This window comes from Astatotilapia calliptera, chromosome 3, assembly GCF_964374335.1.
Source record: "Astatotilapia calliptera chromosome 3, fAstCal68.1, whole genome shotgun sequence".
In the NCBI taxonomy this organism is placed as follows: domain Eukaryota; kingdom Metazoa; phylum Chordata; class Actinopteri; order Cichliformes; family Cichlidae; genus Astatotilapia; species Astatotilapia calliptera.
In genome coordinates this window covers 76735317-76802894 of record NC_137424.1, presented here as the reverse complement: position 1 = coordinate 76802894, position 67578 = coordinate 76735317, and the positions used below count along the sequence as shown (strand labels likewise).

Below are 67578 nucleotides of genomic sequence, written 5' to 3'. Positions count from 1 at the left end.
CCTGTAATCAGAGCTCAAAGATGTCAATATGTGGAGTACAGTAAAGCATAATGGGAAGATTTTGCTATGAATTTTCTCAAAATCCATACAGTAATTTTGGCTGTGGATCACAGGGTGAAGAGTGGCGACAGCCTAGAGTCATAATCCAGTGAAATATCTGCGTCACCTCTTACAGTTTTCCTGTAATCTGAGGTCAAAGATGAGGACATTAAAAGTATAGTTGAGTAAATTGGGTAAATTTTATTGTTAATTTTCTCTGAATCATACAGTAATTTGGGCTGTGGATCACAGGGGGGAAAGTGGAGATACACTAAAAATGGGAGTGGATTGTGAAGTAAAATAGTGTCAGGACACAAAACATTGCGTTTCTAAGCCGGTTTTCACCCATACCGTAATATGCGTAAGAGTAGTGCAACCACATTTTCGGTGCGGCTGGCGGGGCGGCTAGCTTGACTGCGACTTCGTAAGTGAGGGCTCACTTGACCGCAGTACAGCACTAACCCCTGCTCATGCGTAATGGTTCTAGCATCTTCCTCGTCCATTCAAACCGCGCGGTTCCATTGTGTGATGTGAGCACATCCAAACCGTGTTCAGGGTTAGCCCGGGTCCGGACTCCGGCGTCGGTCAGAGGAGGAGGACCAGAGCACGGCCGGGCACCTCCAGCCGTTCACATGGACAAATAAACCTGTCATTATTCTCTGCACAGCCGCGCTCTGACGCTCAGCCCCTCGCTGAGGCTCGAGGGGCTGAACACCGCTCCTCTGCACCTGTACGGCCTCTCGTAAAGTTTACTTTATTAACATGTGCGCCGCTGCAGCGCCATACAGAGATGAGCAGCGTCTCGTCCTCGGCCCTCGCTGCTCCGTGCGGTACATCGTACTGAACTCTGCAAACGGGACTCGTGTTTCAGAAAAACTCGAGTTTTTCCCTCTCTCTGGACTTAACACTTTACTGAGGTTTGGATGTGACAAATAGCACTTCATTTGACAAACTGAAAGCATTCTGTGCCGTACAGGAGTCACGGTCCTCAGCCAATCAGAACGCAGAACACGTCGTGCTTCATAAACTGTAAGGCCCTGAAGAATGGGTCAAATGCAGAGGACAAACTTCATTATACAGTTGTATAATGACAATAAGCCTTACAGATTCCCCAAATTTTCCTGGTTTTTTTTATTTGAACAATTAACTTGTACTTAAATAATAAACAGCATTTATAGAAATACAATACTTTGACCTTTTATACTTGTGTTACTCTCCACCAACAGGTTAACTCACAGTCCCCCCCCCCCCCTCTGTAGAATGCTGCTGATGGTGACCTTGAAATCCCAATAGGAATCATCTTCAATGGTGAAAACGGAAGTCCAGAGCAAGAACTGAACCCCTCCCAGCTGGGGATCCTTCTAGAGGGCAATGTGGTAATGGATTCCATCTGCAGTCTTCCTTTGGCAATGTGTCTCCTGTTTGGACTGACTTATGCACTCCACTTGGAGTACCCAAAGTGCATGAAGAATACATTCCTGTTTATCCAGCAGATTATGCTGAATCTGGGACGAAACGATCCTCCTCCAAAACTCCAAAGGCTAAAAAATGAGTTTTCAATGTGTGCGTAGATACATTGAATGTTCACTCTTCATTGAGCAGCTTTTTCTCAAGTTCAGGAAGTCATTATTGTGTTTGTAATTGTCTTTTTTGGTTTTTAGAGGATGGCAAAACCAGGGCTTAAAGGAGTAGTTCACTGATTTTACATACTGAGATATGTTCTTACCTTAGCTTTGAAAAGTTGATGCATACCTGTCTTGTCTTTGTGCGAGAGAAAGGCTCTCCCATATATTCCAACTACCTCCACTTTTTGCTCCTTTTAGAAGCTACCGAGCTCCTCCACGTTTTCCCTATTTATGTAAAATTACATGAAAAGTTACACTATCTAAGTTTAGTTTCACTAAATTTAACGTATAGATTTTTTAAGCCGATAAAAAGGGGCACTATATTACAAGCACGCAGTAACCCTAGTGCACTCTGGAGCATAGACTGAGTTACTGGGGGGATGAAGAAGTGTTCCTACAGTGTTATTACACCTTGTAATATAGTACCCCTTCATATCGGCTTAGAAAATCCACACGTTAAATTTAGTTAAACTAAACTTGGAGAGTGTCACTTTTCATGTAATTTTACATAAATAGGGAAAACGTGGGGGAGCTCGGTAGCTTCTAAAAGGAGCAAAAAGTGGAGGTAGTTGGAATATATGGGAGAGGCTTTGCTCCATTTGCATGACTGAGGGCACGCACAAAGACAAGACTGGTACACATCAACTCGTCAAAGCTAAGGTAAGAACATATCTTATTATGTAAAATCAGTGAACTATTCCTTTAATTTCATTGTCTTGCTGGGGCCATTCCTTATTCCATAGTTTTTATTTTTCCAAGTTAAAATATTTGTGAAAACAAGTTTTACTGTTACAACTTGTTACCCAGAGTGTCGCACCAAAGTTCTTTACTTGTGATACACAGTTTTATCTGTTTAAAAGGATTGTTTTAAAGAAAATGTTTTATTGGAAGTCCAATTGTGCAAACAAAAAACTTATTGTTAAAAAAAAACTACCTCAGAGACCACAAATAAATTCTTGTCAAAAAGTGGCTCGGAACAACTGAAATATTGTGTTTGTTTCTGAAAGAAATGTCTTCTTAGAAGCGCCATGTGTAAAAATTGGAATACTGTTCAAAGGAAAACAAAAGTCTTGTTTTGTTATAAATAAAGTAAAAAAAAACAACAACACTTTAGTGGTCTTTGGTTTTGAGTGTGTTTGCCTTGACATATTGTTTTAGTAATAATAATACATTTAATTAAAAGACGCTTTTAATTAAACACTACGCAAAAAAGTGAGTTTTGTAATATTAGCACTACTTAAACAATTTAGTTTTTTCTATTAGTATTAAGTTAACTGTACTTAAACAAACTATTTTTGAAATATTGAATACTTAAACACTTTAGGTAGCGATGACTTAATATAGTAAATTGTGACAATTTTACTTTTAAGTTTACTTGACTAAATCAGTTAATTTTTTTGTTTTGGATTGATTACTCAAATCATTTGAAGGGAATCGGTTTCCTCAAACGATTTAAGTGTATTGAACTTATCCGGGTTTACAGTGTAGAGCTTTCAGCCCAATTCTACTTTTTCTACATAATCCATCATACAAAATGTAATCAAATGGAAAAGTCTATTTTTTTTTAACTTGTTTTATCAGTTTTAATCTTTTAACTTTAAGCAAAACTTTAATTATATGCAACATTCTCTGACTGGAAGAAATAAGTTTAACATTTAAACCTATTTTCTGCACATTCCAGCTCATAAAATAAAATATTTTTTGTGTTTACACTTAGTCTTTCAAATAGATGCAAGTAAAACACAGCAGAAAATAAATAAAGTCAAAGACTCAGCGGTCCTGTTGCTCTATTTTCACCTGTAAAGGAGTAGGCGGAGGTTTACCCTGGTGCAGGTGTGCCGCAGCGGTCAGTTGAAGAATCTGCTAGTTTCTCTGTGAGTTTCCCATTACGTCGTTGCGCACTCGGTGCTTGCTTGGAAGTTTAGGGGGTTTTTTGCAGTAAAAAGAAGTTTTCTTCCCACGCACAATGGACACTAATGTTTTTGTCACTTTTTATGGAATCAAACTCAAAGTAAGGTCAGTACTTCCATGCTTTAAACGCTGCACGCTCATACTCTCTCCCACAATCGATATACGCGTTAACGCGTTACTGCCCCTCTCTGGTACTGACATTAGATTACACACAGGTGCACTCTGTTTAGTCACTAGCACTCATCAGGCAATGTCTATGGGGAACTGATTGCACTCAGACCAAAGGGGCTGAATAATTACACACACCCCACTTTGCAGTTATTTATTTGTAAAAAATGTTTGGAATCATGTATGATTTTTGTTCCACTTCTCACGTGTGCACCACTTTGTGTTGGTCTTTCACGTGGAATTCCAATAAAAATGATTCATGTTTGTGGCTGTAATGAGACAAAATGTGGAAAGGTTCAAGGGGCCGAATACTATTCCAAGCCACTTTAAATTACTCATTATTTCCACCTGAATGTCTTTGGGAATGAGATTACACACCAGAATGGAAGGAAAGCAAACTAAATATAAGGCACTGAGGCTCATTAAATGGCTGCAGAAGAAACACCTGCTAAAGAAGAAGCTTAGATGTCCTGTTGTCACTATAAGATGAAAATGATTTCCGTGGTTAAGAAAGATGAATATGAGGAATTTATAATGCATGATAATGTAGTGCATGTAGTAAATATAACAAAATATTTCTATATTATCAAGGCAAGAGGCAGCATTAACCCCTTTTCCTTTATTATTATTTTCTTCATACTTAATTTTGTGATTATCTTTTCAAATAATGTTGATGTTTAAGGGTCCAATTTACTTGACTCATTGGTATGTTCTCAGGTGCTGCCAAAGAGCAAGTCACAGGAAAATTTCCAGACAATTAGAACTGGCTCCCTCTTAGAGGAATCAAAATCATCTCTTTCAGTTGGATGAAGTTCATTTACAGGTATATGTAGATGTAGACATGAATAGCAATGCACCTTTCATAAATGAACACCAAAACAAGACTTGTGAAATAATTCTCTCAATTTCTGCCAGAGTGCTCAGGCTCAGGCAAATAGATATGATCGATGATGAAGTGGCTGGCAGAACACTAAGTTGCATGGCAAGACACATTCGACATGTTTGTATATGTGCAATTAAAAGACAGAATAAACAATGGACACCGCCTTGGTGGTTACAGAGAATTTGTGGTTATAGATGAACACTGTCTCCGTCATCAGCGAAAGGTTGGTAAACTCTCAGACATGTTTCTTAGAATCAATGCAGATCTGAACACGTCCTCTAAACATGGAAAAAATCAAATTTAACAGATATAAAAATGCATTGGTGTACGTCACTGATCATCAATAAAATAAGATACAGGGCTTGAACTGTTCTTTTTTTTTTTTACATTTGATCTTTTTCAGCTTGTAATTCACATGAGAGAAGGTATAGGACAGAAGACTGCAGAAACTAGTGATGCGTGAATCATGAACGAATCGTTCAATACTCGAGAATCACTTTACTGACTCATGAATCATGATTCACAAGCCCAACTGACTCATCCCTGTTGCTGTTAGCAAACTAATTTCATTAGTAGAAATATATCTAGCTTATAATTAAAATTGTGGAGAAAAACACAACATCCAGTATCTTAACAAAAACATTTCTGCTCTGAAGTGGAAGAAAAAACCCTGAGTATAGAAGCTCACATTAAGACAATAGCTCCTTGGTTAAGAGTAGCATTGCTCTGCTAACATGCTTTAACATATTTATTATAGATGCACTGAAGCTAATCGAGATATTAGCTGTCAATCTGTGGCTGCGATTAATCACTTTACTGGAAACTTTATTAACTAGTAACTTCATCAGTGTCATGGTCCTGGGTCGGTGACCCAACGCTTTAAGTTTATTATTATCATTTTCCAATTTATTATCATGATTATTATTATTGTTTGAGTTCTACGTGTTATATTCGGTCTGCCTCTGAGCCTGCGTCTGTATCTGTCTGTCTATGGTGTCACCCCGTCTGTTTGTGAATCTGTGTGTTTAGTTCAATGTCTTGTCTGGTTCCATGTGTCTGAGTTTCCTGTTTTATTGTGAAGGTCTGTGTCGTATGTGAGTGTGCTCAGTTTACGTTTCCCCTGTCTCGTCAGCTGCGATTTCTCCCAGGTGTGTTCCCCTCCTGTCTCTCATCCCTTGATTACTGCCATCTGTGTATTTAAGCCCTGTGTTTCTCTGTGTCAGTGTCGCGTCGTACCATCAACTTGCTGTGTGTTTGTAATGTCCTGTCCTCCACCACCTCGGTTTGGAGTTTTGTTTTTTTAAGTTTTATTTCGTGAATCATTCCTCCAGCAATAAAGCTGTGTTTTCAGTTTATTCCCATCTCCAAGAGTCCTGTAATTTTGGGTCCACCACTTCTGCATGTCTGCCACACAGCCAAGCATGATAATCAGTCATGACAGAAGCTAGTGATGGCCAAATGAAGCTTTCCGAAGCACTGAAGCTTGCATTGAAAAATGGTTCATTACTTGAAGCTTTTCAACACAGTCCTCTCCGGTGACATCTGGTGGCGAATATTTTGAAGAGCAGCTTGAATCTGCAAAATAAAACTGACTGCACAATCATCACTGCTCACTCAAGAGTGGAGTTCTCTCTGATATTGGGCCACCGTTCCGTTGCTTTGAACATGTAATTGGTTTTGTTTTCTCGATTGGGGGGCTGAAAAAAATGTCATGCGTATTTGCGTAATACATTTTGATCAATAAACTTTCCCTATTTAAACATGCACTATGGTGGCCTTTCTTTGCTCATAACTCCTTGATGTTGGTAAATACAATAAGTGAGCAATATATACATTATACATATGATAACGCACAGCACATTATGGAGTATGCCCCTGCTGTGGAGTCCTGCCTCCATCTACTTGTCATTTAATCACTGGACAGCTGGACAGGTTCATACAAAATATTAGATTAGACCAATTGTCCTATACATATTTTTGACCTAGGGGTGGGATTGATTGTGAACTGGAAAGGGAAAATGCTTAGGGAGCTGAGTACGGCTGCATCGTCACTGATTTGTAGAATCATTTTGATTCGATACAGGATCCGATTCAATTTGATTGGAATCTGGAAAGTTTTGCCTCAGTCAGAAATATTACAATTCTGGTCATTTAACAGTATATATCCATAATTTCGTATCTATTAAAAGAAAGCTGACACATGTGAGACTTAATTAGAGATGTAAACAGAGAGTTATAAAACCTGCAGCTGCAGAAACTAGCGAAGAAAAAAGAGGCAAACACAGCGCGGACCCGACGACACACCAAAATCTGACTCTGACGCGTCGGGTCCGCGCTGTGTGTTCACGTTTTGTATGCAGAATCCGTAAACCTGCTCCCAGTTACTGTTTTAGCTGCATGGTGTTTGACGGCATGTTGTGAGGTTTAACCTGAGATGCTGGCGTTTCAGGCATAATAACGTTAATTTACAAATCGACACAGGATTGTAATGAATCAATATCACTTCATTCAATTTAGTATGGATTGTAATCAGAAAAGCGATAATCAAAACCCACCCCTAATCAAGAACTTGCAAAGTAAAAACATGATCTATGTAAGGTAGCCCTTTTGTTATTTACATTTAAAAAGAGGATTAGTGTTACTGTGCGCTGGCTGAGTCTGTTTCTTTTCTTAGAAATAGTTCCTCCTGCCCTGGAGAAAATCCACTTGCATGGAACAGAAGAGGCTGTGGAGTGCAGGAACTACACTGCAAGCTGGTAGATATGCAGGTATTCCTGGGTCCTGCAGACTATCACCTAAAAACAATAAACAAAATGATTTTCTAAACTGTGTAATGTACGTATAGTGTCAAATACATTTTTGTAGTCTTCATCAGCTTTAATTCACATGGAAGTGTTCCTAAAGTCATATGCTGTAATGATATTTACATTATGAAAACATGATTTTGGACATTTCAGGTTTTTCACTTCGGCAGATAAAATGAATTGAGCAAAATCAACTCAATATCTCAATATGGCACATCTGCCATATTGAGATAATCCATCCCACCTCACAGGTGTGCCACATCAGGATGCTGATCTGACATCATGAGTAGTGCACAGGTGTACCTCAGACTGCCCACAACAAAAGGCCACCCTGGAATGTGCAGTTTTGTCTCACAGCAAAATGCCACAGATGCCACAAGCAATGAGGTAGCGTGCAATTGGCATGCTGACAGCAGGAATGTCAACCAGATCTGTCGCCCGTGCATTGAATGTTCATTTCTCAACCATAAGCCGTCTCCACAGGCGTTTCAGAGAATATGGCTGCACATCCAACCGGCCTCACAACCGCAGACCTCGTGTAACCACACCAGCCCAGGACCTCCACATCCAGCAGGTTCACCTCCAAGATCGTCTGAGACCAGCCACCCAGACAGCTGCTGGAACAATTGGTTTGCACAACCAAACAATTTCTGCACAAACTGTCAGAAACCGTCTCAGGGACGCTCAACTGCATGCCCGTCGTCCTCATCGGGGTCTTGACCTGACTCCAGCTCGTCGCCGTAACAGACTTGTGTGGGCAAATGCTCACATTTGATGGCGTCTGGCACGTTGGAGAGGTGTGCGCTTCACGGATGAATCATGGTTCACATTGTTCAGGGCAGATGGCAGCTGAGAATGTCCCAGTTCTTGCATGGCCAGCATACTCACCGGACATGTCACCCATTGAGCATGTTCGGGATGTGCTTGACCGGCGTATACGACAGCGTGTACCAGTTCCCACGAATATCCAACAACCTCGCACAGCCATTGAAGTGGAGTGGACCAACATTCCACAGGCCACAATTGACAATCTGATAGACTCCATGCGACGATGTGTTGCACTGCATGAGGCAAATGAGGCAAAGCTCTCCAGCGAGTAGTGCGGTGCTCTGAACGGATAATTGGATGTGATCTTCCCTCCCTCCAAGACATCTACAGGAAGCGCTGCCTGAGGAAAGCGGGGAGGATCATCAAGGACTCCAGTCACCCCAGCCATAAACTGTTCAGACTGCTTCCATCAGGAAGGAGGTTCTGCAGCATCCGGTCCCGTACCAGCAGACTGAGAGACAGCTTCTTCCACCAGGCCATCAGACTGCTGAACACTTCATAGACACCTCAGCTTCACTATGGGAACTGCAACACTATGCACTCCACACTGTATATAAATGCCACTTGTTTTGCACATATTCAACTCTGTATATTTTTATATATTTTATTTATTATTTTTTTACTATTTAATTTGTAAAGTGTGTATATATACACACACACACACACACACACACACACACACACACACACACACACACACACACACACACACACACACACACACACACACACACACACACACACACACAGGATAATATTTAGTATACACATCCAGAAATGCATACACTATTATATATTGTACATATATTTATTAGTTTCAGGTTGGCCATTCTTGTATTTGCTGGTTTGTGTTGTTGTGTTTGCACATCTCTGTTGCTTGTGGGGCTCGCACACAAGAATTCCACTCGCATGTGCTGTGCCAGTGTGCCTGCACATGCGATGTGACAATAAAAGTGATTTGATTTGATTTGAAATGGTGGTCACACCAGATACTGACCGGTTCTGGGTCCCCAGACCCCCAATAGCGCAAAAAACTGCACATTCCAGGGTGGCCTTTTGTTGTGGGCAGTCTGAGGTGGCGTTTGCTGTGGCTGCACCGTGACTGTGGAACAGTTTACCTCCTCACGTCAGACTCTCCAAAAGCCTAGAAACTTTTAAAACCGCTCTTAAAACTCACCTCTTTTCATTGGCTTTTAGAAAGGTTTAATTTATTTGTTTTATATATTTTTATTTTATTTTTATCAGCGAGGTGTTATTACGAAATTGTGTTCTATTGTATTTTTATCTGTATTTACTGTACAGCACTTTGGTCAGCCTTGGTTGTTTTTAAATGTGCTCTATAAATAAACTTGACTTGACTTGACCTGTGCACTACTCATGATGTCAGATCAGCATCCTGATGTGGCACATCTGTGAGGTGGGATGGATTATCTCAATATGGCAGATGTGCCCACTACCACACATTTGGACTGATTTGTGACCACTGTTTGGGAGGGATGGTTATATTGTGTATCTGGAATGAATTTTAGGTCTCTACGTCCATCCCATGGGGAATGGGAGCAGTAACAAAGGTGTTGCGTTTATATTTTTGTTGAGTGTACATTGGTTCGCTCATTACATCACATGTGAATATTCAAATGTAAGTGATACTAAAGATATCTAATGAAATTTTGACAAGCTGATTGTCGTTTTGTTAAAAAACGTCTAATAGTCACATATTTCCAATAACGGAATTGAAACGTTGGGATATTAAAGCATATTCTTACTATTGAGACATTTCTAGAATATGCTGGAACCCTGTCATTGTGTTATGGACTTCAGGTCAACAAAAGCCACACCTAACTGAGTTGCAGAACTGGTTGCTGGCTCTGGCTGTGACGAGGTAGATCGGATAGGGGGGACGGGCATGATCTGGTCTTTTTCATTTATAATGATGGTGGCACATTCTGCAGTCAGACGTCTCACTGCAGCTTGAGCATTGGTCTGACTGCAAAACCCCACAGCCTTGAATCTTGGATCAAGCAGGGTAGCAATGGTCATTACACTCATTGTTTCCAAGTGAGACGAACATTCACCCAGCATTCTTGTGAGGTTCATGCACAGCTGGCGGGCTTTGTCATCCAGAACTTGAGGTTGTTTTTTAGCAATTGCATACCGCAGCATGCAGACAAGTGGAATGACTTTGGACCCAGATACTCTCTGCTCTCCAGAAAGTTCAGTAGTGGCTGTGTAAAAAGGAGAAAGCACCTCCAGGCACTCTTTAAATGAGTGGTAGTCCTCAGCAGTGACAGGTGTGAGATCTGTTCTCATTGAGACAAGGGCAGCACTAACTGGCTCTCTCTCCTCATACAGACGCTGCAGCATGGTGTATGTGCTGTTCCACCTGGTATCAACCTCCTGAAGGAGCTTTAGATATGATCTGCCCATCTGCTGCTGCATTTGGCAGAGCTTCTCCTTTGCTGTTGTGCTAGATCGGAAATAGCTTACCAATTTATGTGCCTTACCTCTGATCTCCTCAAGCCCAGGCGTGTTGTCAATTGATTTTCTCACAATGAGGTTCAGAGTATGTGCAATGCACTTTGTGTGGCGCACTTTCAATATTTTAGATGAGGCAATGATGTTTGGTGCTGCATCAGTGACGAGGCATCTGACTTTATTTTGGATGCCCCACTCCTCCATCAAAACCTTTTTCACCTCAGCAATATTTTCTGCTGTATGTGCCTTGGAGAAATGTCCCACTCCTAGCAACACTGTGGACAGTGTATCTTGTTCATTGACAAAATGACATGTCACAGCCAAGTAGGCATCCATATGAATGCATGTCCACATGTCAATGGTGAGACTGACAGCTGTAGCCTTCTCCACTTCTCTCTTTGCTTTCTCCTTTTCCTCCTTGAACTTTTCCACCACCATTTCCTTTAGAGCCTTTCTGGTGGGGATTGTGTAGGGTGGGTCCAAGACACCAACAAACTGTCTGAAACCAGCATCGTCAACAACGGAAAAGGACTGCGAGTCGTTCACGATCATGTTCACCAAAGCAGCATCGACCACCTGCTGTCTGGTCTGAGTGGGATTTGTGTTCATGATCCCTTCAATACACAAAAACATTTGAATGTGAGGATGAAAATAGGCTTAACTGTGTTGTATAAGTTGATTAGGCTTTAATGCCATTATTCACAGGTAGTTCAATGGTTATTATTGTCACGGTATGGCATGGCAATGCATGGCGTGGGGATGTGGGGAAAAGGAGGACCCAGGCGCGGTACTCTGTGTATAAACAGTGCGTTTATTTACAGTGATGGTAGAAAGTAACAATAAACCCCAGTGTATTCCCCAGACTCCCGTGTCGTGTCTCCCTCGTGCTCTCTGCTCCCGTGTCAGCACCCCCCGGTGCTTGCTGCTCTCCCAAGCCTTCCACGCTCCTCCTGCGGGAAACGATAGCGGCAGCTGTCAGGACACTCCGTAGTGGCAGGCATACACTTTCAGACTAAACAGAACAGAAGACTAACGTGGAGTCTCATGCAATGATCCCGCGCCGGTGGGACCTCCAAGACTCTCTTAAGTAGCTCCCCTGACGAGGCCTGATCAGCAGCAAAATACATATAATAATAATAATAATAATAATAATAATAATAATAATAATAATAATAATAATAATAATAATAATAATAATAATAATAATAATAATATAATTCATAACTGCTCAGGGATCCTGGGTTGCTCAGACCCAGGACCCTGACAATTATGTGTTGTGGGATCAAGTAAATGGGCCTCCCATCTTACCAATAGCCTGCGGACATTACATAGGAAGCGGAAGAACCACCAACCAGTGCATCCTCTCACCCAGAAAGCGAAGACATACATACATACATACATACATACATACATACATACATACATACATACATACATACATACATACATACATACATACATACATACATACTTTGGATTACTTAATATATTATCATGCTTTTTACAAAAACGTAAATGTACTATTGCTGTGTGATTTATTACTATTACTGAAGGTCCGCGACTCCGAACTGTAGCAAAGGGACCTCTGACTAATACGGCGGGGTCCCTGTCGGCTCGTAGCCGAAAAATAGCTCTACTTTGTTGTGTGGGTCAACTTTTCTTGCGAGAGACAGAGAGAGGCGTTGAAAGGCTGCTCCAACGGAACTTGTTGTTTTCGGAGGAAAACACGAACACGGTGTACAGTCGAGTCTTAATAGCTTACTTACAACTGGGCTCGTCAGGCTCTCTTCTTGGCTGAAGTGGTTATTATTATATTTACATGCTTCCAGCTCCCGTTTTTCCTCGATGACAACTCGTACCTTTCCAATCGCCTTTTTCTCTCTCCCTCCTCGCGCTCACAGACCCATAACGTGTATGGCAGTCCATTCTCCCTGCAACACGGACTACACTGCCCATGATGCTACATTCTTTAGAGCTATGCTTGTAGCATTCTGCCTGTTAGCTTAGGACAACAACAACAACAACGACGAAAAGGCGCTCTCTCACCCAGGAAACACACAGTCGCAGAGAGAGAGAGAGAGAGAGCGTCGCCCTGTAACCATGGCAACCGTAACGCTGCCGCCTGGAACAACAGAACGTAGCTGTCAAACAAAACCCAAACAGTCCTGACCCGCGACAAAATGAAACAGGAAAGTACCGCAGTGTAATCCATTTATTTCAACAAAGTAACTGTATTCTGAATACCACCTTTTTCAGAATCAGAATCAGAAAGGGGTTTATTGCCAAATGTTGAGCAGGTTTACAACATTAGGAAATTGCTGCGGTGCTTCAGTGCAAACATAGTGTCATAAAAATATAAAAATAAGAATAAGAATTAAAAGTGCTACGTAGAAAGATATGTGCATGAGATATACATGAGATATATACATGAGAATAAGAATTAAGAGTGCTACGTAGAAAGATATATACTTTAAAATATATAAAGACCAATTGCATCAGGGACATTTGAACTGAAGTGTATCCTTCTGTCTTAGGAGAGTTCACTGGCTACTTGCTTGGTGATAGGGGGTATCCATGTTTACCCTATTTGCTTACCCCTTACCCTGACCCTGAACCGGGCCCACAGCAGCGATATAATCTGGCTAATTGCAGGACAAGAGCCAGAATTGAAATGACTATCGGAATGCTTAAGGCCCGGTTCCAGTGCCTGCAAAGACTCAGGGTCACCCCAGAAAGGGCATGTGACATTATTGTGGCATGTGTGATTCTTCACAACATTGCCACAATTAGAGGAGAACACTGTCCTTCTGAACCAAACATCAGCAGTGATCCAAACCATGATCATCCTGACCCTCCCACGGACATACAAGATGGAAGCGCAGTCAGAGACACCATATGTCACAATCATTTCCTTTGACCCATCACCTCAACATGTTGAAAGAAGAATAAACAGATTTTTTGTTCAACTGGCTTTATTGGTCGCCTGTATTTCCTGTACACAAAGTATTAAAAGATGTAAACCTCATAAAGTGTCTCTGTTGCTTCCTCCTCTGTAACAGCTGTCAATGTTTCTTCATTATTTTCCTGTAGTAAAGAAATAAACAACATTGCTGTTCTACTGTAAACTCATATAATCTGTGGAGTATTACTCACAACTGCATGTTGGTCTGGCTCAACAGGAGGCTGCACCAGATGCAGTACACCATCACCATCAACTGATAGAATATGAGGTTTATACAGGTCACTTATAACTTACAAGGGACCAAATGGCAATTAACAGACATACCAATCACCTTACACTTCATTGTCATTATGCTCTCAAAGACAACCAAGCCTGAGGGAAGGCAAAATCAGTAGGAAAATAACTTCACTACAAAATAATCCATTATGGTAAAGAGTTTATCAAATGAATGAGTAGCACTGCAAAGGTGACTGTGAAGAAAGGATGTATGCACATCATGTATTATTTTGAATTTACCCCCTATGTAGGCACTTGTGTCTTGCGGGGTTATTGACTCAGAGGATGTCCCCGCAGAGATGCCTTCAGCCACAGGGCGCCCACTGTTTTGGCTGTGGGCCAACTGCTCAGCCTCTGTGAGTGGTGGTGGTGGAGGACCCCCACCTGTTTTTCGGGCCTCCGCTTTTTTTCTGTTGGCTATAACGGGGTCACATTTGAGCATACAGAGTAAGCAAATATGTACTTGTAATGTGCTCATATAATTTCAATAAGTGCTTACAGAAAGGAAATTAATGTAGCCTCTAACTGCAATTGATTTACAGACCAAGCACTATGGCTCATAATACAATTACACCTCACCTGTTTGGACTATATTTTTATATTTCATTTTTACTTGCTGCCAGGAACGTTTGGGGCCTGTTGGGTTGCACCTGCGCTCACATCACATCACAAAATAAAATGTATAAAATAAGAAATAAAATAACATATGATAAAATAACGTGTTAAATGGGTGGAAATCCCTAGATCAATGTTTATATTAACACTCACGCATTGACTCTGTCGGCTTTGTTTTGCCATGCATGCTCCCTTTCTTTTGCAGCTGAGGCTGTGTTACTTTTTTCCGCGGAATTTGCATGTTATCGGCATATGCTGCCATCAGAATTTCGGCCTCAAGCGCTGTAAAATACATTGACCACGCCTTCTTTCCCTCCGTCTCCATGGTGACTCGCTTAATCTGTGCTCCGCTTATCAGGGCTTTATGTATCCTCGTGCGCGTGCTTAACTTGGGGTTAAAGCAACTCCACGTTGACTGAACTAATTGTTATCAGCCTTTCTGAAACGGAATATTCCGAGTTGGACAGTTCGGGGTTACTCAACCGTTTTTCACTCTGAGTTTTCCAAACCGGCTTCCTGAAACAGGGCCCTGGGCTAAGTTTCAAATGATGTGACTCATCCTGTACATGCCCAACTCAGTTCTGCTATCACATGTGAAAAATCAGCACATTTTGTCAAACACGGACAATTTAACATGAAAAAAAGTAATTTGTATGCCAAAAAGTAAGTTTTTCTACTTTATTTCAATTTGTAATAGCATTATCTGCTTTGCAGTTAAACTCATCAAACTGAAATTATGTTATTTGTATGTCTATGGGGATATATTCTGTGTAAGTCTTTAGTGCTAATGTTTTAGCCGTTGGCTGTAATGTTAGCTAGTTCATGGCTATAGGAGTCTGGGTCAGTTGTAACAGCAACAGTCTGGGTTAGTTGTAACAATAATGCAGATGTTACAACTTACCACACTATTACTTTAACTTATATTAAACAAGTTGGGGCAACGACATCAGCAGAGAGAGGTTCACTGGTCGCTTTTGTATATGCGGTTAATGCCATTGGCAACACAATTCCTCCACTGTTTGTGTTCCCACACATACATTATGCAGACCACTGTGTCAGAGATGGACCAGTAGGAAGTACTGGTAGTGGAAATAAGTCAGGATGGGTGCAAGAAACAGATTTCCTCATCTTTCTGAAGCACTCTGCAAACCACACCAAGGTAAGCCAGGATAAAAAGTAATGGAATTGCGATGCTGGTGAACAACTACATTTTTTCAGCTTCATTGTTATGTTCAAAATTGGTGCAAGAGTTGTAGGTTATAATGCCCACTGAGCCAAAGAGGCCAAACTCTAGGAAGACCAACCAAAATTAATGAAATATTCAGTTGCAGAAAATTCCATAATTTGTCTTTTTTGGGGGGTTGGAATATGTTCAAAAGCTAGATTTCTGCATTCTGTCTCACACACACACACACACACACACACACACACACACACACACACACACACACACACACACACACACACACACAGCTACATAAATGGATGTAAGTGCATTCATGTGTTGAATAAACAAAGATTACATGTTAATATTTTGTCAGTACCCTTATTTCATTGTGTTACATTTCACCCCAGGATATGTTACAACTAACCCAGACTATGGGGTTAATTGTAACATTTCACTCTTTGTGTTTGAGGCCATACCATGCAATGGGTAATTGTGCTGCAGAGAAAATAGCTGCACTATTTAATAGCAGAGACATGTAAATACTTTGCATTATATTTTGAATCTACTACCTTAAACGAGCTCCAATTTACAGACAGAAATGTCAAAAATGTTACAACTATCCCCGGTCTCCCAGTGCCAAACATGGAATGATGCAGTGACACAGCGTAGGGTCATGTGTTAGTGGCGGGGACAGTCATATGGTTATTGTTCATGTGTCCAACAGCAGAGGGGAAGAAACTGTTCTTATGGCGAGAGGTTCTGGTGCGAATGGACCGGAGCCTCCTGCCTGAGGGGAGCAGGTCAAACAGACTGTGTCCAGGGTGAGAAGGGTCAGCTGAGATCCGAGCTGCACGCCGCAATGTCCTGGAGGTGTACAGGTCCTGCAGAGATGGGAGTCTGCAGCCAATCACCTTCTCAGCAGAGCGCACAACACGCTGCAGTCTCTGTTTGTCCCTGATAGTGGCTCCAGCGTACCACACGGTGATGGAGGAGGTGAGGATGGACTCGATGATTGCAGTGTAGAACTGCATCATCGAGGGGAGTGGGGCTGTGTGCTTCCTGAAGTCTACAATAATCTCCACTGTCTTCTGGGCATTCAGCACCAGGTTGTTGTGGCTGCACCAAGACACCAGACGTTCAACCTCCCTCCTGTAGGCAGACTCATCCCCGTCCGAGATGAGTCCAATAACGGTGGTGTCATCTGCAAACTTGATTAGCTTGACAGACTGGTGGGTGGAGGTGCAGCAGTTGGTGTACAGGGAGAAGAGCAGAGGAGAAAGAACACAGCCCTGAGGGGAGCCGGTGCTGATGGTCCGGGAGTCCGAGACATTCTTTCCCAGCCTCACATGCTGCTTCCTGTCCGTCAGGAAGTCAGTGATCCACCGGCAGATGGGATCAGGCACATTCATCTGGGAAAGCTTGCCTCGGAGATGGTCTGGAAGGATGGTGTTGAAGGCAGAGCTGAAGTCCACAAACAGGATCCTGGCGTAGGTTCCTGGGGAGTCCAGATGCTGCAGGATGAAGTGTAGGGCCATGTTGATGGCGTCGTCTACAGACCTGTTGGCTCTATATGCAAACTGCAGGGGATCCAGGAGGGGGGCCGTGAGGGTCTTGAGATGGGAGAGAACTAGGCGCTCAAATGACTTCATGACCACAGATGTCAGAGCCACGGGTCTGTAGTCATTTAGTCCAGTGATCCTAGGTTTCTTGGGGACAGGGATTATAAACGATTTTAAACGGTTACTGTAACGGAATACAGTTACTCATATTTTGTATTTTAAATACATAACGGCGGTACATGTATTCCGTTACTCCCCAACGCTGGTTATGTTGGATACTCATTGTTTGTTCAATAAAGTTTCTATAGAGAAAAAAAGGGGGCTGTCCAAGCCGCTCACATCCTGACTACCTGTCCGTCTAAGGACACTACCTTGTGACGTAGGTAGGTAGTGTCCTTATGAGCATCCTTCCCCTGAATTCGGCCTTGGATGGTTAGTTTCAGCTCTGCGTTTATTCTGGTGAGTAGAAAGTGTGAATGGATCTGTAGACTGGAAGCAGAAAGTCAGTGTGAATGTTTGCAGTATAAAGATTTATGTTCCAAATAAAGTAAACAGTGTGGTTGTGTCAGAGCTGTGATCAGTGTCTTCAGCTACAACAGAGATTAAAGTCTGGGGGGCTCTTCAACTGGTGGGGGAGATTGTCACATCTTGCAGGAGCTTTCCTCTCCTCAGGAGCTGCCTCTGCAGGAGGGGGAGATACAGGAGAGGTGGAGGAAGATCTCAGCCTGGGTGTTTATTGTCTTATGTAGTCTGGAAGATGAGTGGATGGTGGGGTGGGTGCAGTTTTCTCTGTGGTGGGGTTGGGTGGACTGTCCCGGGCTCTGTGGGGCCGGGCGGCGCTGCTGCACTGGGCCCGGTCTGGATGGGCCTGGGCCCCCTTTCCCTGGCGGGTCGCGGAGTATGGGGGTGCCTACTGGGGTCAGCGAGGGAGCTGGCCCCAGGGAGGGGTCACCTGCCCCTCCCTTCCTTCCCTCCCCATCTCCAGCTGCCTCCCTCTTCCCGCTCCACCACAACCACCCACACATGCAGGGCCTTGGAGTAGGGGTATGTCACCAGGGTGCAGAGGAGGCTACCCCCCCTGTCCCCTTCTGGCTGCCTCTGCCTCAATTTTATCCCACAACTTAGACATTCATATTACTCACACTCTCATTACACATACATATAGGATCTTGGGGGTGGGCACGATACACGGAGTCCAAAGTACCATCAGGGTGTACACCCCACCCCTGGCATCGTTGCCCACCTCTCAAGGTTAAATACACGTAGACATTGAGGGCTAGCAGGAGGGACCATGCGCTTACCTGCTGCTCTCTGGCAGGTAGCTCCATGCCCTCCTGGGTTTTAAATGCACCTTAGAACACACATGCATCAACATTACAATGAGCGGGTGGAGGGAGGTTTGGAGTCTTCTCTCACCCCCGTTCTCTGCGACCTGCTGGAGCGGGGGGGCTAGGACTAGTAGGAGCAGTTGGCCGTCCGACTGCGGTCTGGAGTGTGGGGCCTCCCTGCTGCTGCGGAGTCCGGGCGGTCTGCCTCCCCCCACCGCAGGGAAAAGGGAAACACCACCTGGGTCTGGGTGCAGTTCCCCCCTCCAGGGGCGGGGGCACCTAGACCCGGTTTGTAGAGTACACTTGGGGAGTGTGATCGTGTGTACAACGTCTCTTTATGTATGTCTCCACGTTGGTTGAGTGTGGAGTAAGTGCATATGAGAGCATGAGGGTGGGAATGGATGTTTGTATCTGTGTGTGCCTGTATGTCTGTGTCTATATGTCAGGTTGGGTGTCAGGCGCCACCTCTCTGGGGACATCTCAGGCCCTCCAAGGTTTGGAGGCCTATCTCCCCCTACCACCACTTCCCCTGCCAGTGGCGGACCCCCTCAGACATCGGTGCGTTGGTGGTTCTTTGTGTCCGGGGATGGGCGTCCAGGTACACACCGGCTCACTCCTTGGCGGCCGCTTATCGGGGCCTGGAGCCTGGGGCTCGCTCGGGCCACTTCGGAGGTGGGGTGCCCCCGGCCTCTCGGCCTGGGGCTCGGTCACTCAGGCGCAGCTGGCTGCCGGCGGAGCTCACGGGCGCGTCACTGCAACTCCCCCTGGCTTCTGCTCCGCGGCTGCTGAGTGAGCTCTCATCTGGGACTCTCCTCAGCTCTTTCCGGGACAATGGCGCAGCTGCCCCTCTGTTGGTCTTCCTTGGTCTCTTGTGTTCTGGGGGCCTCTGGATGTCTGGAGTTTTGATCTCCTCCACACCTGCTTCACGCCCTGGAGGACGGGGCTGTGGCCCCCCACACCCTCTAGCAGATTATTACATGAAGGAACCTTTTAAAAAAACAAAAAACAAGCGCGTCCATGCTCACAGGTGTACACACGGGTGATCACACCCACAAACTACACCCTTTTTGGCTCCTACCTCAAAGCACACTGTGTTCTGTTGATCTTATGTGCTGCACAATAATGTTTAACATTTAGTATTTACTGTCATATTCCCATATATCATTGTGATGTTGTTTATTCTATTACTCTTGTTCTCTTCTGCTTGCTTTCTTTTTTCTTTCTCAGCAGGTGATCCAGGTGATTGATATATGCATTTTTTTTTCTCTGCCCGTTCTGTTGGTTTTTGTTTTTTGCCCTTCTCCCCCGTCCCTCTTCTCAGCTGTTTCTCTTTCCCTCTTTCTTTCTCCCCTTCTTTCCCCCAGTCAAGTCTGTCCCGTATTCAGTAAGTGAAAATAAAATAAACAATAAAAGGTGAATCAAATGGACCATTACGGCAAGGCTGGGATGGTCAGTTTGGTAAAGTAAATCCGTTGGGCATCTTTCTTTGCCTTTAGACAACAATTCTGATGGCAAAAGAGCCAAACGGGACAGGCCAAAAAAAAAAAAAAAGAGATTAAAGTCTTCATACGGCAGATTTTGAACTTTACTCTGACTTAGACTCAGTCTGAGCAGTCAGACAACATATTTGTAAATCAGCACATGAAGGTGTGGCCCTCTCACACTCTTCAGCTTTAGTCCCGCCTCCTTCCAGGAAGCAGCTCACCTGTGTGTCTGTGTTTAGTGTCCAGGTGTGGAGTGGAGCTTGTTGTTCGTGTCACTGTTTGAAGAAACTGTAAGTTTGTTTTGTTCTCTCCTTTATCAGTTTACTGTTTACAGTTGTACTGTTTGTTTCTGCTCTTTAATGTTCTCTTATTTCTTTATTTGTGTTTGAAGATAAATCCACATAATTATAGATTTCTGATTGACTGGAATCCACAGTGATTATCAGTCAGTAACTCTACACTGAAACATTTGTTACTGTGATAAACATTTTAAATTGATCTGTATGAAACTTTAGACACTGATCATCACTGATGGGACGTTTTTCCTTCTTTAACTGGAAACAATCAGATATAATCATTCTGTTCTTAGAAGTCGACTTTCAGGTTTTACTGAAGTGACACTGAAAAAACAAAGTCAATCATCTCCAGCTCAGGTCAGCTTTGCTTCAAACAAAGTTGGTGAAAATGAAACCTAGAAGTTTACAAACATTGAACATTTCAAAATGATCAGGTTCTTCCAATCACACCTGTTCATGCTTTTCTTTGATAAGGACTCAGTTTGTTAATGGAAACCAGAAGAATAGTTTTATAAACTGAAAGAGCTCAGTGAAACTGTTTTCTTCGTTGGTCTGTCTGTCAGTTATGTATATAGTGTTCTCCACAGCAAACTGGTTAATGCTGCCGAAGGTGATATTTTAATCCAACCTATGATAATGAAATAGAAATCACAGCCAAAACTCTGTCTTCTCCTGTGTTCAAATATGCTCATCAATTATTTCTAATTCTTATGTGCATTTTAAAATGAAGAAAAAATATGTATTTAACAATAGAAAAAATCTTTTGTTTCTTGGATTCAAATGAATGTGACTGAATCTCAGCAGCAGTGAGTGGATGAGATTCAGCAGATTCTATTTTAAACCAACAATCAGCAGAAAGTTGCATTAGAGACAAGGAGGAGAACTGAAATAGCTTTCAGACAGAGGATGAACTGGACTAGAATACAACCAAAGATTTCTTGCTCAGCTAGAGCAAGTAACAAGAAAAAAAATATTGCAAGATTATTATTAAGATAAGATAAGAGAACTTTATTAATCCCTCGGGTGGGTTCCTCTGGGAAATTCGACTTCCAAAAAAAGCACAGCAACGACCAAAGTTACAGTTACAGAACTGTTTTATATATACACACACACACACACACACACACACACACACACACACACACACACACACACATATATAAATACAGAGACAAATATAAATAAAATATACAAAGGGGATAAATAGAATAAATAGGAATAAAAAAATAAAAATACAAGTGAATTGCACATTTCAAGTATTGAGTATTATTATCATTATTATTATCTTACATAAAAGGTTAAATATTATGAGCCACCAACAGAAAAATGTACTTACTCCAGTGAGTAACTAAGTAATGTGTAATTTTTTTATTTTCTTTTTGAGTGACCACCCTACACAGCATGTGAACTTTACTCTGACTTAGACTCAGTCTGAGCAGTCAGACTGCATTTTTCTGGAGTGAACACACGAACACAGACACACACACACAGACTGAAGTCAAGAAGCTGCAGTTTAATCATTCAGATCTGACAGACTATGAGGTCTTTTATTATTAGTCATTCAGTGGTGGGGACAGAGCCTCTTCTTGGTAGATCCCACACTTGATGGTGACTTGTGCTATGGGCTTGAAGTCGGCCTCCACTGTTGTTCATCACATCCACACTGAGTTCCTGACGAAGGCTTTTAGGTTCCTGTTGATCTTATACAGTTTTAGTTGTTCCAGGTTCCAAGTGCGAGTCGAGTCGGCTTTCTTGTAATAATCCAGGTGGTGCGCAGGTTGGTCAGTCTGGTCTTGCAGTCCCAGCTAACTGTTTTTTGCTCCTCTGGTATTCCAATGATTCCTTTTTGTGCCTTGTTCATGTATTAGATATATAACTTTAGAAAAAATACTCTGTTTTAATGGAATGACTAATGGATAGAAGTTAATATCTCTGTATTTGTATTTCATTGGGGCTCACTATACATAGAAGTACTTTTATAGTTTAATATTATTTCTGCACAACTGCTTTTCATTAAAAAAAAAAAAAGCTTGATGGAAGTGTAAAGTCAGGACTTTGAGTTTGTTCACAGTTTCCACAGTGAGTTATTAGTAGTTCAGCAGCTCTGAGAGCTTTTTTGTTTCAACAATTTTCTAAATTCTCATCCTGATCACCAGCTTCATGTGGTCCTGTCTGGTGTTCATGGGTCTCAATAAAGTTATTTAGACAAGACAAAGACTTCCCATTGTCAGCCAGTGGTCAAGTCAAATGGAAAGTGGAAAGGAGATCTGTGTGCGGATTTCAGGAGCAACAGAGAAACAGAAACAGATGGGCGTTTTCAGAGTTTGATCAGTTTGCATCCCTTTGACTGATGGCCATGAAAAGAGATTCTTGGTACCAAACTCTCTTGATTTCACAATGAGATCAGAGTATTTCAGAGAACTTGATAATTATCAATTAAAAGATACATTCCCATTATGTTATTTTAATAAGAACCAAAACTGAATGAAATGAAAAAAGGAACGGAATGAGAAAAGCTGAATTCTACTTTAAATCTGACCAAGGTTAAGATTCAGAAACTCTCCTACAAACCTGCCTCCTCCTTTCTGCCCTACTTCAGGTGGAGTCCTGCCTCTTTCCAACAAATACCTCACATGTGTCTATGCGTTTAGTGTCCAGGTGTGGATTGGAGCTTGTTGTTTGTGTCTCTGTGTGGAGAAACTGTAAGTTTGCTTTGTTTCCTCTTTAAACCGCTTGTCTTTAGCACTGCTGACCTCTCTCGAGCATTTTAACTTGTTGCTGCTGTTGATTCTTCACAAACATCAGGTGTGCTACAAACTGAAACTATGCTGTATGCAGTTTCAAGTTTTTCTAGTTTAAACATGTGAAGAATGCTTCTTTGGCTGAAAACACCGATCATCAGCTTTGTTTCTCATGATGTGAGACAAAGGAGAGATCTTTTCCGTATTCTACTTTAAAAAAATAAATAAAATAAAAATGTATTTGTATAGCACATTTAAAAACAGAGTTGACCAAAGTGCTAAATGCAAAGTGTTTTAAAAACAAGAGAAAACAACAGAGAACCAAATATAAATAAATTAGAAACAAATGCAGATAAATAAGAAGACAGTGAATTAACAATAAAAGCATGAAACCCCATATGGAAAAGAAATAGTAAAAACTTATATGTGATCACTCATGAAAGTGGCCACTTTCTCATTACTTTCATACATTGTTTTAGTAAGTATCCAAAACATACAAGTTTCATTATATAATTTTTCAAGGGATCTTATATCTGTTTTCACTCTTGTATGCTTTTCATACAAGTTTCACACAAGACAGATACAACCTTTATAAGATTTATATATATCTTTTCCATATAGGACAGGCCCGATGGTACTCACACTGAACTCGAATTAAAAGCCAAAGTAAAAAAAAATTGAGTTTTTGAAATACGAATCTCCTCCTTGCAGATTATTCCAGAGTCTGGGTGCTGCTACTGCGAAGGCCCGATCACCTCTATGGTTCAATCGAAACCTTGGTTGTGCATCTGGTTAGATGATCTCAGCACTCTTTTGGGGTCATACGCATTGTGGAGTTTATTTAAATAACTAGGCACCATTTTATTTAAATCTTTAAAAGTAAGTAAAAGAATCTTAAAATCGATACGATATTTTACAGGGAGCCAGTGTAAATTTGCTAAAACTGGAGTGATGTGTTCATACATTCTAACACCTGTTAAAAGATGCGCAGCACTATTTTGGACTAACTGCAAGTGATGGAGACATGGTGTTGAAGACCCAAATAGATAGAATTGCAGTAGTCCAGTCTAGAGGTGATGAGCCATTAATAAGTGTTTCTACGTCTCTCGGAGGAAGATGAGGCTTAGCTTTGGCAACTGATAAAATCTTGATTTCACAACTGTGGACACTTGCTTCTCTAATTTAAACGAGCCATCTAAAAACACTCCGAGATTCCTCACAGTGTGAGAAAGATGAGGAGCAAGAAGACCAAGGATATCAGTTAACTTGTTCCAAGGGGCATGAGTTCCAAAAACCATAACTTCAGTCTTATGAAGTGATTTCTGTAATACAAACATCTAGACCATATGACAACACCAGATCGACTGGATGACCTTTTTTGTGAGTTGGATCATGTGGTTGCAAATTTTGAAACCATTTTGTTAGCTTTCTCCCACTAGCGATATGTAGATCCAACCTCTTTAGATCCAGTTAAATCAAGACACTAAAAAGATGCTCTGTAAAAGAGTAGAATTCTTGGAGCAGAGTTTAATACACTGAATCATATGAACAGCAGGAAAAATAAATACAGACATTTAGCAAGAAAATTACAAAGCAGAAAGCAAGCACAGCAAAACCCCGGGGTGTACAGCGCTGAGCACAGACAGCAGAGCAACACAGATGGACAGAGAGAAACAGCAGACGGGAAAAATTGCTGGGGGTGTCCTGTGGTCCCCTTATATATAGGGACCAGTATCCCCGCCCCCTGCTGCTGCGTAACTTTCCCACCCATTCAAACACAGCTGCAGGGGGTCAGGTAGCAGCCAAGGTCTTGGCCAGCGGCCAGTGAGAACTCCAGTTATGGCGTTATTATTCTGCCACTATTCTGAGCGCACGTAAAAAAATTTGCAGGTGCAAGTGTTTAATTTTGAGGAGAAATTTGTTTTGAGCGAAGAAAAGCTAAATTTGAGCGAACAAAATTCATTGCTGCACGCAAAAACGTATTTCAGTGTTTGGTATTACCCATGCACACAATCAAAATAGAAACCCCTCTCGCTAAGTTTTTTGCATTTGCGCTTGCTCGCAATGTGTTGGTTGCGCTCTCAACATTTCTGCACGTGCGCGCTCAACATTTCTGCACGTGCGCACTCAACTCTTTCTGTACACCGTTATATTTGTGCCACAAAACCAGCCAATCACAGAGTTGGGTACAAAAAAATCTGATTGGCTGTTTTGGTCTCCAATCAGCTTGAAATGACGAAATGCAATATCCCAGAATCCATTTCGTCCAAAACTCAAACGATTAGTACACTGAGCTGTAACTACTAAATGTTTCCTTCAGTCTAAATTAAAACTACACAGTCAGAAAACACCAGTCTGGCATTAACTGAATTTAAGACCAGTTGTCTTACTGTGAAACTCTGACTCCTCCTTTCTCTGACTGGCTGTTCACATTAATCCTGAACTGACTGAGCGTTACTGGATGGAAAAAGATTCTCATTACCAGTGAATCAGTGTGTGTACAGCTCTCTGCAAAATCAGCAGGAATAGTTAATTTGAAGCTTTTAACTCTAATGATCCTCATTGAATCATGGATCAGCTGAAATGTTTGAAAATGTTGTTCAATCTTGTTGAACTCACTGAATATTAATGAACTGAAGCTTACAGTCACAGTGAATCAGTTTGTGTCAGTGAATGGATCGTGTGTGCTTCATGGCTCCATCCAGTGAACTGGGAGTAGAAGTAGAGCAGCTGATGGTGTCAAGTGAGGTCAGGAGTGTACAGGCAGGAGTGGTGGTAAGGAGGACCCAGAGTGCAGACTCCGGAGACAGACGTGAACTCAAAAAACAGCTTTAATGCTGAACTCAAAGTAACAAACTTCCAAAATACAAAGAATAAACGCAGGCAGAACACAAAGCATGAATGAGAGACAGACTCACAAGCAGGCACCGTAACAGAGGGAAAAGAGACGTGGGACCAGGGCAGACACAGACACAGAATAGAGGGAGTATGGAAACCAAAACCTTCACAAAAATAAACTAAGAAGAGAACACAAAGGGTACAAAACTGAAGCCACTGGGTCAACGACCCAGGAACCCTGACAGATGGCAGCTTCCTCTGCCTCACACTCCTGTCTGACTGCATTCAGCTGGCAGTGAGAGGAAGCAGAAAAGAAGCAGCTGATATTTGGACAGCACGTGTGATGGAAAGGAGGATTTCAGTTCATGTGCACATGAATGATTTGTGTTTTCTCTGCAGGTGAAGGTAGAAAGTATGTGTGAGCTGATGTGAATTCAACAACATGGATCAGTATGAGGACAGAGAGGAGGGAGCCCCTCCCGCTAAAACCACTCTGTGTGGGGAACATGAGATTCAGACCAAAGCTCAGAGGTGAGATGACCATCTCTAACTGTCCATGACTCTTCTACATGTCACAGCTCAGCACTCATATCACTGCTCCATCATTATTCACAGGAAGAAACGAGGAAGTAAACGCAAACATGAACCTGGACCCAGCTGTGTGTCTTTAAAGAGTGATGCGTCTAAAGATGAAGCCATTGAATTTAAAAAGGGGAAGACCTCTGCTGCATACAGGTGAGCTGTTAGTAACGTGAAGAATTTAAGAGGTGTCTTGATGCATGCTCAGTCCTCCAGGTAAATAAATCCCCAAAGTTGATTCTGTTCATCTCGACATAGTTTTCAGTGGGAGAAAGGATGCTGAATGGATGATAGGGACAAGTGGATGAGAAATGTGTCTGACAGTCAACTGACTCAGAGACAAACAACAGAGGCTTGAACTTTCCTGTGACGCTGATACTAATCCTGCTAGTGGAACTGATCACAGCCATAGAAACAGCAAAACAGAAACAGCCCACATAATCCAACATCAACACGAAGGATAGGAATGCACTCGCAACACTCGGTATTAACAACAACATTATCATCCTTGCGGCAGACAAGGGTATGTTGCTAAACCAGAAAGACTGAAGCAGTTAGAACAAGACAATGCTATTGACCGGACCTTGTACCACAGTATTTACACAGAGGAATCTAGACCAAGTCTGTAGGGTTTACCAAAGATACATAAACAGGGTGCAACTTCAAGACCAATTGCCTGTACAGGGCTCTAGACTAACTTTTTGCCATGGTTGCACTGGTGCGCCTAAAAATAAAATTTAGGCGTACAAGCACAAAAGTAAGGCGTACCCAAATTTTTTAACTGCATTGCTTAACACCGCAGTTTTTTTATTTATTTTTTTATATCTTCTATATTCATGTCATGCTTTATACACCTTCATTGTAATATAAATCAAGTCAGAGAGTAATAATATATGTAGTAGATGTCAAGCAGGACCACAGCAGCAGCCACGATCCATCGGAACCTGCTGGATGAGAGAGCACAGAAACTCCAGGGAAGAAGTTTAGTTAGTAACATGCATGAACTGCATTACTGAGACATGTATGTTTACAGATGGTGAGGGAGAGGGGGAGAGTTTTCAGTAAAAGGAGACATGACTGCTGCATCTTCTTTTTTTTTTTTTTTTTTTTTTTTTGTGTCCCGTTTGGATCTATAGCCATCAGAATTGTTGTCTTAAGGCCAAGAAAGATGCCAAGTGGATTTATTTTACCAAGTGGATCATCATGGCCTTGCCATATTGGTCCATTTGATTGACCTTTATTATAATTATGAATTTATTTTATTTTCAGTTGCTACAAACGGGACAGACATGACTGTGGGATAGGACAGGGGGAAAGAATGAAAGAAAGAGAGGGAGAGAAAGAAAACCAAAGGGGAGAAGAGAAGGTGAGAAGGGGGGGAAGAGAGAAAAAAAAAAAAACACCTGGGTCACCTGTATGGAGAAAAAAAACAGAAGAGAAAGCAAACAACAAAGAGCAACATAATAAGAAAAAAAAAGCACCATCACAATAAACTAGCTAGCCATAGATATCAATAGTTACTAAATAATAAACGATATTGTGCAGCACGCAAGATAGACAGCGCACAATGTGCTTTGAGGCAGCAGCCAAGAAAGCTGTAGTCCGCGTCTGTGAATACCCATGTGTACACCTGTGTGCATACCTGTGTGGATCAGCATGCTTGCATTCCAAAGGTTTCTCCATGTCAAATCAAATCACTTTTATTGTCACATCACATGTGCAGGTACATTGGTACAGCACATGTGAGTGAAATTCTTGTGTGCGAGCTTCACAAGCAACAGAGATGTGCAAAATACAATAACGTAAACAAGCAAAATACAAGAATGGCTAAATCTGAAACTAATAAATATATGTACAATATATAATAGTATATGCATTTCTGGATGTGTATACTAAATGCTTTTCTGTGTGTGTGTGTGTGTGTGTGTGTGTGTGTGTGTGTGTGTGTGTGTGTGTGTGTGTATACACATTTTTACAAATTAAATAGAGTAAAAATAAAATAAAATATATAAAAATATACAGAGTTGAGACATGTGCAAAACAGTGGCATTACTGTACAGTGTGTAGTGCATAATGTTGAAGTTCCAGTAGTGAAGCTGAGGTGTCTATGACGTGTTCAGCAGTCTGATGGCCTGATGGAAAAAGCTGTCTCTCAGTCTGCTGGTTCAGGACCGGATGCTGCAGAACCTCGTTCCTGATGGAAGCAGTATGAACAGTTTATGGCTGGGGTGACTGGAGTCCTTGATGATCCTCCCCGCTTTCCTCAGGCAGCGCTTCCTGTAGATGTCTTGGAGGGAAGCTCACCTCCAATTATCCGTTCAGAGCACCGCACTACTCGCTGGAGAGCTTTGCAGTTGTAGGCGGTGCTGTTGCCATACCAGGTGATGATGCATCCAGTGAGGATGCTCTCAATGGCACAGTGATAGAAGGTCCTGAGGATGCGGGGGTTCATGCCAAATTTTTTCAGTCTCCTGAGAAAGAAGAGGCGCTGTTGTGCCTTCTTCACTGTTTTGTTTATGTGTACTGACCACGTAAGATCCTCAGCCAGATGTACACCAAGGAAACGGAAGCTGCTCACTCTCTCCACAGAAGCGCCGTTGATGGTGATGGGGGTGTGTACTTCTCTGCACCTCCGGAAGTCCACTATCAACTCCTTTGTCTTTGCGACGCTGAGGGTGAGATGGTTGTCTTGACACCAGTGGGTCAGGGCGCTGACCTCCTCCCTGTAAGCCGTCTCATCACCGTTGGTGATAAGACCCACCACTGTAGTGTCGTCTGCAAACTTCACAATGATGTTGGAGTTGTTAGTGGCTGTGCAGTCGTAGGTGTAGAGTGAGTACAGGAGAGAGCTCATTACACACCCCTGTGGAGCACCAGTGTTCAGTGTGATGGGGGATGAGGTGATGCTGCCCAGTATGATCACTTGGCGTCTGTCAGACAGGAAGCTAAGGATCCAGCTGCAGAGGGAGCTGCTCAGTCCTAGATCCTGCAGTTTCCTGTCCAGCTTCGAGGGAACGATGGTATTGAATGCTGAGCTGTAATCTACAAACAGCATTCTCACATACGTGTCTTTCTTCTCCAGGTGTGACAGGGCAGTATGTAGTGTCAGGGCTATGGCATCATCAGTGGACCTGTTGTGGCGGTATGCAAACTGTAGAGGGTCCAGTGAGTCAGGTAGTGCAGAGCAGATGAAGTCCCTGACCAGCTTCTCGAAGCATTTGCTTACGATGGGGGTCAGGGCTACAGGTCGCCAGTCGTTCAATGAGGAGATGGTGGAGGATTTGGGTACAGGGACGATGGTGGCCTTTTTGAAGCAGGCTGGGACTACAGACAGAGAGAGGGAAAGGTTGAAGATGTGTGTGAACACTCCAGCCAGCTGAGCCGCGCATGACTTGAGGACGCGGCCGGGAATCCCGTCCGGACCAGTAGCTTTGCGTGCGTTCACCTTCCTGTAATGATCTGCTAGGGAGTGTGGGGGGCCACAGCCCTTTCCTCTATGGTATGAAGCAGGTATGGAGGAGATCAAAACTCCAGACATCCAGAGGCCCCCAGAACACAAGAGACCAAGGAAGACCAACAGAGGGGCAGCTGCGCCACTGTCCCAGTAAGAGCTAAGGAGAGTCCCAGATGAGGGCTCATTCAGCAGCCGCGGAGCAGAAGCCAGGGGGAGTTGCAGTGACGCGCCCGTGAGCTCCGCCGGCAGCCAGCTGTGCCTGAGTGACCGAGCCCCAGGCCGAGAGGCCGAGGGCACCCCACCTCCGAAGTGGCCCGAGCGAGCCCCAGGTTCCAGGCCCCGATAAGCAGCCACCAAGGAGTGAGCCGGTGTGTGTACCCGGACGCCCACCCCCAGACACAAAGAACCACCAACGCACCGACACCTGAGGGAGTCCGCCACTGGCAGGGGAAGTGGTGGTGGGTGGAGATAGGCCTCCAAACCTTGGAGGGCCTGAGATGTCCCCAGAGAGGTGGCGTCTGATACCCAACCTGACATATAGACACAGACATACAGGCACACACAGACACAAACATCCATTCCCACCCTCATGCTCTCATATGCACTTATTCCACACTCAACCGATGTGGAGACAGACATAAAGAGACGCTGTACACACGATCACACTCCCCAAGCGTACTCTACGAACCGGGTCTAGGTACTCTTGCCCCTGGAGGGGGGAACTGCACCCAGACCCAGGTGGTGTTACCCTTTTCCCTGTGGTGGGGAGAGGCAGACCGCCCCGACTCCGCAGCAGCAGGGAGGCCCCACACTCCAGACCGCAGTCGGACGGCCAACTCCTCCTAGCCCCCCCGCTCCAGCAGGCCGCAGAGAACGGGGGTGAGAGAAGACTCCAAACCTCCCTCCACCCGCTCATTGTAATGTTGATGCATGTGTGTTCTAAGGTGCAATTAAAACCCAGGAGGGCATGGAGCTACCTGCCAGAGAGCAGCAGGTAAGCGCATGGTCCCTCCTGCTAGCCCTCAATGTCTAAGTGTATTTAAAATTGAGAGGTGGGCAACGATGCCCGGGGTGAGGTGTACACCCTGATGGTAACTTGGACTCCGTGTATCGTGCCCAGCCCCAAGATCCTATATGTATGTCTAATTAACATCGCAGTTTTACATGTTCACGTTTTTTTGATTTGTAAATGATTAACTAACAACCTTTCAAAATGATTAACTTGACACCCCCTTTGCTGCCCAAATTAACAGCAGCTCCATCAGCCCCCATAGCAATGATTTTATCCAACCAGTTACTGCACTGGTCCCCAAGAGCAGCAAATGCTTTCTTTGAGGCAGCATAAATTCCTAAACAAATAAAAAAAAAATACCATTTACTTATCAGATCAAGAGTTTACAATGCAGTCTTTTTCAGTTTGAGTTTCTATATTCATGTATTATTGCTATGTTTAATTTTCAATGATAAGAATATGCTAGATATGGTTAATTCAGTAACACGACGTAATATTATTAATCATATACATAGGCTACGTGACATGACATGGCTTACCTTGGGCATGGACATGCTGGACCTCAATGTGTCCAATCAGTATATTCGCTGGTCTTCCTTTTTGCAAGATACGAGCGTACACAATGACACATTCTTTTGTGGCGATGTCTGTGTCTCCATCGATCAGGAAGGCCATGTATGTACTGTTCGCAATTTCCACTGACGTCTTTTTATCAGTGTGTCTGTCACGACCGTGGGGGGGTGTGGGGAAGGAGGACCCAGGCGCGGTGCTCAAATTACAAGCAGTGCGTTTATTTACAGTGTGTGGTACAAAGCAACAATAAATCCCCATGTTTTCCCCAGACTCCCGTTTCGTGTCCTCCTAGTGCTCTCTGCTCCCGTGTCAGCACTCCCAGTGCTCGCTGCTCTTCAAGCCTTCCACGCTCCTCCTGCGGGAAACAATAGCGGTAGCTGTCAGGACACTCAACAATGGCAGGCATACACTTCACGACAAAACCTAAACTGGGTAACTAACGTGGAGTCCCAAGCAATGATCCCGCGTCGGTGGGAGCTCCAAGACTCTCTTAAGTAGCTCCCCCGACGAGGCCTGATCAGCAGCAGGTGTGTGGCTTCGGGTGTGGCCAGTCCCCTAGCAGGCCACACCCCCGAAGGCCCGACGGCGCCTATAAGTGCTCAGACATACAGCCACCCACACACACATATCATCGAGCATCGAGAAGGGGATGCAACACCAAAAATACATAATAATAATAATGGATTGGATTTATATAGCACTTTTCAAGGCACCCAAAGCGCTTTACAATACCACTATTCATTCACTCTCACATTCACACACTGGTGGAGGCAAGCTACAGTTGTAGCCACAGCTGCCCTGGGGCAGACTGACAGAAGCGAGGCTGCCATATCGCGCCATCGGCCCCTCTGGCCAACACCAGTAGGCAAGTAGGGTAAAGTGTCTTGCCCAAGGACACAATGACCAGGACAGAGAGCCCAGGGATCGAACCGGCGACCTTCCGGTTACAGATGCGATTCCCAACCCCCTGAGCCACGGTCGCCACATATCTATCTATACCTATATCACAGGTCCATGACTGCCCAGGTGTCCTGGGTCGCCCAGTCCCAGGACCCTGACAGTGTCAGCGATTACGCCTATAAACTGGGTGCACGCAACATCATTGCTGTATGTGGGGTTTATGTCCAAGCCATTTTTCTTGTGAAGAGTTATTTCTGACTTTCTGACTTATTTCGCATTTGCGACCAAATTGGTCGCACTCTAGAGCCCTGCTGTATGATCAACACAGTGACCTATAACATCTCTAGGTTTCTGGCTTTGATCCTCAACCATTTGTAGACAGTTTTGAACACCACATCCAGATCACTTTGGATTTTGTTAAGAAGATGAAAGATGTCATTATGGAGGCAGATGAAACAATGGTCTTGTACAATGTTACATCTGCCCTCACTTGTATCCCAGTCACGGAAGCTTTGGAGCTGTTTCATAAGAGATTACAGGATGACCCCAACCTACCTAGTTCACATACAACGGTCAATACTACAGGCAGAAACATGGGGAGAACAAACAACCTCTGGCAAAGCAGATGGCACAACACAGAAGAGCTACCTCGTCAGGCCAGGACTCTGCAGTCTATTTACAGGTCAGTGGACACTCTTTTAATGATGAGGATGTAACATCCTGGACAGGGAGGAACGCTGGTTTGAGCGCGGAGTCAAGGAGGCCAATTACGTGAAAAGGGAAAGACCATCTCTGCATCAAGGAGGGGGCCTAAGGGGAAAATCTTTCACTATCTTACATTGCAGTGATTGCAGCCATTCCCCAACTCTCTGTGAATGGTACTCATGGTCTTCTATGGTCATGACAATTTGTATATTATTGATCAAGGAACAGACGTCACGGCCCACTGTTCATTCACTGGTGCTAGGTTCAGTCATTGTGTAAATGTGCTGTTTATAAGCTTGGGGAAACCTGCAGTCAGCTGAGACTGAAGAAGTTATGATGATAGGATGAGTGACGAATCATTTCTCTGAATGAAGATGAACAGAATCGACTTTTGGGATCTTTGACAGATGATTTAACTGCTTGATGTTGTTGGATGTAAACTGAAATGCAAACACATGATTCCATCAATCCCATTTAAACTGTGTCCTTAAGTTAACATGAATTTACAGCATGGAGCCCTGTTCTAAAAAAATGTGATAGCTTTAACTCTCTGAAGCTGGATTTTTTTTTTAAATAGATGTTTAAAGTTTTAGAACATGTTTAGTGCCATCTTGTCCAGAAAATGACATCCAAAAGTTGTTTAGCTGTTGCTCATAGACTTGCGTTACTTTATGTTTCCTAACTAGTTACTGAATCGATACCTCAGAGGAAAATAACAACAGTAATTCTAAAAATCAGTCCAAGGGGTTCAATGTTGAACTGCCCCTAGCTGCAACAATGGGTTTATGTTAAAAACAAGAATATGAATCAGAATCAGAATTAGAATACTTTATTGATCCGTGGGGGAAATTAATTTTTGTTACAGTGCTCCATTTTAAACCAACATTAAGACAAGACAGACAATACACTAACTAAGAATAGTACAATATATACATACATACATACATACATACATACATACATACATACATACATACATACATACATACATACATACATACATACATACATACATACATAAGTCACTCATAAATAAATAGTTGGAAAAGAAACGTGTAGCTGTAGCAGCAAACAGTGTGTTAAGTGGATGCGTTGTACAGGGAGATGGCCACAGGCAGGAAAGATTTCCTGTGTCGTTCAGTGGTGCTTTTCGGTAATCTCAGTCTCTCACTGAACGTGCTCCTGTGACTGACCAGCATGTCATGGAGTGGGTGGGAGGTGTTATCCAACATAGTCTTTATCTTGGTCAGCATCCGCCTCTCCGACACCACCTTGAGGGTGTCCAGCTCCATCCCCACAACATTGCTGGCCTTACGGATTAGTTTATTAAGTCTGTTGGCATCTGCGACCCTCAGCCTGCTCCCCCAGCATGCAACAGCATAGAGGATCGCACTGGCCACAACAGAGTCATAGAAAATCCTCAGCATTTTCTGGCAGATGTTGAAGGACCTCAGTCGCCTCAAAAAATAGAGACGACTCTGGCCCTTCCTGTAAAGTGCTGTGGTGTTTTTAGCCCAGTCCAGTTTATTGTCAATGTGTACTCCAAGGTATTTATAGTCCTCCACAATGTCAACACTGACCCCCGGGATTGAAACAGGGGTCAAGTGTTTCCTGGTCTTCCTGAAGTCCACGATCAGTTCCTTGGTCTTTGTCACGTTGAGCTGCAGATGATTCTGCTCACCTGCTGCTCAACGTGGCAAAGACCACTTTCACTTGGTTTTCACTGAGTTACCAATTCTGTCAGTAGTTAGCTACAATAAACTTATGTACAGTGGGATGCAAAAGTTTGGGCAACCTTGTTAATAGTCATTATTTTCCTGTATAAATCATTGGTTTTTACAATAAAAGAATGCCAGTTAAATATATCATATAGGAGACATACACAGTGATATTTGAGAAGTGAAATGAAGTTTATTGGATTTACAGAAAGTGTGCAATAATTGTTTAAACAAAATCAGGCAGGTGCATAAATTTGGGCACTGTTGTCATTTTATTGATTCCAAAACCTTTAGAACTAATTATTGGAACTCAAATTGGCTTGGTAAGCTCAGTGACCCCTGACCTACATACACAGGTGAATCCAATAATGAGAAAGAGTATTTAAGGGGGTCAATTGTAAGTTTCCCTCCTCTTTTAATTTTCTCTGAAGAGTAGCAACACAGGGGTCTCAAAACAACTCTCAAATGACCTGAAGACAAAGATTGTTCACCATCATGGTTTAGGGGAAGGATACAGAAAGCTCTCTCAGAGATTTAAGCTGTCTGTTTCCACAGTTAGGAGCATATTGAGAAAATGGGAGACCACAGGCTCAGTTCAAGTTAAGGCTCGAAGTGGCAGATCAAGAAAAATCTCGCATAGACAGAAACGACGAATGGTGACAACAGTCAGAGTCGACCCACAGACCAGCACCAAAGACCTACAACAGCATCTTGCAGCAGATGGAGTCACTGTGCATCGTTCAACCATTCAGTACACTTTACACAAGGAGATGCTGTATGCACGAGTGATGCAGAGGAAGCCTTTCCTCCACCCACAGCACAAACAGAGCCGCTTGTGCTGTGGGTGTGGTTGTGACAAGCCAGCCTCATTCTGGAATAAGATGCTGTGGACTGATGAAACTAAAATTGAGTTATTTGGGCATAACAAGGGGTATTATGCATGGAGGAAAAAGAACACAGTATTCCAAGAAAAACACCTGCTACCATATCTGGACTGGTCATATGCCCGATGGTGATTTTTTTGTTTTTATGGGCCGATGGATGGCAGCACGGTGGCACGGTGGTTAGCACTGTTGCCGCACAAGAAGGTCCTGAGTTCAATTCCACCATCAGGCCGGGGTCTTTCTGTGTGGAGTTTGCATGTTCTCCCCGTGTTTGTGTGGGTTCCCTCCGGGTACTCCGGCCTCCTCCCACCGTCCAAAGACATGCAGTTTGTGGGGACAGGTTAATTGATTAATCCAAATTGTCACTAGGAGTGAATGTGAGTGCGAATGGTTGTCTGTCCCTGTGTGTTGGCCCTGCGACAGACTGGTGAGCTGTCCAGGGTGTACCCTGCCTCTCGCCCTATGACAGCTGGGATAGGCTCCAGCGGCCCCCGTGACCCTGAAAAGGATAAGTGGAAGCGAATGGATGGATGGATGGGCTGATGGATTTTTTTTTTTTTTTTTTTTTTTTAAGGAAGGGTATATATAATGAAAGGTGTTGGATTGGCCAATTGGTCATGATCGACTCTGGGCTGGACCAATTACAGCCGAGGAGGCCGGATGCACCCTCCCCCTTGTTTAGCTTTTAGCATCTTATAGACGAACTAAAGAAAATGGAGAATAAAAAAAGGAAAGGTGTTTATGAAAATATCACTAAATCTGTCATTTATTAATTTTAATATTAATTAACGATCATGTCTCACCTCTAGTGTTCTTGGTCTTAATTTAAGGTTTCTACCATGTGTTGTAGATAGTTCAGGAGGTTAACTCGACCAAGCAGTCTTTTTGTTTCCGCTATGTACTGTTTAAAATCCAGAATAGGGAGGATAGTGTAGGTTTAAGTTTATTAGATTGGTACATATATACCAACAAGGCAGTGTACATCAAAGCAGTTGTTTTCACGTAAAGGCTTTATGGTTTGGATTTGGATTGACAGATCACGTGATTTTCGCGCATTTCATTCCGGGAACTCGTGGCAAAACAATCCAGGTACCGCATCAAACGCAAGCATTTGCAGCACCGCAAAATGTTCATTCTTTGGTTCCAATACCTTCTTGGTTTTTCTTTGCCGCACAAAAAAGGAATGTACAAAACGAAGGAGAATAATGCCGGTCCGTACAAAGACAGACTCGACGAAAAGGCAAAGAAAAGATACGAGGAAAAAATCAAAGGAGTGAAAGGGTTAGACCCTTACGAGCACACAGAGTGGACAAAAGACGTTAGCGTGCTGCCCAACTTTCACCACGCTCAGATTTATAATTATACGGTTCTTGGAGTGAGTGCATACACTCATGAAGTTTAGTAACTTCAGGTCACTGCAACAAGCCCAGGTACAGTTTACCGACGGATGGGTACAGGACCTTGAAATGCACCGTGTAGAACGAAAGACCATCGTACAAACAAAAGTAAGTTTACCAGTCTCACAACTGGTCTTCATAAATAAACATTCGTTAACCATTTATTAATAGGACCTTTGAGCTCAACGGTAATTAATTAGTAGTGGAAATTATTTCTGGTAGCATTACAGAAATGTAGCAGTGACAATAATATTGTATGCTGTAATCGTACTGGGCAATTAGTGATACAAAACAACTGTTTTATCCTGTGAATAAAAGTATATGTTTTTGTCAATGTACCATGGTAATAACAGAAGCGAATTGTGGCAAGGCAATTCACTATTTATGCACAATAAATAAAGGAGCATGGCGCGACAATTTCTGTTCAGCGCCAGACTTGCTTGTAACCTATATCACCAATTATGTTAAGAAAAATGACATATTAACTACTACAAAACACTGACCTATGTGGGAATGCTTGGAGCAGACTAACCTGTGAGCTGGAGTGTTCTGAGACGTTATATTTGGTATATCCAGACCATCCGTCGGCTCTTACTTCGGAAACATGGCTTAAAAAATTTGTCTTCAACGATGTAATCCAATAAAAAAAAGAAAAAAAAACGATCTCATGTGACTGGCTATTGCAGTTAATAATACAACAGCTTCTTGCCATTTTTTGGGTTTCTTTTTATCGCTGTGTAACTGAGTTCAATTGAAAGCCTGCGTGCGCTAGTACCTCTTGCCACAATTTCCCAGAATCCTTTGCGGTTTTACCCCTGAGTGACGTCACATTTTCAATCTCTATCCTGGTGGGCTGGTCTCTAGTCAAAATGCCCGGGCCGATTTTTTTTGTCCCAGTCCAGCCCTGCCTGCTGCCTACAGTAAAATATGGTGGTGGTTCCATCATGCAGTGGGGCTGTGTGGCCAGTGCAGGGACTGGGAATCTTGTCAAAGTTGAGGGACACATGGATTCCACTTAGTATCAGTAGATTCTGGAGACCAATGTCCAGGAATCAGTGACAAAGCTGAAGCTGCGCCGGGGCTGAATCTTTCAACAAGACAATGACCCAAAACACTGCTCAAAATCCACTAAGGCATTCATGCAGAGGAACAAGTACAACGCTCTGGAACGGCCATCTCAGTCCCAGACCTGAATATTATTGAAAATCTGTGGTGTGAGTTAAAGAGAGCTGTCCATGCTTGGAAGCCATCAAACCTGAATGAATTAGAGATGTTTTGTAAAGAGGAATTGTCCAAAATACCTTCAACCACAATCCAGCCTCTCATTGGAACCTAGAGGAAGCGTTTGGAGGCTGTAATTTCTGCAAAAGGCAGATCTACTAAATATTGATTTGATTATTGCACCTGCCTGATTTTGTTTCAACAATTATTGCACACTTTCTGTAAATCCAATAAACTTCATTTCACTTCTCAAATATCACTGTGTGTCTCCTATATGATATATTTAACTGACATTTTTGTTTTTTTATTGTGACAACCAACGATTTATACAGGGAAATACCAGGTTGCCCAAACTTTTGCATCCCACTGTAAGTATGTTGCAGCAACCAATCTGGTGAAATGTTCTGTACAACCAAAGGATGGCACTAAACACAAGTTTAACTCCAGCATCTCGGACAGTGTTAAATCTAGGACAGTATTTAGAGAAGAGCTCTGACAAAAGAAGTCAAAAACTCTGAAGAATTAAACACCACATATAAAAATATGCTTAATCACAGGCAAAATTAATTCAACAGGCGCAAAGGAACTTGTATTCAAAATATCAGCTAGACACACTATAAGCTCCAATTTGCTTTTGATGTCAGAATAGGCAGCAGTTTGGCTGAACACCTAAATATAGTTTAAGAATTAATTTCTATTCACGAGAAGCATCTATGTGTCTTTTCCGGTCTTTGTCTCTCTGGGGACAGATTTCATGTGAGCTAATTCCTCATGATTCCTCCACAGTGTGGATCAGGAGAGCTCGGAGGTTTCCAGTGGTCAGTCTGCCCAGCAGCATCAAACACAGCTGGACTCCATATTTATGGTCTGTATATGTACAACAACTATTTTTACATGTATTGAGTTCAGTCATCTCCATGCTGCTCTTTGTAGACCATTGGAATGTCAGTACGCCCAACATGAATCTGATGTTTGGCTCCATGATTTCAGTCTGATTGGGACATTCATGAAGTATTTTGTTCCAGTTGCTGGAGGACACCATAATCAATTTTGTGAAGAACGAGCTGAAGAAAATACAGAAGGTTCTGAGTCCAGGTTACCCAGAATGCTTAGAGAGACAGAGGGAGGAGGAGGAGGATCAGAGGAGGAGCAGCAGAGAGGCATTTGTGAAAATCACCCTGGACTTCATGAGAAGAATGAAGCTTGATGAGCTGGCTGACTGTCTGCAGAGAAGTAAGTGGATTCCTCTAAAGATTTAAGTTGCTCGTGTTCAATAAAGAATTTACTAATTTCAAATTACATAGACCAACACATAAGAATGATGATATATGGAATTTAAATTGTCTATTCGTTTTATTAAAACAGTAAACAAGTACCTTATGTTGTTCTTTTTTTTGTTTGTTTGTTTATTCTCTGAAAACTTCTAGATGCTATTTGTCCTCACAAACTCAAATCTACACTAAAGGAGAGGTTCCAGTGTGTGTTTGAGGGGATCGCTAAAGCAGGAAACCCAACCCTTCTGAATCAGATCTACACAGAGCTCTACATCACAGAGGGAGAATCTGCAGAGGTCATTGATAAACACGAGGTCAGACAGATTGAAAGAGTATCCAGGAAACGAGACAGACCAGAAACATCAATCAGAGAAGAAGACATCTTTAAAGCCTCACCTGGACAGCTTGAACCAATCAGAACAGTGCTGACAAAGGGAGTGACTGGTATTGGGAAAACGGTCTTAACACAGAAATACATTCTCGACTGGGCTGAAGACAAAGCCAACCAGGACATTCAGTTCATGTTTCCATTCACTTTCAGAGAGCTGAATGTGCTGAAAGAGGAAAAGTTCAGCTTGGTGGAACTTGTTCGTCACTTCTTTACTGAAACCAAAGAAGCAGGAATCTGCAGCTTTGAAGACTTCCAGGTTGTGTTCATCTTTGATGGTCTGGATGAGTGTCGACTTCCTCTGGACTTCCACAAAACTACAATCATAACTGACACTAGAGAGCCCACATCCGTGGACGTGCTGCTGATAAACCTCATCAGGGGGAAACTGCTTCCCTCTGCTCACCTCTGGATAACCACACGACCTGCAGCAGCCAATCAGATCCCTCCTGACTGTGTTCACAGGGTGACAGAGGTCAAAGGGTTCACTGACTCACAGAAAGAAGAGTATTTCAGGAAGAGATTCAGAGATGAGGAGCAGGCCAGCAGGATCCTTTCTCACGTCAAGACATCACGAAGTCTCCACATCATGTGTCACATCCCAGTCTTCTGCTGGATGACAGCTACAGTTTTGGAGAATGTGCTGAAAACCAGAGAGGGAGGGCGGCTACCCAAGAACCTGCCTGAGATGTACATCCACTTCCTGGTTATTCAGGCCAAAGTGAAGAAGGTCAAGTTTGATCAAGGAGCCCAAACAGATTCACACTGGAGTCCAGAGAGCAGGATGATGATTGAGTCTCTGGGAAAACTGGCTTTTGATCATCTGCAGAAAGGAAACCTGATCTTCTATGAATCAGACCTGACAGAGTGTGGCATCGATATCAGAGCAGCCACAGTGTTTGCAGGAGTGTTCACACAGATCTTTAAAGAGGAGAGAGGACTGTACCAGGACAAGGTGTTCTCCTTTATTCATTTGAGTGTTCAGGAGTTTCTGGCTGCTCTTCATGTCCATCTGACCTTCATCAACTCCGGAGTCAATCTGCTGCAAGAACAACAAACCACCTCCCAGAAGTCTGAAACAACAGAATCTTCAGCGTCTCACTTCTACCAGACTGCTGTGGACAAGGCCTTACAGAGTCCAAACGGACACCTGGATCTGTTCCTCCGCTTCCTCCTGGGTCTTTCAATGCAGACCAGTCAGAGTCTCCTACAAGGTTTGCAGACACAGACACGTACAGAAGGTAGTTCACTGAACAATCAGGAAACCGTCCAGTACATCAAGAAGAAGCTCAGTGAGAATCAGTCTGGGGAGAAAAGCATCAATCTGTTCCACTGTCTGAATGAACTCAATGATCGTTCTCTAGTGGAGGAGGTCCAGCGGTGTAGTAAAGATGTAGTACCAAAGACATTTTCTTTAGAGAAGGCTCTTCTGGAGCTGCTGCCAAAGGTCAATGCCTCTAATAAATCTCTGTAAGTAAATATGTGCTGATGCCTTTATTTGGTAAATTTTTATTTTAGTTAACATAAAGCAGGTGTGCACAGTTTGAAAGAACTGGAATGGTGCAGGGGTTTGAAAAATATATGAAACATTTACATTTTCATCAGTACTCAATCCAACTGTTAATGCATATGTAGCAGCAACGACTGTCAGCAATTCTAACAAAAAAAACTAGGTGCAGTTGTTATTAAAGTAATGTCCAGACCCACCCTGTACGGAATACACAAGTGCTAAACATCAACTCTTCAAAAACAAATACAAAAAAAGAAAAAAAATCACACATCTTGTTCATACTAAAAACACATGGAAAAAAACAGTGTTCTGTTACTGCACTGTTCTCTCTTCACTTCTACCTAGTTTCCTAAATACTGCTCTGCTACAGTCAGCCTTGGTTGTACAATCACCCAAGTTTCACCAACTGCTGGTGAACTGAATCATTCTCCTCATGTTGCTTGTGGTTCCTGTTGCCAGTTCTAAGAATAAAATCTCACTGTCTTTATTTTCTACAACTTTGTCTCATTTCCCTCGCCCATGTTTCCTCTACGCTGGTTAGTCCTGTCCTCCCTTTCAGTCTTTTTTGTGTTTTTTTTTATTCTGTTTGATATTTAATTTCTTACTGACTTCTATCAGTGAGTGAATTGCTGGCTCTTTTAGTGCGTACGTCCTCTGCACCCTGCACTTTGGGTGAGTCCTGTTCCACAAAAGGTGCGATTCTTGACAGACTGCCATGACCAGTATGGACCTATGAAAAAGTACCATTAGCACTGTGGAAAATAAGGGACTAGACTGCTGAATTTATCCTGCTTCTATGTGGATGACTCTCATGTAAGGCTTTTGGTAATTGATCTGCTTCTGCAGGAATAATTGCCAAGAAGTCTTCACTGCTCCAACCTCCCAGTCTTGTCCCAATTACCTTACTTTGGAGCCTTGAGTGGAGATCACACTCTCTATAGGCACTCCTTAAACTATACAGGGAGTGCAGAATTATTAGGCAAGTTGTATTTTTGAGGAATAATTTTATTATTGAACAACAACCATGTTCTCAATGAACCCAAAAAACTCATTAATATCAAAGCTGAATGTTTTTGGAAGTAGTTTTTAGTTTGTTTTTAGTTTTAGCTATTTTAGGGGGATATCTGTGTGTGCGGGTGACTATTACTGTGCATAATTATTAGGCAACTTAACAAAAAACAAATATATACCCATTTCAATTATTTATTTTCACCAGTGAAACCAATATAACATCTCCACATTCACAAATATACATTTCTGACATTCAAAAACAAAAACAAATCAGCGACCAATATAGCCACCTTTCTTTGCAAGGACACTCAAAAGCCTGCCATCCATGGATTCTGTCAGTGTTTTGATCTGTTCACCATCAACATTGCGTGCAACAGCAACCACAGCCTCCCAGACACAGAGAGGTGTACTGTTTTCCCTCCTTGTAAATCTCACATTTGATGATGGACCACAGGTTCTCAATGGGGTTCAGATCAGGTGAACAAGGAGGCCATGTCATAAGTTTTTCTTCTTTTATACCCTTTCTTGCCAGCCACGCTGTGGAGTACTTGGACGCGTGTGATGGAGCATTGTCCTGCATGAAAATCATGTTTTTCTTGAAGGATGCAGACTTCTTCCTGTACCACTGCTTGAAGAAGGTGTCTTCCAGAAACTGGCAGTAGGACTGGGAGTTGAGCTTGACTCCATCCTCAACCCGAAAAGGCCCCACAAGCTCATCTTTGATGATACCAGCCCAAACCAGTACTCCACCTCCACCTTGCTGGCGTCTGAGTCGGACTGGAGCTCTCTGCCCTTTACCAATCCAGCCACAGGCCCATCCATCATGGTGATCGTCTTTCAGCCTTTCTTCCCTTGGCCATGTCTCTGAGTATTGCACACCTTGTGCTTTTGGGCACTCCAGTGATGTTGCAGTTCTGAAATATGGCCAAACTGGTGGCAAGTGGCATGTTGGCAGCTGCACGCTTGACTTTTCTCAGTTCATGGGCAGTTATTTGGCGCCTTGGTTTTTCCACACGCTTCTTGCGACCCTGTTGACTGTTTTGAATGAAACGCTTGATTGGTCGATGATCACGCTTCAGAAGCTTTGCAATTTTGAGATTGCTGCATCCCTCTGCAAGATATCTCACTATTTTTGACTTTTCTGAGCCTGTCAAGTCCTTCTTTTGACCCGTTTTGCCAAAGGAAAGGACGTTGCCTAATAATTATGCACACCTGATATAGGGTGTTGATGTCATTAGACCACACCCCTTCTCATTGCAGAGATGCACATCACCTAATATGCTTAATTGATAGTAGGCTTTCGAGCCTATACAGCTTGGAGTAAGACAACATGCATGAAGAGGATGATGTGGACAAAATACTCATTTGCCTAATAATTCTGCACTCCCTGTAGTTGGTGCTAGAACTATGTCTCTTCCTGTTTCCTCTTGACCTGGGTTGTTCTGCTTAAGCCAACACATTGCCAGAGTCATGTCAAGGAGTGGTTTAGGTCCATGTGTTGGAGCTAACAGCCCGAGAAATTTAGATTCATATTCATAAACTAGCTAATCCCGAGGCTGCTCTTCCTGGGCCTTAGCTGGTTGCCACATAAGCCCATAAGTAAACTTTTAATCATCCTTCAGATGACTTGTCTATGCTCTATCTTTAGACCAGCAACTTCACCACGGTTGGCTGTGTGCTGTGATGTTGTGCTGAGTAGCCATCCTGCCTGACCATCACTGAGCCTCCTCGTTGTTGGTGTGCATTGGTTCTACCTCATGCACCCTTTTCTCAGTGTTCAGAGGATCTATGCCCTGTTTTGGCTTCAGAATATCATACGCAGAGGTCCCACTATCATGTTATATATTTAGGCTTATTAGACTAATTTGGTTCAGTTACAATCTTGTCATTCCAAAAAATCCGATCTTCATTTCTAATGCATAAACATTAATCAGCAGAATGTAACTACCTCAATGTTATTAATCATTTCTTGATTTTGTAAAGTTTGTGGGAAACTTGTTAAAAAGCATACAAGAGTGAAAACAGATATTTATTTAAAATTTATATAAATGAACCTGTTTTGGATACTTCCTGAAAAAATATATGAAAGTAATGAGAAAGTGGCCACTTTCATGAGTAAGTCATATAAGCCTTATATGATTCAGTATATGCAGCAAGCTAAAGCTGATGCAAGTCTTTTATTTTTTCCTATCTCTTTTCTATATGGGTTGTCAACAACTTGGCCAGCAGACTGAGTCTCTGTAACCTGTCAGAGGCAAACTGTGAAGCTCTGTCTTCAGTCCTCAGCTCCCAGTCCTCCAATCTCATAGAGCTGGGCCTGAGTAACAGCAACCTGCAGGATTCAGGAGAGGAGCCTCTGTCTGATGGACTGAAGAGTCCACACTGTAAAACTCTCAGGTCAGATCAAGTGAGATATATATCTCATTATATATCTAACTGTCACAATCAATTAAAAATCAAGAGGAAAAAAATAGCATTAATATTGCTAAATGTCATAGTTCTTTACTCCTGATTACCCTTTACCAGGTTTTTTGTTGTTGTTGTTTTTGTTTTTCAGAGTGATGGGCTGTAACCTCTCAGAGAGAAGCTTTGAAGCTTTGTCCTCGGTTCTTAGTTCTCAGTCCTCTAGTTTGGGAGAGCTGGACCTGAGTAACTCCAATCTCACAGGAGCGAAGCGTCTTTGTGATGGACTGAAGAGTCCAAACTGTAAACTCAATACTCTTAGGTCAGACTAAACTATATATTTTTTTTTCAAATGCTGACAGAATTAATTTTTTTTTTTTTTAGCCAAAGGAATGACTGGGTCCAGAAAAATACAGGATTAAATATTGCTAAAATAATAATACAGCATTCCAATTTAACAAAAAGGTTATTTTTTCATGTTTGTTAATCTGTTATTTTTCAGACTGAGTCACTGTAGCCTCTCAAATGGAAATTGTGAAGCTTTGTCCTCAGTTCTCAGCTCCCAGTCCTGCAGTCTGAAAGAGCTGGACCTGAGTAACTCTGACCTGAAGGATTCACAAGTGAAGCTCCTGTCTGATGGATTAAAGAGTGCAAACTTTAAACTGGAAACTCTCAGGTCAATTTTCAACCTTTTGCACTGATTATCATTTAAAATCTATATTCAATTGTTCTATAAAAAAGTGAACCTTTAAATAATTTTGTTAGTCTTTAAATTATTGTTTGAGATTTTTCAGAGTCACATTTTTTTTAGTGATGTATTCAAAGAAAATTACTTAACACTGCTAAAGTTAGAGATTTAGGGTCATTTGTCCATATTATATTTTTATTAAGGAAATATCCAAAACAGATGTGTAGGGGTTTATTATTTTTCTTAATGCAAAATAATCTATTTATTTTTTTGTCAAAATAAAGTATGCATAGATAAAGCAAAATCAAATTGATTTTATATCCATTCAATTTAATTTAGCTTTATTTATACACAGAGATATTGAACAATGTTATTGTATCTGAAATACAGAAAATCATTGTTCACAGATGGATTGTTGTTTTGTGTGTCTGCAGTCTGTCAGGCTGTCTGATCACAGAGGAAGGCTTTACTTCTCTGGCCTCAGCTCTGAGCTCCAACCCCTCCCATCTGAGAGAGCTGGACCTGAGCTACAATCATCCAAGTTTTGCGAGAGCTCGCAAAAGTTTTAGCCGCATTCTTCGGAGGCCGCCAGCTCGAAGCCGACCGGGAGGTCGAGGCACGATGTGCCGGGAAAGCTGTGTTCCTCCCGGCTGTAGTAGGTCTCGATCTCCCGTTAGCTTCGAGCTAGTGGCCGCCAGCTCGAAGCCGACCGGGAGGTCGAGGCACGATGTGCCGGGAAAGCGGTGTTCCTCCCGGCTGTAGTAGGTCTCGACCTCCCGTTAGCTTCGAGCTAGTGGGTGTCAGATCTCCAAAAACGTCGGAGCACTTTTGCAAATATGTGATGTCTTGTAAACCGAGCAGGTATCTGACGTTTACACAACTACATTCACGCCTCAAAATATCTTAAAAGTGTATTATGTGACCCAGAAAGAGCAATATTACAACTAAGTAGCTGCCGCCATTGTTGGAATTCAACTTTTGCGAGATCTCGCAATACTTTTGCGAGCGCTCGCAATACTTTTGCGAGATCTCGCAATACTTTTCCGAGCGCTCGCAATACTTTTGCGAGATCTCGCAAAAGTCCGTCTTAATTTTTTTTTTTTCTCCCTAATTTTTTTTTCTCCCATGTCCCCTGGGGGGCTCCGTAGAATCAGAACATGAAAAGTTTTCAGGTGGCATTAAAACAAATGAAAACAATCACTCAGAGGGCAGACTGACACCAAGTGGAGAAAAACAGCTGGCAGCAAAGGCAGGGAAAAAGAAGAGGAATAGAAAGAATATAAAGATAATGAAGGTCACAGTTTGAATCAGTCACATTTCTTTCAATACAGTGGTGTACTGACAGATCCAGGATCAGTCACTTTGATCCACATAAGAAGTGTATTTTTTAAAATGATGGACTGTTCCTTCATCACTGTCTAACAATATGTGTGTGAGAGCCATGTAATGTCCATGTGTGCATGCTGACTGTGCTGGTCTGACCCTCCTCCTCCTTTCAGGGCGGAGCCTGCTGGAGTCCGATGGTTGAGACCAGGTCTGAGGAAGTGTAAGTGTGTTTTTAATGTGATTCATGAAAACAAAGCAGCACACATTCAACCATCTTCATCATTCACATCTCTGATGTCAGGAGTCATCATCAAAGTGTCAATCAATGAACAGATGATGGATCAATAACTGCAGCTGGATTGTGTTTGTTCTCTCCATCAGATTCCTGTCAACTCACAGTCGACACAAACACAGTAAACAGACACATTAAACTGTCTGACAACAACAGGAAGATGACACATGTGGAGGAGGTTCAGTCATATCCTGATCATCCAGACAGATTTGATTATTTCTATCAGCTGATGTGTAGTACTGGTCTGACTGGTCGCTGTTACTGGGAGGTCGAGTGGAAAGAAACGGTTGAGATAGCAGTGAGTTACAGAAGAATCAGAAGAAAAGGAGACAGTTATGACTGCGTGTATGGATGGAACGATCATTCCTGGAGTCTGATCTGCTCTGAAGATGCTCCTCATTATGTCATGTACAATAACAGAGTGACATTCATCTCCTCCTCCTCCTCCTCCTCTGTCTCTAACAGAGTAGCAGTGTATGTGGACTGTCCTGCTGGCACTCTGTCCTTCTACAGAGTCTCCTCTGATACTCTGATCCACCTCCACACCTTCAACACCACATTCACTGAAACTCTTTATCCTGGGTTTGGGTTCAATCCTGGTTGCTCGGTGCGTCTGTGCTGAGTTGGGTGTAAAGAGTGTCTCCTGTTAGAGAAACACTCTGACTGCTGAACAGTTCAGTCTGTACATGTCTGTCTCTTTCACTCAGAAACACGTTTTCAGATTCATGGATTCAATCAGTTGATGTTTTAAACTGTTCTAAATGATTCCTTGTGAACTTCTTCCTCTTCAGTCCTTTAGCAAACAAATGGTAACATGTAGACACTAAGATGAATCATTCCATCTAAATGCAGTGAATGTGAACTTTGATTTTTAGGAAATGAACATTTTTCCTCGTCATCTTATAATGTTAGAATATTTCAAATCAATCAAATATATTTGAAATGTCAGATATAAAATCAAATTCTTGAAATGTTTGTTCCACACTGTAAAATGTGTACCATAAGATGTGCACTTCAGGAAAACTGAGTGGAATATATGAAGCTCTATATTTAATGTTAATGTTAAATGCAAAATTCAAAATCCTGCTCCTCACATACAAGGTCTTAAATAATCAGGCCCCATCTTATCTTAATGACCTTGTAGTACCATATCACCCTATTAGAGCACTTCGCTCTCGCTCTGCAGGCCTACTTGTTGTTCCTAGAGTATTAAAAAGTAGAATGGGAGGGAGAGCCTTCAGTTTTCAGGCCCCTCTTCTGTGGAACCAGCTTCCAGTTTGGATTCGGGAGACAGACACTATCTCTACTTTTGAGATTAGGCTTAAAACTTTCCTTTTTGCTAAAGCATATAGTTAGGGCTGGACCAGGTGATTCTGAATCCTCCCTTAGTTTTCCTGCAATAGATGTAGGCTGCCGGGCACTGAGTGTTTCTTCTTCATTCACCATGTTTGCATATACAACTCTCAGCCTTTAATTATGAGTTACTGTATTATTGTCTTTACCTTACAAAAAAGATGCAAATATAAAGCACCTTTAGCTGACTGCTGTGCTACATGAATAAAATTGAACTGAAGGTAACACTGTAATGTGTGTGTCTGTGTGTGTCCTGCAACTACCTACAGTACTGTAAGACAAATATGAAAGCTACTGGACAAGTTTTAGGTGGGCAGGAGTGGAGGAACAAAGCATTGTGAAAAGACCAGAACTGGAAACCTTTAAATGAAAAGCCGGCATCTTTAATAAAACACAGAGAAACAAAACCAAATCGTGACAGTTGAGTACACAGCAAATCCAGCATGTCCAAATTAACACTGTCGGATTTGATTTCAACACTATTAAAGTGTCTACATGGGTCCACACCAGAGTGTTAATTTAACTCTTTTTGGAGAGTTGGTACGTTAACTCTGATTTAGTGTTAAACACCAAATCTGTCTGGAGTTGATAATTTAACACTTGGTGTTAAGAGTTTATGTATTAACTCTCAAAGAGTATTTTAGTTTAACTACGTAAGAGTTATCTTCTAATTCATTTTAAAAAGCGGGAATTTTAATGTTCTGAAATTCTAGAAATTTCTTTTGGAAATAAACATTTACTAAAAAGTCGCAATGGTTTTTGAAAAACATTTATTCTGAACTGTGCACCACAATTTCAAAACATTTTCTGAAAGATGTAACAGTGTACATGTTCTCACTTTCATTACAATTTTGTTTATCAAAAGGTCTGACATAGGTGAGCTGGTAAATGCAAATAACAGCATTGGGCAAAAAAACTGCCCAACTTCATATTTACAACACAAGAATCACAATGAAGACTCTAAGAGGAAAAAAGAAAATGGCTACAGTTTTTTTTTTTACAGTTTTTTTCTAGCTTCAATGTGACAAAAATGCAAGTTCAGTCCATTGAGCAAACTCTGTGTTTAAATATTTGCATGAACTGAAAGCAACCATCACAGTCTGTTTGCTCTTTCTACTTTCACCCATCAAAGAGCTTCAATTACCAAGTGTGGACGTCACAAGCACACTTTTTCTGAACTCAAACAAAACATCATGAAATTCACCAAAACTCTCGGTTTGTTTTCCCCAAACTTCAACAGTTACCAGTTTTTCTTTGGGTAAGAAGACTGTCAATGGAAAATTGTACTTAGTAGTCAGCATAATCTTTTAAGTTTGCATATGGTAGAATACTGCGTGTAATTATTTTTGTTTAGAAGTATATAGTTGGTGGCATATTGAAAGAATGTCTCATCCTAGGAGGTCTGTAACAACTTTGTGTGCATTCCAGGGTGTTCTGGCATTCACCCCCACATCCTGGGAGCATGGGAAAGGACATACCTTGTCTTATTGTTTTACGGTAGGATTAACGTAGCTATGCAGTTTTGTGCTTTTTTACATATAGATGAACTGTTGGATTTTCCAGACCAGCAGGTTAAGGGAAGTCGTTTATGGGGTCACACTCTGACACACACACACACACACACGCACATACACACACATACATGTACACCTCCACATTCCAATGTATGGAACAAACGCTCACTGAAGTATATAAATAAAGTCCAGGGCAGTCCCCAAGGCCAGTCTCAGAGCTCTTACTCTCAGTGCGAGTGCTCTGTGCTGCCCTTGTATACAAGTAAAACTGTGTGTCTCCACTCTCTGACTCTCAGCTGAAGAAGTGTTATTTAGAATAAATCTCTTGACAAAGACCATTGTGTTTTCCAAATCCTTGATTCTTCTCTCTGGTGATCCCAGCTGTTTTTTCACAAAGCAAACTCGCTCTTACTGGAAAAAGTGGGAAAGGTTCCATTAAAGGAGCAAACACAGCAAACACAAAACACTCGTTCAATCTGAACCTGGAGTCTAGTTTTAACAAGAGTTTTTACACACCTTTGTTCAAATGTTTACAGCACGAATGTGACTCATGATGACTTTCTATTTAATTATATTCAATTCAATTCAATTCAATTTTATTTATATAGCGCCAAATCACAACAACAAAAAACAACAATAAATATAAGAAGAGTAAGAAATAAATATACACTGTAAGACTAGGGTAAGGTAAAGGGAATAAATATATATTTAAGGTAAAAAGGATCAATAACAGTTCTAAATGTACAATTTTCAGTTGAATAAATATTTTTAATGAAAGATCTTTAACAGTGTTATCATTTGAAAATAAGTGACGTACAAACAGAGGGAGCATTTCTGAGTGTGAGCTCACCAACACACGTTTACACTTGGTTTGTCCTCACAGAGAAAAACAAACTTCCTGCTGCTGATGTTTCACAATAAGAGAAACAAAAACTGTAAATGCATTTGATTGTATTGGGGAAAATGTCTTAATGTGTCTAGTATTAAAATAAGTGTGTATAACTATAATGAGTGTCTAACTTGTATAAGGAGTATTTAGTAAATGTGAATATAACATTTCCATGGTGAAGAAGCACCTTCATAACAGCGAAAAAAACCCACACAGTTATACCTGACGTGAGGTCTCTGAGCATCTAATCCTGCTTCACTGACAGGCTTCTGGACTGTTCCAGAGAAACTATCAGGATCGCTGCCCTCCAGTGGTCTGTCAGTAACTACAACTCTCCACATACAATAATACTGACGTTAGGACACATTCACTGCAGCATTTTAGCACTACTGTTAATCATTGTGATAATGATGCGTTATATGTGAAGACAGACAATATTAAACACTGACATCAGCAGATTTCATATCTTCACACTTGTGAACTTTAGTCTGAGTCAGACTCAGCCTGAGCAGTCAGATGACATATTCTGAAACCAGCACATGAAGGTGTGGCCCTCTCCCAGTCTTCAGGTGTAGTCCCGCCTCCTTCCAGGAAGCAGCTCACCTGTGTGTTTGTGTTCTGAGCTTGGAAGAAAAAAGTGTCTTGACTAGCTTGACCTGGATGACTGAGAACCTTCACAGACATTACTATATACTGATTATCTGATACCAGAGTCCTTATGTATCAGACACTGAGTAAACTCAGTCTGTTCTAAGACACCTGGAGATGTTCAGGTGTAAAGATCGAAACCACTTTAACAAGGATCAGATGGTTGTGTCCAGAAGATCAGGTCTGAGTCTGTCTGAGACCTTGTGGTGCTGCAGAGGTGAGGACCTGCACAACAGAAGGCAGTGTGATCCACACTGTTTGCGCTTTTGTTTAACAAGGACTCAGATTTATTCACCAGAAGCATAAAAACAGAAGAAATAAACTAGAATACAGTTTTATTGGTCAATAGTCCGACACACTTAAACATGAGAAAATGGTTTCAGCTTTCGTCTGCAGACAGCTGATGATAATGAAATATTCTATTTATAAAAATATTAAATTATTGCTTCCTAGAGTTATTATAAATTAAGCTCTCAGTCAACACCAAATGTCACATTCTCTCCGTTTTGATAGATTCAGGGGCGGAACAGAATTTTATTGACTCCGAGTTAGCTTACCGCCTTCAGCTAGAGCAGGAACCGCTTCCCCACACTCTGCATGTCACTGCCTTATCCGGCCAGCACCTACCCGACATTACTCATGTCACCGAGCCCGTCATTCTCACTCTGTCTGGCAACCACTCCGAGGAAATCTTTTTATTTTTTTTGCCTGTCCCGTTTGGCTCTTTTGCCATCAGAATTATTGTCTAAAGGCAAGGAAAGATGCTGTGAGTTTATTCTGTTATCATATGTTACCTTATATATGTAATCAAAGTACACTCAACAAAAATATAAACGCAACACCTTTGTTACTGCTCCCATTCCCCATGTGATGGACGTAGAGACCTAAAATTCATTCCAGATACACAATATAACCATCCCTCCCAAACAGTGGTCACAAATCAGTCCAAATGTGTGGTAGTGGGCACATCTGCTATATTGAGATAATCCATCCCACCTCACAGGTGTGCCACATCAGGATGCTGATCTGACATCATGAGTAGTGCACAGGTGTACCTCAGACTGCCCACAACAAAAGGCCACCCTGGAATGTGCAGTTTTTTGTGCTATTGGGGGTCTGGGGACCCAGAACCGGTCAGTATCTGGTGTGACCACCATTTGCCTCATGCAGTGCAACACATCGTCGCATGGAGTCTATCAGATTGTCAATTGTGGCCTGTGGAATGTTGGTCCACTCCACTTCAATGGCTGTGCGAGGTTGTTGGATATTCGTGGGAACTGGTACACGCTGTCGTATACGCCGGTCAAGCACATCCCGAACATGCTCAATGGGTGACATGTCCGGTGAGTATGCTGGCCATGCAAGAACTGGGACATTCTCAGCTGCCATCTGCCCTGAACATTGTGAACCATGATTCATCCGTGAAGCGCACACCTCTCCAATGTGCCAGACGCCATCAAATGTGAGCATTTGCCCACACAAGTCTGTTACGGCGACGAGCTGGAGTCAGGTCAAGACCCCGATGAGGACGACGGGCATGCAGTTGAGCGTCCCTGAGACGGTTTCTGACAGTTTGTGCAGAAATTGTTTGGTTGTGCAAACCAATTGTTCCAGCAGCTGTCTGGGTGGCTGGTCTCAGACGATCTTGGAGGTGAACCTGCTGGATGTGGAGGTCCTGGGCTGGTGTGGTTACACGAGGTCTGCGGTAGTGAGGCCGGTTGGATGTGCTGCCATATTCTCTGAAACGCCTGTGGAGACGGCTTATGGTTGAGAAATGAACATTCAATGCACGGGCGACAGATCTGGTTGACATTCCTGCTGTCAGCATGCCAGTTGCACGCTCCCTCATTGCTTGTGGCATCTGTGGCCTTTTGCTGTGAGACAAAACTGCACATTCCAGGGTGGCCTTTTGTTGTGGGCAGTCTGAGGTACACCTGTGCACTACTCATGATGTCAGATCAGCATCCTGATGTGGCACACCTGTGAGGTGGGATGGATTATCTCAATATAGCAGATGTGCCCACTACCACACATTTGGACTGATTTGTGACCACTGTTTGGGAGGGATGGTTATATTGTGTATCTGGAATGAATTTTAGGTCTCTACGTCCATCCCATGGGGAATGGGAGCAGTAACAAAGGTGTTGCGTTTATATTTTTGTTGAGTGTAGTTGAAGTATGATACTGCTGTAGATCATATTATACCCTTAATATAGAGTGTGTGATCAGTATGTAGTTTTAGTTTGCATTATACTTCTGACTTAAAAGAGTGTGAAAATCATTAGATCTATTGGATTGACCTGTATTATCGACACTGTTGAATGTCTCACACTGTGTTCTTGACATGTTTTAATGCTGAATCATGAAGAGAAATGTTGGGTGCAGAGGACCTTGTGCAGATAATAGAAGAAACAGACCACATTCCAGACCCCCACCTTTCAGAAGAGCAGAAAGACAGGGAGCCGAGGTCATAACTTAGAGAGAAAGAATGTAATGTTTAGGCTTTTACGACTAGGTGGGGGCCACTAGAGATTATAAGAAGCTGAGTAACCCGTCACCATTTTTAGACTTGCTGTGACCCTCTGCAGGCAGGTCTCCCCATCATGATGGTTCTAATGCTCATAAGTGTTGAATTGTATGGAAATAAATGATTGTTGATTGAGCATTTATACACCGAGTACTGTCCTTCCTTCAGCCCGAAGATTAAAAGAATTGGGAGATTTCAACAATGCCCAACGGATTTGCTTTGCCAAATTGACCATCCCAGCCTTGCCGTAATGGTCCATTTGATTCACCTTTTATTGTTTATTTTATTTTCATTTGCTGAATACGGGACAGACTTGACTGGGGGATGAATGACAGGATGAATTAAGAGGGGGGTTATTTTCTCCAGTCTCTTTGAGAGAGCTTTGCAGATTATTTTAAGGTCTACATTTATAAGGGATATTGGACGATAGCTTGAGGGATATACAGGGTCTTTGCCTGGTTTTAGCAGGAGATTAATGTTTGCAGAATTCATATTTGATGGAAGGCTGCCCTTTACTTTGATTTCCAACAGCTTTCTGTAGAAAACTGGTGCTAGAATCGACCAGAATTCTTTGTAGAGTTCTGCAGGAAAGCCGTCTGGACCTGGAGCCTTATTATTGGGCATACTTATCAGGGCTTCCTGGAGTTCACCTGGTGTCAGTGGTGAATCCAGTGCCATTGCTTGAGTGTCTAATAATTTTGGTAGAGTTATGTTGTCCAAAAACTGATCAATTTCGTTTTTAGATGGGTTTATTTGTGGTGAATACAACGTTTTATAGAAATCCCTGAAAATGTTGTTTATTTGTATCGGTTCATATATTGTGTTCCCAGATAAATCTTGAACAGCACATATAGTTGTTTTTTCTTTATTTATTTTTAGCTGGTTTGTTAGAAATTGACCGGATTTATTACCATGTTCATAATTTTGTAATTCTTTGTACTAAGAATTTGTTTTTTTGTGTTCAAAGCCCCTCGGACACCGCTCGTTCTCGGGCACCTGTGGCTTCGTCAACACAATCCGAGCATTAATTGGCTTAAGGGATGCATTACGGGGTGGGGGGAGGAGTGCCATATGACCTGCTATGAGTCTGCCTCACCGCCTCACATGCCGGTCTCCCCAACCGAGTCAACTGCGCCCTCCGATTTCTCCGGAGTACTCCCTGTTTACCATGATCTCGCCGAAGTGTTTCGTAAGGATCGGGCCCAATCGTTGCCTCCGCACCGACCTTACGATTGCGCTATCGACCTGCTCCCTGGCGTGCCATTGCCTACAAGCCGTCTCTACAGCATCTCTCTACCAGAGCGGGAGGCTATGGAGTCATACATCACTGAGTCCCTCGCCTTAATCCGCTCGTCCTCATCGAGTCGGCCATTCGCGAGGCTCAGAGAACTGAACCGGATCCAGGAGGCGGACCGGCGGGGTGCCTGTTCGTTCCCCAAACGTCTCAGGAATTACAGTAGACACACACAGCCTGTTTCTCCTGTCACCCAGGAATACACCACACCATTACTTTCCTGCAGCGCTACATTTGGTGGCCCACCCTGAGCTAGGATGCCAGAGAATTCGTCTCTGCTTGTACAGTTTGCGCTCGAAACAAGGCCTCAAACCAGCCACCCTCGGGTCCGCTTCATCCCTTACCCACGCCCACCAGACTGTGGTCCCATGATTCTCTGGATTTTTTGACCAGCCTCCCACCATCTGCAGGTAATACGGTCATACTCATGATCATCAACCACTTCTACAATGCGGCTCACTTTGTTGCTCTGCCCAAGCTACCTACAGCATTGGAGACTGCTCGTCTACTCACCAACCACGTCTTTCGCCTGCACGGCATTCCGGATGGCATCGTGTCTGACCAGGGTCCTCAATTCACATCCCAAGTGTGGAAAGAGTTCTGCGCCACATTGGGATCTAAGGTCAGTCTGTTCTCTGGATATCATCCGCAGAGCAATGGCCAGTCTGAACGGGTGAACCAGGAGTTGGAGGCGGCCCTGCGCTGCGTCGCCTCATCCAACCAGGCCATCTGGAGTGAGGAACTGCCCTGGATCGAATACGCCGACAACATCATGACCTCCTCCACCACGGGCCGGTCACCTTTCGAGGCTTCTCTGGGATTCCAGCCCCCTCTTTTTCCCTCCATCGAAGGCGAACACTGTACCATCAGTCCAGGCGCATCTGTGTAGGTGTCGTAGGGTGTGGAAGGCCACCCGGGTTGCGTTGTTACGCACTAAGGACCGTAATAAACCCATTGCTGACCGCCATCGGTCCTCTACTCCCGCCTATGCTGTTGGACAAAAGGTATGGCTCTCCACACGCTTCGTTCCCGTCAGGGCGGAATCCAAGAAGCTCACTCCCTACTTTATTGGCCCGTTCGAGATCTCTGCTTTGGTTAACCCTGTGTCTGTAAAGCTCAAACTACCTAGCAACATGAAAATACACGACGTCACACGATGTCTCAGATTAAACCTCTCCAGTCCAGTCCTCTGTGCCTCCCTTCCGGGCCCCCTCCTCCCCCCAGCTCGTGGACGGTCTGCCGGCCTACTCTTTCACCCGTGTCATGGTCCGTGTGCCTCGCCAGCTGATCCTGTATTAGGCAACATGTTTTTGCTCTCTCTCTCTCTCTCACCTGCTGGGGCGGTGCTCATTATGGGCTCCCGCCCCTGGCCCACGCACCTGCTGCCTATCGGGATGATCACAAGGCCGATTTAAGACAGCAGCACTGTGTCACTCGTTGCTGGATCGTTGAGCTATCAGCGTCACTCTCTCAACCATTAATCTACCCCGGACCTTTCCCTTCCTGCCTGTTTCCGTGTGGACGATTGAGTGGATTTGTGTTTCCCCATTGTGGGGAGTGAAGAGAGAGCCTTTGGAGTGCGTCTGATTCCCGTCTTTCCCCTCACATACCCCGGAACCCTGGACCCCCCTCCCCTCCCTCCAGCACGTTGTAAATAGTATCACCTGGTGTCGTTGTGTAAATAAACTGATTGTTAAATCTGCAAAGGTTCCCCGTCTGCGCCTGAGTCCATTAACTAAAATGTGACAATAATCACACATCGATGTTATAAATATAACAAAAACATTCTGTTTAATAGTTTACAAAAAATTCTCTGTGATTGAAACAGAAAAAAAATGTGTTTTGGGGTTTACTATATTTTACATTTCTGTAGAATATAGTGTATATATATTGTTTCATAAAAGGTTAAAAAAGGAATGTTCATTATTTAGACTTTTTTCTAGAAGATTGTATTAAAACAATTTAGGGCAAAGCAAAAGAAAAAAATATTTTAGGATAATAAATAATAAAATAATAAAATCACATCAATTCTACTTATTTATTTAATCCACTATTTAATCTCCACTCTTTGGAGGGAGAGAAATTGGTGGTCATATGGAAGAAAATGTTTTCTACCTCAGTGCTCTGTGGAAATAATCTGGAAAGCAGGATTCCTTGATAGATCCACATCTTCTCAAACTTATACTTTTGCTTTTCCACAGGGAAAACCTTTGAAATATCCCCTTTGGATTGTGACAAATAAGTGTTCAGATTTTCATTTTCACAATAATATTTCATCTCGACATGAGACACTCCCACCAGTGGACAAAGAGCACAGGAAAATGTATTGCCAACCACCTGAAACAGACAAATATCTGCTTTTTAAAACCCTTTAAACCCGTTAAATGGACTGATGCCATTCATTTCGTCTTTGATTAACAGTAGTAACATCCTTCATGCACTCATGAAGGTGGGAATGAATAAATGTGGACAAAAATTTGCTTTTACCAGAGAAAATTTCTGTTTTGTTGACTGGGGTTAGATTATGGGATTATAGTATATTGTTAGGGGAATGCCAAATGCTAAAGGGGAAACGTTTTTTGATGCAACTCATGTTACCATTAACTGAAGAAACACATGACTGATAACTGTTCTGTTTAAGTTTATCTTTATGACATAGATTGGATCATGAGTGGGGAAAACTGAGCATTTTTAGTTTTGACACATGAAATGTGTCAAAAAAAAGGGGGAATTTAAGGTTTAATTTGAAATAGGTTTTAGGATCATTTTATGGCTTTTTGGGTTTTTGATCATTTAGATATGGTAAAACTGAAACTGTTATTTTTATGTTAAGATTAAAGGATTAAAGTGAACTGAGTCCTGTTTAGAAGATACAATGCCGGTGTTTTTAAAGCTGTATACAAATCTTAGAGGGAAATTGTGGGACACGTTGACAAAAAGATATGCTTTGGGGAAAACTAGTGAATTTTGTAGGAGTAGAAAAGGTTTGATTTCTTATTTGGATCTATAGAAGAAGTGGTTATAATGTAGGCGTACACATACAGATATTACATAGATTTATTTTTAGGATAAAGGGGAGAGCTTATACGTAGAAATGATTTTTATATATATTGCATTTTGTGCCTTTAAAGGAGTTGTGGCTCAATTCGTCTCTTGAGGGTCACAAGCCTTTGGCTAGCGCTATGATTAGCCAATCTACTGTGAGGATGATATTGAAGGATTGCACACACTTACAGACACAGAGTCCATACACATATGACAGTATTGATTCCAGGCAAAAGGCCTCAAATTCATTTAGCTTTTAACTGAACTTAAAGAAGGACCAAAGGAAGGAAAGCATATGTTTTGGTTAAGTCTGATAAACTAGAATTAGAAGGTATTGTTACATTAGAATGAGCAAAATGAAATGAAAAGGCTATATCAAAAACAGGTTATAACATAGGAAATGTGAGGGTTAAAATGAAGTTAGTGTTAACACACAGGAGTTGTTTCAAGGTAGCGTTTAGCTATGATGACATGTATGCATGAGTAATTGCTTATATGCTTAAACATAATTGATTAAAGTGGTTGTTTTCTTTTGGAGCTTTTAGTAGAATAAGCGCTTATAATGATTTTCTTGTTAAAAAGGTGATTTTAGGTCAGAGTGGAGGCCTTTGCAGCAGCGACAGTTTGTGTACAGGATGTTGATGATCAGATAAGGGAAAATAGAGTGAGCAACCGGACGTGAAACCAGCGCTTGAAGAGTTTTAAATGATGAGTAACGCTGAAGAATTTATATAAATACAAGTCAATAAGTAAAGAACATAATTAGAATCATGCTTTTGATTAAAGAGTCCCAAAGATGATAAGTTAGGGAGGTGCAGGAAAAGGTGTTTTGTTTGCTTTGCAGAAGATCTCGGCGACCAGAAGGGGGGTGAGGACGCTGGAGGCCCGAGGCCTGATGGACTACAAGAGAGGGACCCAGAAAAACCTAATCTTATGCATGTAGTTTTCTCGAGGGGGAGCTGGTGTTTATTACTGGACCACTTAGATGGCATTAGGTGGTTGTTTGATTTCCTGAGCCAAAAGGACAGCTAGAGAGCGTCAGAGCGAGGATACAATGTAGAGGTCGAGAGAGGGAGTATTGAGAGTGGAGAGATATTTTGCTGCTATTGTTAATAATCATCATCATTACCATTGCATTAGTAATATAATCTACAGCATTGATAGTGCATTCAGATTTTTAAACATTTTGTTACCCAATTAGCCTTTATTACAGGTGCAGTTATAACCACTTTAAACTGTTGAGTTGAATCTATAATCTTAAATGCTTTTGAATGCTTGTTATAATCGTAAGTGTGTATGTGATGATTTTGTTGATTTTGAGTACACTCTGTACAGAGTCAGAGTGACAGGAAACTGCAGGCTTGCAGAGCGTTTGCAGAACTGAAACCGAAAGCAGAATCTAAGCGCAGGTTAGAAGGTCAGAAGTGCAACGGGTGAAATGAGAGAGCATTTAAGGGCGAGACACACATACAGATAGTGAGCGTTAGTAGGTGAGAGGTGACACAGAGTGCCACGTAAGGTCGTGAGATATCATGTTTGCTTGTAATTGTGGGCTTGCAGAAGCGCTCGCTCACTGCAAAATCATTGTCTGCGGTTTTGAAGAAGCGCTAATCAGAAAGGTTGACAGGAAACATCTGTTATGAAGATGAAGACAATGTTCTTTTAAACTGGGTTAAAGGTCATTGTGATTTTGATGTGATCTATGTATGAAATGTATCTGTGATGTATGAAGGGGCGTCATTAATTCGAACCCTGATGCTATAAAAATCTGTGTATGCTTTGATTAAGTCGGAGATCAGTTCCTGTCTGCGAACAGGCACTGGTCTTCCCACGCGTGTATTCATTAAAATCAATTGTTTGACCAAGATCTTCTGGACCTGGTGGTTTGTGCTCTCCTTCCTCAATATTTGAACCTTAACATAATGCAGAAACATGTACCGCCCTGACCAGGTTTTGAACAAAGGTGGCTTTAGTGACCGAGGTAACTGACTTCAGTATTATTGCTTTTAAGATGTGCAGACCACAACACTAAACTAGTGCCACTATGATGATGGTCACTATAATTGGTGCAGCAACCCAGAACATAGAAGACATGCAAGAATGGAATTTCCTTTAAAGAGGTTCAAACCATCATTTTAGATTTTGTTGACTTTATATCCTCCAGTCACTCTCACGTCTGCATTCATCTTCATTTACCTTCATAATACTGCTTTGAATTTCCTCCAAATTTGTCCTAATTCACCCTAGTCAAATTACCCACATTTCCTGACTCCGGAGGGAAATAAGTACATCCTTCACCTATTATCGCACACACTCCTCCCTGTACTGCAGGTAATGCTTCAAATGCTGTTCTATTGTCATTAACAAACGTCCAGATTAAATCAAGCTCATAATTAAGTGATTGAAACGCTTCTGCAGCGTAATTAGCCCCCAAGGCTGTCTAGTCTAGTCAAAACTATAGAATAAAGATTACTGTATTGTAACTCACTGTTCCGAAATGAGAAATGAGAACTAGCTCTGAATGAGCAAACACTTGAAAATTATCTGGTAATGCAAAGTATCTTGTGTCTAAATCTACTGGGCCTAATTGCAAGTGTGTGTGTGTGTGTGTGTAATAGAACCACCTCGTGCTGTAACAGAAGCTGTTGGCACAGAATTCTCCATCGACTGAAGTCTTTATAAAGGTGATGAAGAGTGGGGATGATGGGCTCGGTGAGGTCAGAGAAAGACTGGCATGGAATTAATGAGCATTCCACCGGGTTAGAGAAGGCCTGGTGGAATGCAGAAACATCAGCTACACCTCCAACTAGCCAAACGGGAGAACAGGAAAACAGAGCAAGCAGCAACAGTGAAGCTGAACAGGACTCCCCGGTTCCCCTTGACCACCTTCCTCCAACACAGCAGGTGGAGGTCAGACAGCTATTAAGGCAGAAGAGTAATGTTTTCGCTCGTGATGAAGAGGATGTTGGCACCATACCCTCACTGCAGCTTAAGATCTGCTCACGCTTGGTATTTCTAGTTTGGCTTGTACTTACCTGTGCTTCTTGCAGTTATCCCCTGAGACCAAACCTGCCACAACTAACCCCTTTCCAGTTGCTGTACTGTCTGGCCGCCTCTCCGCATCGCTCCTTCCTGCCTCCCCACCTGACTCAATGGATCATCGGGGATCTTCTCTGGACTTATCTTTCTGCTCACCTGGACCATTACCCCCTCCACGCTTTGCCCCCGCTTGCGGAAAGTAAGACTGCTTGCAATCTGTTGTTTCACTGTGGACCAGCGTCTGGAACTTCCTTTGACATCTATCTCCTTCTGTTTCAGTGACTCTGAACTTCCCAGCTCCATGCCCCCCGTCTAACCTCACACTAACCCCCACTCTGCGGGTTCCTGTGCGGGCACTTACCCCGTATCAGGTTCTCCAGCCCTAGTAACACATCAGCCCCCAGGAAGAACTCTTGGACTTCCTTCGCAGTTTGAAATGTTTAGTGTTTTGTGACTATTGTGTGTCATGGTTCAATGTTAATCTTAGTACTGCTCACGCCAATCCTAGTGTTGTGTTCTCCTGAAGTGTGGTTTCCCCACACGTCTTCATGATAACCAGGGAAGAGAGAAAACCAACTCTTTGCCGAGCTGGAAGAATCCAGTAAAGTGAAGGGATCCAGAAACACACCATACCACCCCCAGGGAAATGGCCAGGTAGAAAGGTTCAATAGGACACTGCTGGCCATGCTTCAGAATCTCCCAGAGGGAGAAAAAGCAGATTGGAAGGCATCCCTTGCAAAGGTGGTCCATGCTTACAACTGTACGCGCAAGCAAGGCCACTGGATATGTGCCTTATTTCCTCTTGTTTGGAAGTAACCCCAGACTTGATATGATTTTTGGTCTTACAGCTAATGACCCAAGCCCTTCTCATCAAGACTATGCTGAGAAGTGGAAACCTCGCATGAAGGATGCTTACAAACTGGCCTCAGCGACAGACTATAATGAGAGTCGACAATGGAAAATGCTCTATGACAGAAAAAACAGTGCAGAGCTGTTCCCAGGGTGCAGAAAACTGGTTCAAACTTTCGGTGAAAAGGGAGAACCAGGAAAATTGAGATCCTTCTGAGAGGACCAGGTGTTTCAGGTGACACAAAAGAAACATAAGAATAGCCCAGTATATGAGATCAAGCCAGAAAATGTCAAGGGGCGTGTGAGGGTCGTCCACAGGAACCTCCTGCTGCTGTGCGACTTCTTGGCAGTGGAAAAAGTCAACTCACATGCAGAACTGAGAAAGCAAAAACAGAAAAACAGGAGTGACAAACATAAACAAAATGAGCAAGGGCACAGTTCAGAGGATATGAATGGAGGGTATGAATGGAGAGGAATCAGAGGACTGCCGACAGAACAAGGGGAACATGGTAGACAGCCATGGTGGACAGAGGCATCAAAGTTCTATCCAGAGAGTGGAACAGTCAAGCGAGAGGATCTCTGTGATGAGAACGACATAGAACACAAGGAGGACTGTGAAGAGGAGAATCTTGGCGTGGACAATATAGAACACCAGTATGACCAGCAAAAAGAGGATACAGAGACTCAAAAGAACAATAAAGACACAGAGCAGGCACCCCAGCTTGAGACGGACTGCAGTGACCAAGAGGAGACTGACCAGTCACCTGGCAGTGTGAAAAAGTATCCTTTCAGAAAACAAAAGCTAATGTTCAATTACCACAAAATAAGGACAGCCTACTTTAGCACATGAATAAGTACCCCAGCTAAAGTTATACGTTAAATACTGCAGTAAGGTAGTAATAACAGCTAAAGTGTCAGGTTTTATTACTGCTTTATTAGAAGAATACAAATGATAATTCTGTAATGTTAGGCATGAAGAAGAGTCAAAGAATGAATGTACTGACCCGGAATGAGAATGGCATACCCTATGTTATATAGCGAGGTTATGTCCAGGTGAGAGCACCTTAGTCAGTACAGATGCAGTTACCCATGGAACGGATGGAAAAAGCAGTGGACTTTTATCGTGCACAATAACACCTGCTGCCAAATATGACATGAAGGGGAGATAGACGTCAGGTGTTTCAGTGTGAATTGCAGTGATCCTGAATTCTGACTCATAAAGAGATCTCGCCTTCCTAAAAGCAATGTATAGTTGCCACATAATGACTGATATTGTCAGAATGTTGGGACACCATGAACGTTTTTAGGGGAGAGTGTAAGGACAAGAAATTCGCCAGTTTGTGTGAAAACCTCTTGGCGCTGTAATGGATTGATACCTGTACTGGGCTGTTGTTGGGTCTGTGTTTCCACATGCCCCGCTAGTTTAGAGACTTATTCCTCATAAAGAACGGAAAACAAGACAGAACATCTTCAACCGGCTTTTTAACTCACTAATGAGGGACGTTTGGGTCAGAACCAGTTCTTGGAACTCACGCTCCTCACCTGACTCCAGCCCAAATCCTTCAAAGAGCAGCTGTCCTCGTAGCCTCTTTATTGACATGACAGTTACAATATACATCACAGCACAAGCACCTCCCTCCGTAAAACCCCCCTTGGTTACAAAGACAAGGCACTAAGTGTGTGTATGTGTAAGCCCCTGTATGCATGTGCAAGAACGTGTGTGTGTGTGTGTCATGGGAGTGCATTTGTGTGACCTCCTGCTGACCAAAAGGATCATAAAAGCGGGAAGCTTAGAACACAAGAAACAGATCTTTCAGATTGAATGTATCTGCAATAAAACCTCCCCCAGCACAGAGTGGTCAGAGGCAAAGGAATGGCTTTGATCCTACTGCTTGAGCTAAGACTTTACAAATTTATGACAATGACAACATTCAACAATTAGTCGTAACATTTCCCCCCTTTTTGTCATTGTATACTTAAATTTCAACTTATGCTGGGCAGACACTGTGTGATTTTTTTCAGTCGCGCGATTCAGCTCCTGCTCAAACTGCACGATTGACTCGCAGGGGTTAGAAGTTGGTAGGTCACGATGCAGGTCTCACACTATACAGCCCGATGCTCTGATGCAACCTGAGTGCTCACACTGTGCCTCCATAAAATGAAGGTTATAACAGAAAATCTGTCGCTCTCTCCCTCTCTGTCTTTCACTCACACAGACACACCACCATCAACTTTGCTAAATTGCTAATGAAAAACACTGATCAGGCAGCTGTGATTGAGCAGCATGTAAATCCAACTATTTTCACGGTTGTTGAGGTTGTGATAATTTTGTGAGGCCACAGCGAAAAGGCTGGGGTGAGCTTGCCATAGTTCTACAAGTTGTGCCTCCATCGCTTGTGTCCAGATCACACGCTGCACTGCCGTGCTGCGCCGTCTTTTTCGCTGACATTTGTGTTTGCGCGTGCGCAGTGTGAGAAACTGCGGTGACACCCTCACGACGGTCGCGAGGATTTCAAACAGGTTTGAAATCCTCGCGACCAAGCGATTGATGATCGGGAGCTGGTCGTGAGGTGTTAATCGCTTCTCGTTACACCACATACACTACACGATGCACGACGCACGATGAAGGCCAAAATCGGGCCGATCGCACGACTCAAAAATCGGCTCAAAATGGCCCACAAATCGCACAGTGTAAGCCCAGCATTATGCACCCTTGTTTTTGACAGTGTCAGTGTAGATTTCATTCATACACAGCTCCTCATTCACATTCACCTTCTATCGTTGCAAAACTTCACACTTAATTCATGTAAGCAGTTAACCTGCTTCACATTGATCTCATTCAAAGTAAACTACAACTTAGTAAACAAATGAATGTCAACAGTTAAACAAGAAGAATCAACATTCTCAAAAATCACATGTCACTACAGTCCAACTGTATACAGACATAGGCATTCAAACAAATCGGTTGATTTTATTGCTTGCATGTGGCTTTCAGCCTGGTCAACACTCTTCTTTATGACTTCTATCAACCCCTCAAATCTTCTCACTGCAGGCATCCTGTGGGGGTTAGAGTCGACTGGTGAATCATCTGCATTTGCAACTCTTCTCCTTTCCTGTTGTCACTGCAGAAAAAGATTTGTTTTATTTACAAAGAAATTTATTTACAAATAAATCAAAAACTTCAACCAGCATAGAGAAGGTGACATGATGTAAATGTAGACAAAAGGCTTCTCTGTTTCCATCTCTCCCTCACACAGGCGCTTCTCTGCAGAGCATCAAATCTACATAGCAAAGTGACACACTTTAGGTGATCTTCATCCTTAGGAAAAGTGGTGTCAGCTATTTCCCAGTCTCCTAGCATTTGTGCTGTTCACAGAACCACAATTCCATCGTTGGACCTCCTCTGCGCTGTCACTTTTGGAAGCACACTCCCTTCATTCCTCAGGTTCTCATGTTCCAACGCCGCGGACGATTTAAGGCAGAGCATGTCATACACCTTAGTTGTCTTCCTCAATGTCAACGTCGAATCTCTTTCATTTTATTTAAGATTTTGCTGTGCGAAGTCTCCCCATGATGATCTCCAGTAAACCCAGTAGCACAGCTCTCTGTAGGATGTCTGCTGTGCTGAAGATGATCTCTGATCCTCCTAAAGCCTCTATCCTGACCTCAGCTTCCATCTTGTGGACACTCTTCCTTACTTGTTTCTTCTTATGGTACCTGCAAATTAAAAATTGACACTCCTCTCCCCACATGGCTTCCGTCATGTGTCAACTCCCCAATGAGACATGGACATGAATGTTGCACATTCTCCCTAAAAATTCTCCAGGGTTTGTCCCTTGGAGCAGCTTCACTCAACCTGTAACCCTGAGTAAAACAAGACACATTAGTCAGCAATTAAATGTTTAGCTTGTTTAACTCCCAGCTCCACCCGGAGCCTGTATCCTAGAAAATAAAGTCTTTAAGTTAAAACAACATCACATTTGCAACCAACTGTAGCTCATAAGTGTAATAAAGTATTCAGCATCAAAGACAAGTATCATTGCAGGTTTATTCTAAATTCATTAAACCCCTACTTTTTTCATAATTTGCTCCAAATCATTGAAAATCTGAACTACATTTCACGTTGTAATCAGTGACTTTCCTTAAGTTTGTCACTCAGCATGAGCTCAATAGTGGTTAGATAATGAGCCTCATGTAACTATTCAGTAACCACTGCACATCTGTTCAATTGTCTGTCTGTGCTGAATCCTTTACAAGCACTCAGGAAACAAACACTAGCCAAACACACGGTTCGTCCTGGTGGTCAGGCGTCGGTCATCCAGATTCCAGAGGAGCTGTGAAAGGTCATAAAGTTAACACTCTGATGTAAAAGAAGCAACATTGGTTTCAAACACAGTATCACACTGTATTCACTTTCTCCCCTGTAACACTGACATTTTCTCCAACATTTTCTCAACAGCACAGTGTAATTTCATCACCAACATATTGTCACGGGTAATAGGAAAATACGGACTCAGTCGCAGAGCTCTGGATGTGAAGCAAACAGTGCGTTTATTTACAGTGCCCCCAAAACAGTCTCAAAACACAAAGCGAAATGCAAAAATCCAACGGTGATCTTCTCCAAATTCCCAATGGCAGGTGAGTCTCCCAAGTGATTATCCGAGTGTGTTTCTCCTCCGAGAGCTTAATCCAGCGGGCTCCTTCTCTCCAACCTTCTGCTCCATATCTCTTCCTCCTACAAACGAGCGACAACAACAGGTGAGAAGGCTAGCCGGCTAAAGCTATGTTATGAGTAACAAGCACACTTTACTACCGAGCTTTGAGTACAATCCAGCGTCGACTGCCGTCTGGACACACAGTTAAATACCTCAGCCCAAAACGAAGAATGATTAGTGAGAGCTGGGCGGCAAATTAGGCGCAGGTGTGTCGGCTGCTGGGTGGAGACAACAAGGGTGGGGAGGAGGAGAGAGAGACACACACACATACACATAGGCAGGTCGTCCAGGGAGGACCGTACGACCATGACACATATAGACTGTAACTAGGGGTGCAACGATATTCGTATCGATATTGAACCGTTTGATA

At 42.7% G+C, this 67578-nt stretch overlaps 1 pseudogene across 1 annotated transcript; it reads left to right on the top strand.

Moving 5' to 3' along the window:
• Positions 1-20352: 20352 nt before the first annotated feature.
• Positions 20353-48913, top strand: LOC113017735 (NACHT, LRR and PYD domains-containing protein 3-like; annotated as a pseudogene). Its single transcript, XR_013906621.1, has 12 exons — positions 20353-20415; positions 26400-26531; positions 26616-26735; positions 39230-39308; positions 39469-39676; positions 39871-41575; positions 44853-45023; positions 45184-45351; positions 45532-45705; positions 46152-46578; positions 47217-47263; positions 47425-48913. The product of XR_013906621.1 is annotated as an NACHT, LRR and PYD domains-containing protein 3-like (transcript).
• The last annotated feature ends 18665 nt before the right edge of the window (positions 48914-67578 follow it).